The sequence below is a fragment of the Arvicola amphibius genome, chromosome X (assembly GCF_903992535.2).
Source record: "Arvicola amphibius chromosome X, mArvAmp1.2, whole genome shotgun sequence".
NCBI lineage: Eukaryota > Metazoa > Chordata > Mammalia > Rodentia > Cricetidae > Arvicola > Arvicola amphibius.
The window spans coordinates 32,409,545-32,481,633 of NC_052065.1; the positions used below are offsets into that span (position 1 = coordinate 32,409,545).

At 38.7% G+C, this 72,089-nt stretch overlaps 1 pseudogene; it reads right to left on the minus strand.

Moving 5' to 3' along the window:
• Positions 1-30,200: 30,200 nt before the first annotated feature.
• Positions 30,201-60,525, minus strand: LOC119804190 (annotated as a pseudogene).
• Positions 60,526-72,089: the final 11,564 nt, after the last annotated feature.

Consider the following 72,089-nt stretch of genomic DNA (forward strand, 5'->3'; position numbering starts at 1 on the left):
CTCAGTTTGATTATTTCCAGTCTTCTACTTCTCCTAGGTGAGTCTGCTTCTTTTTTTTTCCAGAGCTTTCAGGTGTGCTGTTAAGTCACCGATGAGTGCTTTCTCCGTTTTCTTTAAGTGGACCCTTAGTGCTATGAACTTTCCTCTTAGCACTGCTTTCATTGTGTCCCATATGTTTGAATATGTTGTGTCTTGGTTTTCATTAAATTCAAGAAAGACTTTAATTTCTTTATTTCCTCCTTGACCGAGGTGTGGTTCAGTAGTTGACTGTTCAGTTTCCATGAGTTTGTGTGCTTTCTGGGGGTAACATTGTTGTTGATTTCTAATTTTAATCCATGGTGATCCGATAAGACACAGGTGGTTACTAATATTTTTTTGTAACTGTGGAAGTTTGCTTTGTTACCAAGTATATGGTCAATTTTCGAAAAGGTTCCATGAGCCGCAGAGAAGAATGTATATTCTTTCCTCTTGGGTGGAATGTTCTATAGATGTCTGTTAAGTACATTTGGTTCATTACCTCCATTAAGTCTTTCAATTCTCCGTTAGGTTTCTTTCTGATTGACCTGTCCATTGGTGAGAGAGGAGTGTTGAAGTCTCCAACTATTAATGCGTGTGGTTTGATGGATGTCTTGAGTTCTAGAACTGTTTCTTTTACATCAGTGGGAGCTTTTATATTAGGGGCATAGATATTCAGTATTGAGACTTCATTCTGAAGGATTTTTCCTATAATGAGTATAAAGTGTCCCTTTCCATCTATTCTGATTGATTTTAGTTTGAAGTCAACTTTATTGGAATTTAGTATGGCCACACCGGCTTGTTTCTTAGGTCCATTTGCTTGATAAACCTTTTCCCAACCCTTTACTCTGAGTAGGTGTCTGTCTTTGTGGTTGAGGTGTGTTTCTTGTAAATAGCAGAATGTTGGATCCTGTTTTCGTATCCAATCTCTTTGCCTGTGCCTTTTTATAGGTGAATTGAGTCCATTGATATTAAGTGATATTAATGACCAGTGGTTGTTCACTCCGGTTATTTTTTTTTTGTAGTAGAGTTTGTGTGTTTCCCTTCTTCTAGTTGTGTTGGTGAAGGGTCGCTAGATGCCTGAGTTATTGTGGGTGTTGTTAGACGCCTTGGTTTGTGATTTTCCTTCTATTACTTTCTGCAAGGCTGGATTTGTGGCTATGTATTGTTTAAATCTGTTTTTGTCCTGGAATATCTTGTTTTCTCCATCAATGGTGAATGCATGCTTTGCTGGGTATAGTAGTCTAGGCTTGCATCCATGTTCCCTTAGTGTCTGTAGCACATCTATCCAAGCTCTTCTGGCTTTCATGGTTTCCATTGAGAAATCAGGTGTAGTTCTGATAGGTTTCCCTTTGTATGTTACTTGACCTTTTTCCTTTGCAGCTCTTAATATCTGTTCTTTATTCTGTATGTTTTGTGTTTTGATTATTATATGGCATGGGGATGCTTTCTTTTGATCCAGTCTATTTGGTGTTCTGTAGGCTGTAGCACCCAATTCTGTGTTACCCCCTTGGTACAGTTCGCGCGCCACTGTACCTTATGCGAGTCGGACAAGGGCCTGGAGATTGAAAGAACACACAAAGAGACCTGGGTCATTCGAAAGGAGATCAGCCGAATGCCGTTTATTTAGCCTTGGGGAAAATCTTATATACCCCACTCCTGCCCAAGGAATTCCACCCAGGCAAGTGGGAAATTACCATATCTAACTGCTGCACAAGGACTCCCACCTAGGCAGGTGGGAAATTACCATACCAACAATAGAGTCAACAATGCCCTACAACAAATCACCAGGCGGGGCAGAGGGAGCACAGGAACAAACAGGATGCTTAGTCATCTGACCAGAAACCGTCCTCAAGGTGAGCCCCAGGAACAAGGGCAGACCCGGGCCCTACAGGTCTCCCTTTTTATGTAAATTATGACTAGGCCTGTCTTGGGTGGCATTGGACGTCAGGCAATACCCCTTACCCGTCATGGGAAAGCATTCAGGTCAAAACACATTTCCTGTCTTAGGTTGGGGTAGCCCCCCAAAAACCTTTCCCGTCATTGGCTCACTAGTCACCCAACACCGAGTTCAGCCAGATTTGTGCTGAAAGATTCTCTGGGGCAATTGCTAAGAGGACTTGCCACGTGGCAACATTGACCTGAGTTTGCCTTTGGCTCTGGCACCATGAAACCATGAAGATGATGCTCCAGTGCATATAAGCATTCCTTAGGAGACTGTGCCTGCTTAATAAATCTGCCCAAATTGGAGTCCTTTAAGTAAGGTCTCAGCACTGGTGAAAGGAACCCTGGTATATTAAACTAGAATAATCTCAAGAGCCGATTAGTAAATTGTATACTCCAGGGTCCACGAAAAACAGCAATAAGCCTTTACTGTAACCTAGCAGTGGACTTTAACCACAACCAATAGCAAAATTAACTGCAATATTCATTTGTAAATTTAGCTCAATTGAATGGCCAAGGCATTTGCAACCTGCCCTGAGAGGGTATCCATTGTGCAAGCAGAAGCAACTGACTGACTAATGGAAAATCCAGCAGCTCTAGCTGCTCTGGCAGCCGCAGCAATGGCTGCATTATCATGGGATGGGTAGATAGGTCCTTAGCACTCGGACCACCACAGCTAGCTCCTCAGGATCCCAGCAACTCTTCAGTAGACAAGCCAGTATCTACTTGATCTCTTGGCTCTGTCCTGTCTTCAGGCTTCTGGACGGGAAAATCCACAGCACGCACCAGACGCTCAGGTACCCATATTGGATTGTCAGCATCCTGTGGGAAAACACAAACAGCCCCTCTTCCCCACACCAGTACAGGATCTGGACCATACCAGGTGCCATCTGCTAGATTCTTCCATTTAAAATGAGGCATCCCGGAAGAATCTGGCCGCCAGTGCCAGTCAGCAGCGGTATGAGATTGAGCATCAACAGTCAAAAAATTTAAAATGTATAAAATAAAAGACAAATGGTCTCTGGGGGTAGAACCATATTCCCCCTTTTTTGTTTTATGCAGATAGGCTTTGAGCGTACGATGCGCTCGTTCCACTATAGCTTGTCCTTGAGGATTATAAGGTATTCCCGTTTTATGGGAAATGAAAGAGTCAGAACAAAATTTAGTAAAGCCAGAGCTGGTGTAGGCTGGCCCATTATCAGTTTTTACAGTTTTTGGAACTCCCATGTAGGCAAAGGCCTGGAGACAGTGACTTTTAACATCACGTAATTTTTCTCCTGTATGAGCTGAGGCAAAAATAAGATGAGAATATGTATCCACGGTTACGTGAACATATTGCAAACGCCCAAAAGAAGGAACATGGGTAACATCCATTTGCCATAAATGATTAGGAGCAAGCCCACGAGGATTAACTCCCAAATGGGGAACAGTTAAAAGTTCTGTACACAGAGAACATTTTTTAACAATATCAGTGGCTTGCTCTCTAGATATCTTAAAATGAAATCTTAACGACCCAGCATTGAGATGAAAACGATTATGAGCTTTTTCCGCGGCTTCATAAGATTCTAGACTAACCGCACAAATTTGGCGGGTAAGCTGATCAGCCAATGCATTCCCCTCGCTCAAGGGACCAGGGAGGTCAGTATGAGCCCGTAAATGCCCTACGTAAATGGGAACAGACCGGGCCCAAAGCAAAGTTTGAATAGCCAATAACTGCGTCTGGACTCGAGATACAGAGGCAATATAAGCTGCAGTTTCCAAAGGTGCAAGAATTTTGCTTATATACTGACTATCAGTAAAAAGTTTAAATGGAATATCAGCATATTTCTTTAAGGCCATTTGAACAGCGATCAATTCAGCCACCTGAGCAGATTTAGTATCAACAGGCTGAATATCAAAATCAGGAGGGGAGGCTACCACAGCTCTCCCTGTGGAAGATCCATCAGTAAACACATTCCGAGCCCCTGCCAGAGGCTGCAAAGAAATAACTTTAGGGAAACATACCGGATGATTTTTGAAAAAGGTGACCAACTTATCAGAAGGATAATGATTATCAAACTTGCAGGGATTAGTGCATAAAAACAAGGTCCAATCTTCAGCAAAATTTTGTAACCAAGTTATTTCTGCCTGGGTATAAGGCGTAATAACCTTATCAGGCAACATTCCAAAGGTTTGCAAACTAAGTTTATACCCTTTCTGAATAACACGTAGCACAGCTGATGGGTACGAGATAACAATTTTTACAGGTGACACGCGTTCATGTACCCATAGGATGGGTCCTCGCTGCCAAAAAACTCCAGTAGGACTATGCTGAGAGGGAAAAATTATCAATAGCAATGGCTGACTATAGTCAATATAATGAGTATGAGCAGAGGCAAGCTTTTTCTCAATTAAAGTAATACATTTCCTTGCCTGAGGTGTCAATTCACGAAAGGAGGTTGGGTCTGGATTTCCCTGTAGAATGTTCATAATTATTTACTGCTCTAAGATCTTACAGCAACCTCCATTTACTAGACTTTTTCTTAATAACAAAGATAAGAGTATTCCAGGGAGAAGTGGATGTCACTATGCATCCTGCCTCTAGCTGTTCTAGGAACTCACTCTGTAGACCAGGCTGGTCTTAAACTCATAGAGTTCCACCAGTCTCTGTCTCTAGTAGCTGGGTCTAGTTGCTGGGATTAAAGGTGCATGCCACTACACCTGGCTTTTTTCCTGGGCTGATTAACCATCCCTTTACCAGCAGGGCAGTTCCTTTTGTTCTTGTTGTTGTGTCCTGACCTTCCACGTTGAAAACAATTCCTTAACGTGGCTCCACCTTGACCTTCCTTAAGGGCAGAAACAATTACCCTACCCATCACGTGAGTGCCATCAACGTCCCTGCCTAACCGGATAAAGTCATTTAAATCTCCATCTCTATGGGGGCGTAAAACCTCTTGACAAAAATCATAAGACAAGGATCATATGCAATCTGTGCTGCTAAACCATCATACTGTCCTTCACCAGTTAACTTGTCAAGGTTATGCTGGGGGAAACCCGCCTCGGCATTTTTCCATGCTGTCTTTTTGCAATTATCCTGCATTTCACCTCTCCATAACAAATAATCTCCCCCTGAAAGACAAGCCCTGCAAAGCTGCATCCAGTCATTGGGTATAAGGTTGAGTTCTGCAAAGGATTCCAAAAAAGCTATAGTGAAAGGAGCATGAGGTCCATGTCCATAACTGCTTCTTTTAACTGCTTAATATCCTTAAAGGCCAGGGGGTTATGCTGCCTGACCTTCTGTCCTTGCGGATCAATAGTTTCCACAACAGGATAAATCTGCCTCTCTCTACTTAGATTATTTAATCTGTTTTGGATCTCTCGAATTTCTGCCTCTAAGTCTATAGGGGCGGAAGCACTGGTATAAGGATTTGAAGTGTCAAGAAATGTATTTTGCGGCGGAGGTCTCATGGAGACATCTCTGTTTGCTTCCTACCTTTCCTCTTTTTCTAACTTCCTTTTTATCAGTGCGATCTCCTTTTCTAAAATTTCTTCTTCCTGTTCTATATCCCTTCTAATACTCTTAACTTCCTGTTCCTCAAAACTCTTAATAGAACTCACAGATTCTACCTCCTGAATCTCCTCAAGGGTTTTGTTCAAATTCTCTAATTGCTCTTTTACTTTAACATCATCACTGAGAAGAGCATCTCTGACTAAGCGCCATAGCGAAAATATTGCTATGGGGAATTCTTCTGGCCCTCGATCTTTTAGAGCATTTTGAAGGTCAGCCTTTACCTGCTCCCAATCAGTAATATTAAAACCCCCTGCATGTAGAAACCAGGGACTAAACTCTAAAACCGTCTTAACGATCTCTTGTGCTGTCTCAACTTTAATACCGGTGCCTTGTTTCTCCAAAAGACTTAACAACTGGCCTGTTAACCGGCCCCTTAACACTGGAACAGAATTACTTGCACCCATAACCAATACACCCTCACCACTCAATTTCTTACCTGCTGGCCAGACTTCCGAGGGCGACCTCTCAGGAATCCCTACTTCCCGATCTCGCAGATGGGTCTCCGACTGTAGTTGATGATGATCCCGGCGGGGCCTCCAATTGTAGCACCCAATTCTGTGTTACCCCCTCGGTACAGTTCGCGCGCCACTGTACCTTACGCGAGTCGGACAAGGGCCTGGAGATTGAAAGAACACACAAAGAGACCTGGGTCATTCGAAAGGAGATCAGCCGAATGCCGTTTATTTAGCCTTGGGGAAAATCTTATATACCCCACTCCTGCCCAAGGAATTCCACCCAGGCAAGTGGGAAATTACCATATCTAACTGCTGCACAAGGACTCCCACCTAGGCAGGTGGGAAATTACCATACCAACAATAGAGTCAACAATGCCCTACAACAAATCACCAGGCGGGGCAGAGGGAGCACAGGAACAAACAGAATGCTTAGTCATCTGACCAGAAACTGTCCTCAAGGTGAGCCCCAGGAACAAGAGCAGACCCGGGCCCTACAGTAGGCTTCTTGTACTTTCATAGGAACATCCTTCTTTAGGTTGGGGAAGTTTTCTTCTATAATTTTGTTGAATATGTTTTCTGGGCCTTTGAGTTTTAATTCTTCTCCTTCTTCTACCCCAATTATTCTTAGGTTTGGTCTTTTCATGGTGTCCCAGATTTCCTGGATGTTTTGAGTTAAGAATTTGTTAGATTTTTTTTAGTTCTTTAATCTGTGAATTTATTTCCTCTATAGTATCTTCAGAGTCCGAGATTCTTTCTTCCATCTCTTGTATTCGGTTGGAAATACTTGTCTCTGAAGTTTCTGTTCATTTACTCAGAGTTTCCATTTCCAGTCTTCCCTCAGATTGTGTTTACTTCATTACCTCCATTTCACTTATCAGGTCTTGTACTGTTTCTCAGCTGTTTGATTGCTTTTTCTTGTTTTCTTGTTTTTCTTGGTATCTTTGAGAGATTTATTTATTTCGTCTACCTTTTTGTTGTCATCTCCATTTCTTTATGGCAGTTTTTTACCTCCTGTTTAAGGTCCTCTATTATTTTCATAAAGTACTGTTTAAGGTCGGTTTCTTCTATATCTTATGGGGTAGGGTGTTCAATTCTTGTTGTTTCAGGATTTCTGGGTTGTGGTGATGGCATGTTGCCTTTCATGTTGTTGGAGGAGCTCCTGCATTGGCGCCTGCCCATCTCTTCCTTCAAAAGGAGCTGGGAGGCACTTGGTGTCCTAGACCAATCTTTGCTGTGACTGAAACTGGCTGGATCTCCCCAGTGCAAGACGTCCTTTTTTCAAGGTCAGTCATTTGAATAAGGGTCTTCATTCCTTTGGGGACTTGAAAGTTCATGCTTGATAAAGCAATAATTCTATCTCTAGCAAAAGAAACTTATGGTGTTACTGTGTGACCTGTGCCTATTGTCAAGGTTAGTCCTAATTTCCTCAACCCTGATCTTAAACCATTTCCATCTCACATGTGCCTTGTCTCTTGTTTAATCCTATGTGCAACCATAGAGTATAAAATGTGTAGTCTTTTTTCAATTAAACACTGCTGGCACCCATACCAATTTATTCTCAGATGGCTTACATTTCATTTTCTTCTCTCCTGGCCTACTCTACACTTCTTTTTTGGGACCTCAACACCATCCCACACCCTCTCCACAGAAGTGGCCTCCAAACTGTGATTCAATGAGATGTCCTCCATATTCTTAGGTATGAATGAGTATTTTGTTCCTCAGTTGGTAGCCTTGTTTGGATGGGTTTAGGAGATGGGGCCTTACTGAAGAAGAAATATATAACTGAGGGTGGGCCATAAAGTTTCAAAATCAGCATGCATTCCAAGTTTGCTCTGTTTCTTACTTGAAATGTGTTTCCTGCTCTTAGCTGCTTTTGCCTCCAAGACTGATACTTGCTGTCATCCCCCCCCTCCATGATTGTGATGGGCTCTTGTCCTTCTGGAACTATAAGCACAAAATAACCTCTTCCATTTTATAAGTTGCATTGGCCATAGTGTTTTATCACAGCGATAGAAAATTGTCTAGTACAGAAGCAAATGAATAAATCCTTATGATAGTGGATTAGAAAAAGTCTTCTTAGGTGTCACACCAAAGTTAAAGCAACACATAAATACATTCATTGAACTTCATCCAAATTAAAAGCATCTGTGTTTCCATAGAAAATATAAAGAAAGCAAAAATAACTCAGAATTGTTGAAAATAATATATCTGATACAAACTTGACAACAATAGAAGAAATATTTTAAAATAATTTATCTGATAGAGTACTCAGAATAAAGTAATTACTCTTAGAACTCAATGAAATGACAATTACATCAATTAAAGCATGAGCAAATACTCTGAATAGACATTTTCTCAAAGAAGGGTAAAGCCGGGCGGTGGTGGCGCACGCCTTTAATCCCAGCACTCGGGAGGCAGAGGCAGGCGGATCTCTGAGTTCGAGGCCAGCCTGGTCTACAAGAGCTAGTTCCAGGACAGGCTCTAGTAACTACAGGGAAACCCTGTCTCGAAAAAACCAAAAAAAAAAAAAGAAGGGTAAAAAATTAACCAATAAATGTATGTTCAACATCTTTAGTAATTAGGGAAATATAAATGAAAACCAAGGTAAGATACTACTTTGTACCCCCTAAAATGGCTATAATAAAAAAGATGGACAAGAGTAACTGAGTATATGAAAAATTATAAATTCTTGAACATTACAGTGCAATTATAAAATTATATATCCTTTGCAAACAATTTGGTTAATTCTCAAATAACTAGAGTTACCATATAACTCAGCAATATAGCCTTGAGTTATGAATGTAATGTTCTGTCCTGTCCCTTTACAAGACAAGACCTGCCCACTCCCCCCTTCCACTGAGGCAAGCCTGCCATTGTCTCTCTTCAGAGGAAGTGGCTACTACCATGGCTTCTTTCCTTCTTCCCTTCTCTCCCTCTCTCTTTCCCTCTTTTTCCCTCTCTTTCCCTCTCTCTCTCTCCCCCCTCTCTGTTTCTCTTTCTCTTTCTCTCTCTGTCTTCATCCCCCTTCTCCTTCCCTCTCCCCTTTCCCCTTCCCTTCCATAACCCACTAAATAAATATCCAACCTAACTCTGCATGGCATGCCTGTCTCTGTCTCTCAGCGGCTCCTCATGGGACTGGCTGACCCACGGAGGTATCTCACCCACCATGCAGCTGCCTGCCTGGGACTTCGCTGCTCCTAGTGACTCACTGTCCCTTGTGGCCCACTGCCTGCTGCCGCCCCTCCGGTAATGGCAGCATTTTATTTCAATCATTACAATGAACCCAAAAGAAATGGAGCATCTGTCCTCACAAAATCTGGTACATTATTTACTCACAAAGAGGTATAAAATTCTGATACATGCTACATAATGAATGAAACTTGAGAACATGATGTTAAATAAAAAAACAGATTCAAAATGTCAAAAACATGAATAAGTATATGCAAACGCAAATTTCAGTGAATTGTATACTTTAAAATGTAAATGCACTGGTATAAATAGTTAAAAGATAATATTGGAACAGGAAGTATTAAACTGGGATGGGAAAGGGGAGGGCAGGTTACAGGAGGGGATGTGGGGAGGGATAAATAACACTAAAGGCCCTTTTAAAATGTCATATGGAAACTTACTACTGTAGAATTTTCCATAAGAGTGTGTGTGTGTGTGTGTGTGTGTGTGTGTGTGTGTGTGTGTGTCTTTTCCTGTGTGAATACCAAGAGTTCAAATGGAGTTACTCTATAATGGTCAACAATGTCTCTAATAGACACCATAGGCTAGCAACTAAAAAACCCCCATACAAAGAATGGGTTACTTCTTTGGAGTGGCAGAATAATAATGCACCACAGATGTCCAAACATTAAAAATCATTGTTACTACCATTGGTATTTGTTACCCTCCAGAACTGTACTGTTAGACCTATTGCTGAAGACAACACATTTTAGTCATAGATCATGGAAAAATCAAACTGGTACTCAGTTGGACCCTTTATCCCAATTGGTTAGCTTCATAGTGTGGAAAGTGTTATGCATGCTACCAGAGGTGAAAAGTAGTCATCATTCTTACCTAGTTTTTATCCCTACATGTTGTGTTATGACAGGCTTGCAATGTATGCCCTATGATGCAATTGTGGTAGGAACATCATGGGTCTAACCAAAACTTTTCTGTTTTGGATGTAGCAGGACAACTGCACATATGAACTGACAAGAGTTGTGATAACATGCACAAGACCTGTGAAAGCCCAAGTCAAACCAAATCATAGCATGAAGAGGAGAATTAAGAAGAAAGTCCCAGCAGACAACAGAAACATTTATTTTGCTCATTGGGTCAGGGTTGCAGCAGAGTATACTTCTTAAGATAAAAATGGAACCTTCGTTCAGGTGTAATGTTACTTACACAAGAAATCCAAGGGAGGATTGGTCTTAGCATAGAGTAGGGAACCCTGATGGCTCCTTGGCCTTGAGAGGGAGGGAGGGGAGGGTATGGGTGGAGGGGAGGGAGGGAAGGGGGAGAAGGGGGGATGGAAGGGGGAGGAGGAGGGGAGGGAAAGGGGAGGAGGAGTGGAGGGAAGGGGGAGGAGGAGTTGAGGAGCTGGAAATTTTAACATATAAAAAAATAAACCATGAGGGAAAGAAAAAAAAGAAATCAGAAACAGGTTGTTTTTTTATTGAAACAGGCAAAGACAGTATTTAGGATTCAACGCTTCTACTATGGAGAGGAAATACCTACTCTTAAGTATTTATTTATTAATTATTTATTAGCACAGTGATTTAAGAAAAAACTGAGCAATTCATTTATCAATGCACCCAGCTTTCTCTCTATTTACCTACCATATATTCATATCCATTTATATGGATTATCCCTGACTTAACATATTGCTTAGAATGAAACTATTCTAATAATTTCTGATGGAATACAAATGAATTGATATTGGGTTACTTCTTTAGCTTGTAAATATTTTCTCACATTCTATGGTGCATTGTTTTACTTTCTGATAACGTCACTCATGAATAAATGTTAAATTTGAGAAGTCAAAAAAAAAGAAATCCAAGGCAAGCAAGTTTGGTTGTCAACATTTTTCTCTCATTTTTAAATTACTTGCTCAGTCACAGTTCATTGCTGCTACATACATTATATTATCCTATCTCCTTTAATGAAAATTCATATAAATATATTCTACTCACTGTTTCCCTTCCCGAATTTCATTGACACCTCCCTAATCTATCCATCTCTATGTCCTTCTTTCTCTCTCTTTAGAAAACAAGCTGGTAAATAAGAAAGCAAATAAATCAGAATTTAAAACAAAACGACACAACACAAAACCAGCAAAAAACACAAGAACATACACAAAGAAAACCATAAAAATACAAAATCATAAACTGTTACATAAAAACAAATGACCAGTAAGATAAAAACGTTCAAACAAAGCAAATGATTATTCTCTTAAAGGCAGTTTAAACCAAACAAGCTAAGTACAGAGTAGGGTAGTAGTATATTTTTTCTGACAACATTAAATGGAAGGAAAAAAATGCAATAAACCCTATCTTTCCCAAGTTCCTTTTGGCCATGGTATTTCATCACAGAAATAGACACCCCAACTAAGATACTAATTTATTGAAAATGGGAGTCCAGAAAATCCAGTGTTGCTATGTGCTTATCTTCTAAAAAGCTCATAACCTCTAGATATTGAAAGCCTGACAAATTACAAAGCTAACCGTTGGCTTAAATGGTTGGTAGATAATTACATTTCTTGATAGGCCTCTGTTTGAATTCTCATAACCTATTGTATTAGTCTGTTTCTCTATACTATAATGTGATACCTGAGGCAACTAACTTAATAGAAATAAGGTTTATTTTGATTCACAGTTTTACAAGTTCCAATCCAAACCTTAGGGTGGGTCCTCTTCTTTGGGTCTCTGAAGATGACTGAAAATCATAGTGGAACACATGATTGAGTGAACAGTTCACTTCACATTCAGAAAGCAAAGAGACTGACAGAGACTCCATGGTACTCACCAAAGGCTCTATCTTCTAAAGGACACAATATATACCAATGTGGGTACCTAAGGGACAAAGTCTTTAGCACAAGTACATTTGAGGGGCATCATCTTTATTTAAATTTTAGCCCCTCTGCATATGTTTCTTTTTTGAGTATCATTATGTGAAGGTTTGTTTAAATAAAGCTGTAACATTTTAAATAAACCTTTAAAGACTGCAAGGAAAAAGAAAGAACAAAGTCCCCCTCCCCATAATGCAGCCTAGGAGCTATTGGCAATTGATAGCTGGGGAGAAAGGGACAGTCAGTTTCTCTAGGAGTGTCATTCCTGGTATGTCAACTACATTCCAGTGGAAGGCCACTCATCCAAGAATATCTGAACAGCACTGATGTGGGAGTCTTCTGTTTGTGTTGATTCATTCATTAATAAAGAAACTGCCTTGGCCCATTTAATAGTTCACAGCCCTTAGGTGGGTGGAGTAGACAGAACAGGAAGAAGGAAGTGAGGCAGATGGCTCAGACAATTGCCCTGCCTCTCCTCTCTGGGCCAGATGTGATGAAGCTCCGGGCCCAAGATGGATGTATGCTAGAATCCTTCCCGGTAAGGCACCACTTCGTGGTGCTACACAGATTATTAGATATGGGTTAATCAAGATGTAAGAGGCTGAAACTAATGGGCCAGGCAGTGTTTTATATGAATACAGTTTGTGTATTGTTATTTCGGGTATAAACTAGCCATGAGGGAGCCAGGTGGCGGATGCAGGCCGCCGGCTAATCACTACAGAATGGAGCCCAGCGTGATAACTGAATCCACAGAAAGCCTGAGAAATCTTGGGGAACGAATAGAGTAAAGCATGTTTTCGGGTCTGGCTCTGCCTTGCAATAGGCAAGCAAGCGCTCTCATCTAAGAGAGGCTTCCTTACTTAGCTTTAGGCTGCAAAACCCTGCAGCTCTTTAAGAGGTTGTCCTGCCACAAAACACATTAAAACAGTGTTGATAAGAAAAAGCCGACTGCATGCTTTTCGATTTACAGCTGTAGCAGGAAAAAAGTGTGCTGTTTTAAAATGCCGGCTTTGTGGGCCGTCCTGCCAGGGGCAAACTGACTCTTTCAAGCAGGGCGGGTCCTGACTATGGAGGCTTTTGATTGTTGTTTAAAACACTGTTGGCACAGGCTTGCTTGTTGGCAAGGAACGCTTGAAATGGCCATAGAATTGTGTGCGATAAACATGGTCAACAGCCGGTACCGATCAGCTATGAGGGCTGGAAAGGGGCTAAGGAATGGGGCTAATTAATCGCAGCCGTCAAAGGGGCCAAGGCTCTCGGCAATATTGCTTAGTAATTAAAGGGCTCATGTGGGTCAGAAAAAGAGAGGAAAGATTGGGGCACATTAAAGAGAGATAGATTCAAAACAAAAAAAAAACCCCTTCTAAATGGTTATACAGTGTGTTAAAAATATATCAGGCTAAAGGTTAAAGTTCTTAAAAGGTAAAAAAAAATAACAGAGAAAAAAGAGAAGAGAAGTTGGGTATGGTGATACACACCTTTAATTCCAATTCCTGGGAGGCAGAGACAGACAGATCTTTGTGAGTTCAAGGTGTGGTAGCATTCACTTTAATCCCGCAGCACTGAGGAGACAGAGACAGTCGGACCTCTGTGAGGTTCAGGACAGTCCCTGGTCCTACAGAGGTTATTCCAGGACAAAGATATACAGAGAACCTGTCTCAAAAAATAAAAGTAAAAATAAAAGAAATAGAGGTAGGAACAAAGCTGCACAAGGATGGAAAAATACACAGAGATCTTGATACTGTATGCTGTTGTGGGCTCTCTTTGAATTGTTTGAATGCTGAGGAAGGAGCAACAACTGCTAAAAGATGTTTATTTACAAATGCTGCTGAACTAGTCCAAGATAGATATTTTGAAAATACCTTGACTTCAGAATTTGGATCTAAAGATATGTATACTTTTGGGAAAAGAGATTCTTCTTTTGTTTTCCACAGAGGATGAGACCCTCTGACCCTCTGGATTGCTTCTGATTCCAATATGGTAATGATAGACCATTGCCCTCCTGAAAGGGTTTCTATGTAATACCCCTCAAAAAAATTATTTTGCTCAACTGCCGACTGAGATGAATCTAGCACACAGGTTATACCATGAAAGACCTAAATAACAGTGCCCCCATTCAGCAGGAAGCAGTTTGGAGAGAAATAACTCTGCCCATATTCCCAAATATTGTTTATAAATGTTCTTTTACATTAAAAGGGGGATATGATATAGATATGAATAATTTGCATTGATACGGATTTTGCTTTAGTGATTTAAACTTAAGGTCAATTTTGTTATATGTATATGTATTTCTGATTTTGATTAAGGTATTGTGATTGTGTAGTTCATTTTAAAAATGTAATGTATAAGTAGGGAAATAAGAGGTTGTTAATTGGATAATCATTGATAATAGTTAAGCTTGTAGTCATGTTATTAGATTTTCTAGATATGTAGTGATATATTTCAGTTAGATAGATATTCTTCATATCTTTCAAAGACTACAGAATATGGCATTTAAGGTTTTAATAACTTAGGACTTTTCATGACAATGAGACATGTCTGCTCCTGGCAGCACCAAGCTACCTCAAGAGGAAGATGGGCATCGAAGAGGATCCTTATGGAGTTTGATAGCCATTTGGGTATGAAACTGCTCTTGCCTGGACTGATGCATAAACTGGACACAGATAACCCTCAGAGAGAGACTGCTGAACTTGCCTAAAGGTGAGATGATCCTTTGGGGTTCCTGATTCATGAGAGAGTCTGCGAGACATTTTGCAGGACACAGCAGATACTGACTGAACTGCCTTTGAAATTTCCTGCTTTATGGAAAAGTCTGCTAGAAACTATGGGCCTGTAGGCCGAAGATGGATGCCCCAACGGTACAGAGGAACTTCGGGTGACTGTCCAGGCAGTGAGAGGTCTCTGTGATTTCTAGAGTTTTGTAAGTTGCTTATTTCTCATTTACTTAGGTAATATTATATCCTTCTGGAGTCTTTGATGGAGTTGAAGAATAGATAGATATTTATAGTTGTTTTCCTTTGTTATGATGAAAGATAAAATAGTTATAAATATTGTAACTGTAATTCTTACTTGATAACTGTTTTGTTATATGTAATTTTGCTATGTTAAAGTTAAAGCCTTCTTTTTTTGTTTAAACAAAAAAAGGGGAAATGATGTGGGAGTCTTCTGTTTAGGTTGATTTCATTCATTAATAAAGAAACTGCCTTGGCCCATTTAATAGTCCAGCCCTTAGGTGGGTGAAATAAACAGAACAGGAAGAAGGAAGTGAGGCAGATGGCTCAGACAATTGCCCTGCCTCTCCTCTCTGGGCCAGATGTGATGAAGCTGGGGCCCAAGATAGACGTATGCTAGAATCTTTCCGGTAAGGCACCACTTCGTGGTGCTACACAGATTATTAGATATGGGCTAATCCAGATGTAAGAGGCTGAAACTAATGGGTCAGGCAGTGTTTAAATGAATACAGTTTCTGTGTTGTTATTTCAGGGCATAAGCTAGCCAGGCAGCCGAGAGCCGGGCAGGACGAAAAGCAGGCCAGCCCATAGTTCCACACTACACAGCACAAATTGATCTTGGTGAGTTTGTATTTTTAAAAAGTGGACACAAATTTGTTTGGATAGGGAAGAGGGTATTCATCTGGGAAAAGTTGAGAGGGTGAATATGATCAAAACATTTACACAAAATTCTCAAAGAACTAATAAATATTTTTAAATAAATAAACTATAGTTTTAAATGTTATATATAATGCTATGTGGATTATAGCCAAATAATGTTGTTATTCTTCTAAAACATGAATAAGATAAAATGTCAACTACTCTTTTGCTTATTTCTGTTTTTTGTTTTTGTTTTGTTTTGTTTTTAAGACAAAGCCTCATGACATAGCCCTAGCTAGCCTGGTACTTTATGCAACCCAGAGTAGCTCAAACTTCTCAGACTTCCAAGTACTGGGTTTCTATACATGTACCACCAGTCCCAGCTTTTCATATTCCAACTCTTAAACCAATAATTTATCATGGATAAGACTGAGTTATTAACGATGTTTAAAGTTGACCATGCTTTAAAAGTTCATCAAACGTCCTGGCATACACACAGTAGATTTTTTTTAGGGGTGTTTACGAGAGCTAAATTAGTTTCCACCAGATTCAGTCAGTTTACCTGTGGAGAATTCAGATAATCATCTGCAAAATCATAATGGCTCTAGATACTTGTCTTATTTGCTTGGAAGATTACTACCTCAGAGACATTCGTCTTTACTGCCTACCCTAGTGGATATTACATCAAAACCCCTCTAACTGCCTTTCTTTCTCTCCCAGAAATTGGGCTGTACAACCTATAATCTATCCCCTAAAACAGAGAACTGACAGAACTGTTAATACTGATAGAGCTCTCATCTCAATAGGAAAACAAAGGTCAGCCCTTTCCATTACAATTGCAAGATAGGTTTATGATCTTACATAGTGCCTGTCTCTACGTCCCTTGGCACATAGGCTAAGTCACATGATGTGGGATTTCCCTCTGCTCTGAGATACTTACTTAGCAGAGTCAGAAGGCCACTTTGTTCTAGGGATTTGAAGGTTCTTTCTGTCAGATTCCCAACCTGGTCATGCTACATATGGCAGTTGACTCTCCTAATGTAGCTCCTTTCCAGATCTAAAGACATGCTCTTCCCTTTCAGGGTGTCCAGTTTTTCTTTACAGCATGACTAAGACAAATTATAGAAGAAAGAGTTTATTGGGGCTTACAGTTCAGAGGATGAATTATACATATTACTACCAAGCATTCAAATTTAGGAGCAGATGGGGAGCCATTCTCATTCAAATCACCCTGCAGCTGGAGGTTTTTCTCTGTTGTACACTTCCACTGGACCAATTTCTCTCCCACCCATCGGTTCCCACAGCCACTTATGAAATGATCACTCAGAGTCTAACATTAAATATAATTGTTTGGCCAATGGCTCAGGCTTATTACTGGTTACCTCTCTTTTATAAATTAACCAGTTTTTAATAATCTGTGTATCACCACGTGGCTGTGGCTTACTGATAATACCCTGGCATGTTAATCCTCCAGCAGCTACATGGTGTTTCCCTGACTCTGCCTTCTTTCTCTCTCTCTGTTTGGATTTCCTGCTTTGCTTTAATCTGCTTGGTCATTGGCCAAAACAGTTTTATTCTTCAGCCAATAAAAACAATGCATATTTGCAGCATACAGAAGTACATCTCACATCACCACACTAGAGACCTACTTCCTAATGAATTTCTTTTAAAGGGCATTCTAATATCAGCACCTTTCCCCCAAACAGCTGCTCTTTCTCTTTTCTTTCTTATTTCTACCAGTGGATATAAATAGGACTTATTCTACCTCCAGTTAAGTTTCATTTCTGACCATGCTGGGAAAACTTTCCAGCTCTGTCACCTGATCCTACCCAACCACAGAGACAACATGGCCTTATGTAACAGCATTGAAATCAAGAGGCCAATGTTTTACAATCCTGTTTCCTCTCTATACCTCCTCAACCCTCACTTCACTCTATAGGCAATATAGGCTGTTACAAATGAAGATTGGATCAGACTTCTTTTGTGCTTAGTTACTGACATGAATTGTAAACCCAATGTCAAGTACATGTTTGAGCCTTTTATTTCTGTTGACTCAGTGAATCTTCACAAAATTAATATTTATGTATTCCCATTTTATAGATGATAAAGATGACACACAAAAAATAAATAAATTGCAGAGACAGATGGATCTCTGAGTTCAAAGTCAGCCTATTCTACAGAGCTAGTTCCAGGATACCCACAGCTACACAGAGAAACCCTGTGTTGAAAAACAAAAAATCAAAACCCAAAGCAAAACAACAACAGAAAAAAAACTTCCGAGATAACATTTTTACTAAGTTGTTGGGGTGAGAAATGAACCTAGATAGCCTGGCGCCAGACTTCAGCATTACAGTCATTTTCTTTACAACTGCTGTTCATCCAACAAATCTTTTGCAGAACATGGACAATGTGGCCCCTGCCCTCCTCATCTTCAAACACTGCTACATCCTGAGTTCAGCTGCTCCCATCACTGTTGTTGCTATTGTTTTCTGGTATATGTCAAACTCTGCCCCATCTTATTTTCTTTTTAAATGATTTTGTTTTACTTTTATTTACTGTGTGTATGTGTGTGTGTGTGTGCACATGTGCAAGCATGCATACACACTGTGTAGAGGTGTGCAATGGTTACATGTAATAGTTACAAAACAGCTTTCAAGAGTTGGTTCTCTCCTGCTGTGTGGGTCCCTAGGATGGGACTCCAATCATCAGGCTTTTCAGCAGGTGCCTTTACCTGCTTAGCTGTCTCACTGGTCCTCATTCCATTTTCTCTGTGTATAATATGCATCCTCTTATCCCCCACACACATATTTGGCTACTTAAATGTTACCATTTCGGTGCTCCACCCTGACCTCATCTTAGTAAATATCCCCTCAAGATCCCACCCCTAGATGGAATGTCTTATGTGAAAGTAGCCTCTCCTTTTCATTAAAACTCTTTACTCAGTGTTGCTGGACGGTGGGATTTTAAAGACAAACGAAAGGTATGAATGATTGACTCAACTAGCACTGTCTATTTGGGACAATGTCACCCCTTCAACCAGTGACCTCTTCTCTCATTCATTGTCTGAGCCCCACCCTGTGTCTATCTGTCCTTGGTCCTCCAAAACCTCTGTGGCTAATTTTGATCAGCTAGTAGCCAGTTCTGCCCTCTGATTCAAAGCAAATTTTATTGTCAGTCTTGGGAGCCATCAAAATATCCTACAACAGATGTTCGTTTGTTTTCTGGTTTTGTTTTGTTTTGCTTTTTGTTTATTTTGGCTTGATTGCATTTGTTTTTGTTTTGTTTTTAATTTTGTTTTGTGTTTTCTTTCTGGGAAGTTTACAAGGGCAGAGGGCAAATGTGGAAGAGGATATGGGTGGGATCGGGATGTATGATATGAACTCTGCAAAGAATCAATAAAATTTTTTAAAGGCTAAAGCTGTTTTGTGGAGAAAAAGGAGTTTTAGAAAGTTCAACACTCATGTTTCCTTAGATTCCTCTCTTCAAAAAAAAAAAAACATCCAAACGTTTCTGATAATTGTAATTAACTACATTCCAATATTTACTTAAGATTTTATAAGTTGTCATTCATTACAAGAGAGTTAGAGCTAGGAATGTTTTTTTTTTTAATTTTTCTTCTAAAATGTATCATGCCTAGCACATATGGTCTGAAATCGCTACATCTTTGAGAAGACAAACCAGGCAGATTGATTACCTTTTAGAAATTATGTATTTTATGACACAATATGGACTGTTTTGATTAACCATTAGCACAGAATAAAAATTCACTTGACACATGCACTTTTGCCTAAGGACAAATTTCACACATTTGTGTTATCAATTTTCTCATTTTTAACCGAGTGCAAAAGTGCCTATGGTTTATGTTATGGTTATGGTTTGGAAAGAGCTCGACTTACCAGTAGAAAAAAACAGTATTCTACAATTTTGATTTAGAATATTATGCTGTTTATATTTCTATTTTTAAAATTATATATATATATATATATATATATATATATATATATATATATATAATTATATATATCACTTCCCCCAAGGCTCAAGGACCTTCTGGAAGAGGGGGCAGAAAAATTGTAACAGCTAGAGGTGGTGGATAACTTACAGAAAACAGTGTTTTTCAGACACAGCAGAGGCAGCTGCACATATGAAGGCAACAGCCTTCACGAGCCAGACATAATCCCAGGCATTTGGTAGCTGCTGGGAAAGGGAGAGTCAGCATTTGTTAATGGTGTACCACACTCTAAAGCAGAACCCATTTCCCAGAGTATTTAGGCAGCACCAATTGGAATCAGTAGGATTTTAAAAATAAATAAATAAAAAAGAAGACTTGAAGTTGGTTGTTTATAAAGGTGAGGTAGATGGGGCACATATGGGAGTGGTTGGGTTGGGGTGGTTAATATGATCAAAATACATTGTATAAAGATCTTAAAAATAATAAGAATACTATTTTAAAGGTAAAAATAAATTTTTAACAGGATGCATACTATAGAAATAAGCTAAATTAAGGTGTAAAATATATAATATTTACTCATTATACATTAAATACTGAATTGATAGCTACAATTAACAAAGAATTACAAAAAGTAAAATTATTAAATCATTAATTGGGTTAGTGAACTGAATGGATAGTTCTCAAAAGAATAAAAATAAATGATCAAGCAATTTTTGAAAATGTGTTTAGCATCCTTAGGCACAAAGGAAATGCAAATTAAAATTGCTTTGAGATTCCATTTCATCCTGATTATATTAGCTATCAACAAGAAAAAACTGTCAACAAATACTAGTGAGTGTATGGAGAAGGAAGTCCATCCTCTATTAAAGTTAATGTGAAGGATTCTTTTTTTAAAATACTTATTTATTATGTATACAATATTCTGTGTGTATTTCTGCAGGCCAGAAGAGGGCACCAGACCCTATTGCAGATGGTTGTGAGCCACCATGTGGTTGTTGGGAGTTGAACTCAGGACCTTTGGAAGAACAGGCAATGCTCTTAACCTCTGAGCCATCTCTCCAGCCCCGTGAAGGATTCTTTAAAAACCACAATTAAGCGAGCTGGGCGATAGCTCAGCCTGTTAATCGCGCGGTGTTGGCGCAAGCGAGGTCCCGAGGTCGAAGCCCGGGTCCGTGAGAATCTGTCATGGAGCGGTTCCATGTCCCGTGTGTGTTGCGTGTGTCTCTGTGTGTGAGCATTCCCACGCTGTTTTGTGGAAAAAAAATAAAAACCAAAATTAGAACTACCATAGAATCCAGTACCCACTGTTGGTTGTATACCCAAACAACCCATGCTGTACTACACAGATATTGCCTCATCCATGTTTATTTCTAAGAAATGGAGTCTAGAAAACCATCAATTAACTAATTGAAATGAAAATATGATATATATACACAAAGAAAATGTATTGCAGAGAAATTTACTGTGAAGAAACATGAAACCATGACATTTTCATGAAATGGAGATCATATGGTTGAGCAAACTGAGCCAGAACCAGCAAGGTAAATGCCATACATTTTCTCTCATAAACAAAATCTAGGTTTGAATTTGTGTGTGCTTGTCAAGAATGTAGAAAAGAGACCATAGGAGGGGAAAAAGATCTTAAGTGGGAACATAACAGAAAAGCAACAGCAGTGGAATACATGCAACATGGAAGAAAAAGGACACTGCTTTTGGGAAGAGTGGGAAGCAGCAAGAGAGGAGAATAGGGAATGAGGAGACTGGTGAATGGAAACTCTGTGTGTGTGTGTGTGTGTGTGTGTGTGTGTGCAAATGCAAGAATGAAACCCTTACTTTGAATGTTAACTGTGAAAATTAATTTAAGCATTCTATGGTTGGATTTTCTACAGGCACCCAGCCATTTCACATGGCTGGATCTTGCAAAAAGCTTATCTTTTTTCAGACTCTGCTCATCTCACCCCAGAACTCTCAGCAGATACTAACCACTCCATGTAGCCAGACCTAGCTGATGAAGGAGGGTCGTCTGTCTATGTGTTACTCTCATTGGTTAATTAATAAAGAAAACTGCTTGGCCTGATAAGTCAGAACATAGGTGGGTGGAGTAGACAGAACAGAATTGTGGGAGAAAGAAAACAGACACCTCAGGCAGTCGCCATGCCTCTCCTCTCTGAGACAGATGCAGGATAAGATCTCTCCTGGTAAGATACCACCTCGTGGTGCTACACACATTACTAAATATGGGTTAAAGCAAGATGTAAGAGTTAGCCAATAAGAGGTTAGAGCTACCAGGCCAAGCAGTCTCTAAAAGAATACAGTTTCCATGTAATTATTTTGGGTAAAGCTAGCCGGGTGGTGGGAAGCGGCCCTCCGCCATCCCATCTACACCTAGCAAAATTCTTGATCCCCTCGTCCCTGCCCTCTGAAGATGCACCAAAGATGACTAACTAGCTCTACCTCAGAACTCCATCTCAGTGAGCTAAAAATGTATCAAAAGATACAACCAACAATGGATCTCCAGATGCCTGGGTCCTTCCACAACAACACAAGTAATACACCCCCCAAAAAAGAGAATATGCCACCACCCAAATTATCAACTCCATAAAAATTGTCCCTAATGAGAACAAGTAATTCAAAATAATGGTTATAAATTTGTTCAAAGAGTTCAGAAGGGAAACAAATATATGAATGAACTTAAAGATGACAGGAATAAACACCTGACTGACATCTAAGAAAACACAAACAAATGACTGAATGAAATAGTAAGGACAATTCAGGATTTGCAAATTAAATTCAATAAAGCAAAATGTTTTTAAAAAACTGAAGTGATGGTAAAAGTGAAGCTTGCAATAAATAGCTCATGGTGAAATGTCAGCAAATGAATGCAACACAGAGAAGACTAAGTTTTTAAGTTTTTTTGAAGCTGAAGAATGGAATATGCAGGAATTATGAGACATCAAGAAAACACCAAATCTACAAATAATTGATGTAGAAGGTAGAGAATAATCCCAGACCAATTGCATGGAAAATATTTTCAATAAAATCATAGAAATGTCTTCAGATCTAGGGGAAAAGATGCCAGTGCAGTTAGAAGAGACTCAGAATACTTAATAGGAAGACCCAGAAAAAAAAACATATTGTAACTAAAAAAATATACTAAATATGAAGAACAAAGAGTATTGAGAGCTAAAAGAGAGAAGGCCCACATTGTGTGCAAAGGTTGGCCCATTAGAATAACAGCTGACTATGTAATGGAAACTTTAAAAGGCAGAAAAGCTTACTGATATGGGATTCCCCTCTGTATGCTGTGAATATGTTTTGTTACCATTGGTTAATAAAGAAGCTACTTTGGCCCATGGCAAGGCAGAATATAGCTAGGCAGGAAATCCAAGCAGAGGGGCAGGGAGAAAGAAGGCAAAGTCAGAGAGACTCCAGCAGCTGCTTGAGAACTAAGATGCCAGAGGATTACCAGTAAACCATGGGACACATGACAATATACAGATCATTAGAAATGGATTAATTTACATGTAGAGCAAGCCAGTAAGAAGCCTGAGTCATTGGCCAAACAACTATAATTAATATTAAGCCTCTGAATGATTATCTTATAAGTGGCTGTGAGGACCTGTGGGTGGGCAGAAACTGGTCCAGTGGGACTGGGCAAGACAGAAAAAAGTTTCCAGCTACAGCTTGTAGCAACATGTTTCAAATTCTGAAGCAACACAGATGCCAATCCAAACTACTTTCTCCAACAAAACTATCTGGTATAATTGAAGAAGAAAGAAAATGTTTCTGTGACAACAACAAGGTAAAAAATAATTATGATCATCAAGTCTTCCCTATAGAGAAGGAAAAATTACTTTGTACTAAAGAGAAAGATTAGAACAACCAAGAGACTATTGGAAAAATGTATATGATAGCTACAATGTAGAGTTAAAACAACAAAAAAAGACAAACACCAAAACTTGACCAAAAAAATCAATAAAATGACAGCAGTCAATATGCCTCTCAATAATAATTCTGCATATTAATGACCTTAATTGTCCAATCAAAATTCACATGTTAGCTGATTAGAATAGAAACTAGAATCCATTATTTTGCTATTTATAAGAAACACACTTTACCTTCAAGTATACTTACTACCTTAGAATGAAAGGATGGAAGGAGTATCCAAGCAAATAGGACCAGAAACAAGCACACGATGCTATTCTAATAGCTGAATATATAAACTTCAAGTAACAATTAATTGGAAGATCACTTACTTGATCAAGGAAAGAGTACACCAAGACATTACAATTCTAAGCATATACATATCAAACATGGGTGGACTCAGTCTTTTTTAAATAGATGGGCTCGAAAAACCAAAAAAGAATTAGATGGTTTTGGACATTAAACATAGATTTACCTTCACACAATAATAGAAGGTAACCTAACTCATTTTCACCAATGAACAGGGCACCAGACAAAAATAAACAAGCAAGCACTGGAGCAAAAAAGCATCATAGATCAAAGGTATCCAACAGATAGTTACAGAATATTCCACCCAAACAGTATAGAATACACATTCTTCTAAGCAGCTTATGGAAATGTTTTTTAAAAAATAGATCACTTACTGAGACTCCAAGCAAATCTCAACAAATTTAGAAAATATAGAAATAATTCTATATATTTTGACAATGAAATAAAACTTAAAATTAATGACAAAAAAGTTCAAAAAATACAGAAACTAATGGATATTAAATAACATGTCACTGAATGATAAATGGTTCAATGAAGAAATCAAGAAGGAAAGTAAATACCTCTTATAATTAAATGAAAACAAAACAAAAATGCAATATGTCAAGATCTATGGAATACAACAAATCAGTCCTAAGAGGGAAATATGTAGTTGTAAGTGCCTACATAAAAAATCAGAAAAATACAACCTGGAGTATCCAGGAGCAGGCAACTCATGCTTTGTTAATGGTGGAACTAGCTAGCGTGTGTGTGTGTGTGTGTGTGTGTGTGTGTGTGTGTTAAGCTCTGTTCATTTGAGAACTCTCCATCAGGCACTGCCTACTGCCCCTGAGTGTCTTCTGCTGCTGGGCCTGTTGTTTTCATTCCTGAAATATCTATCGAAATAGAAATGAACTGAACTATTGGCAATCATGACCATTGTGGTCTGCACCAAAAGTATCATCAAAGAAAGGAAAGAAGAAAGTTTTAGAAAGACAGATAAGTATCTGTTGGCCAGGTTCAAAGATGATGTGTAAAATAGAAGGCCATGCTATTTGGTACTGATTATGTGCTTGATACAAAAGAAGATAAAGATGAGCCTAGACTCTATGATAAAACCCAAAAGAATACTGGCATCTGGTCAGTCTCAGGGACAACACAAGCAAAGTATCTCAATCAGCAATCCCCTGTATGGGCATTAAATTAACTGATCACCTGCAGACCCCAAAACCAATTCTCTTGTTATCTAAAAACAAGTGCCCCTGTTCTAACAAGGCCTTTTCCAGGACTGGGTAGCATTACTGTCACACCCACCTTGGGCAAGACTGTGGACATTAGTTGTCTTCAATTATCTATTTTCATGATTCCAGGATCCATAAGAAGTGGTTTTCCTTCATAACTGGAACAGCTGTTTGTTTTTCGTACAAGCCTAGCTACACAAGTTTGGAATAAGTCTTTCTCCCTTGCAGCCTCAACTTCCCCTCCAGCCACTGTTCTACTACACCCATGGCACCGAACATTTGGTAATACATATTTCTGGGAAATATTTTTCAGAGTAACATTTTCATGACACATCCTGCCATGTCTACCCAGTCCTCTCCTATACTGTTCTCTGCTCTGACAATGCCCCCTCAACTACCTCACAGAAATGGCCTTCCAAAGGAAATTCCCAGTGATGCTTTTACCACCTCAGACTCACTTGGAGACAAAGAATTCAAGGAAGTTAAAGAAGTGTTTAAGAAAGGAAGCCACCTGTTGTACCCTCACAGAAGAGAGAGCCACTTCCCATTAGGATTTTAAGTGCTTTTTTCCAGTTATTTCAACAGCAAAATTGTCATTCCACAGGCTCATTGGATTATGATAATTTTGATGCCAAACAACTGCTGAACAAAATCAATGAACCACAAAAAACCAGCTCCCAGACAAAGTGTTCTTACCAAATCTACTGAAAATACACTTGAGAACCATTTATTTAAAGGATGCTTCAGTTTGTCACAACCTTATATGATTTTTCTGCATCTTCTGATGTAAACAGGAGTTCCTTTGACAATCTTTTTCCTTAGCTTCTGAACTTGCAGTGCTGACTCTCCAGAGGAACAAAAAGCTGCCCTTAGTACTTGAGGATAAAGCTAATAGGCAGACAAATGCTGACCTCCGCTCATGTTCCAGCCTTGACATACTCTGTTACCCTTTGTCATTGCCTTCTTTGCTTGTATAAAATCTTTCACACCTTTCACTTTTTTCCAAGCTAAAGCTAAACCGAATCTATACTATAAATTAAGCTACTAAACTATCTAACTAAAATATAAATGAAGTAACTTCCTTACCAAATCCGTGCATGTTGTGTCCCTAGAACCTTTCAAAACACTCCCTCTTCTATCCTCTAGCTGGGAGGTATAAACACATTAACCCATCATATAATACTACTTTGAGTAAATACACAAATCTTTACAGATCAAAGTCAGTTGACATTCCTGGTGCACAAAGCGTAAAGATTCTATTAACAGTATGGCAAGGCACCATATTTAAAGATACCTTCCTTCAGATCACCACTTAGAAAGGCTTTAAAATAAAATGGAAGCAAGATTAACTTCTTAGAAAGTTTGGCATCTAATACACCTGAGAACCTTTTGAAGATGAGAATATCTCCACTAATAGGATCATTTACCAATCCTGACACAAGAGGTACTTACAGTTGCCTAGAAGAAAAATATTTTGCAGCTTTTCGAGCCTGGTGATCTTATGGCCTGAATTTTCCTAGATGATACTAATTTCATTTCATGTAATTTTTTCTCAAGAAAGATAATTATTATATGCATAATTTAAAAAATCAGAAAAAGCCAAAATTAATGTTATGATGCACCTTAAGAGTTTAAAGAATATGGAAGAAAATAAACCCAAGAGCAGTAGATAGGAAGAAACAATAAAAAAGACAAAAATTAATAAAATGGAAATTTAAAAAATCAGTGAAACAGAGAATTAGTACTTTGAAAAGATAAACAAGATTGACAAACCCATAGCCAAATTAAGCAAAAGAAAAAGAGAAGGACCAATTAACAAAACTATAGATGCACAGAGAGACATCATATAAATCTAAAAGAAAAGGATGACTTTCTAAATACATATGAGGCACAAAAGTTAAAACAAGAACTAAAATAAAGTATAAATTTATAGATGTATGTAACTTACCAAAATTTTATCAATATTATGTAAACAATGTAAACAGATCCATTAAACAAGAAAGGAAATCAAAACAGTGATAAAGAAAAAAATCTCTAGACAAAAAAGAAGCCCAGTTCCAGATTGATTCACAGAATAGTTTACCAAACCTTTAAAGCAGAACTACAACGAATGCTTCTCAAATTATTCCACAAAATAGAATAAAGTCAATATTACCAAACCTGATAAAGATATAATAAAAAAAGAAATGTAACACTTCAGAGCTCTGGCTAAGGATCAGGAACACTGCAGAAGAAAGAATCTAGGAACCAGAAGATAGAGGGAGTGTGAAATATTGTCTTCTAAACATGACACAGCCATTGCAATCATGATTTTACAGGAGCTGCATTTTCTTTCACAAGACTGGATCTGTCAAGAGTTAATCATGAGTAGCTTATGGCTCTCTATTCATCCTTGATGATTTATTGGCTATTAATGGATTCTGGGGGAGTTCAATCATTCATTGTCTTTAGTTGTGTATTCATAGATGAGCTTACCAGGCTCCCCCCAAGCAGATATAAACTTATGGCCACACAGATATCCCCGGTTAAACTCAATAGGTCACAAAACAAAACAAAAAGGCATAAGTAAAGGAAAATGACTTACAAGAGAGAAAGGAGTAGCTACACGAGTGAGAGGGCAATTGGAAAAGATGGAGGTGGATAGAGTAACTAGAATATATTATAAATATATATGAAATTATCAAAGGATAAATTTAATGCAAATCATAATAAAAATTAGATTTTAAAAATTTAATAGCAGAACATTTTGCCTATGTTGATTCTGAGAAAAGAAGCCAGCCAGAAGTAGCTTGAATAACTCAATATTTCAAAAACTTATATATGTAGTACATTTTATAACATTATAGTGTAGTAATTTAACATGGAAAACTAGTTGAATATAAACAAGTAAACTTAAACTTTTTTTGTGTTGTCAATTTTATTCCCAGGTCACAGGTACAACTTGATAGGTGGCTCACTTTTATAATTTATACAAATCTCTGTGACATTACATTGATGATCTCTAAACTCAGTGTGATAAGTTTGCTCATTAACAGAGCAGTAAATACAAATTCTGTCTAGTATAGCTAAATAATGGGGCAGTTGTTTGATTTCACTTTATTGAGTTTTGATCTATAATTGATGGTATATACAACCCCTTCATGCCTTAAGTACCAGAATCATTCTTTTCAGGAATGGGATAGGGGACAGAATTAGTGTTTGCCTGTGGGGATGAACGTAAGGACACCAGGAAGAATCTCTTTTATCTTTTCCCCATGTTCTAACATTAGAGATTCATATTTTTGAATGAAGACATTGATATTTACTGAAATAAAATTTATGCTCCATTGAAAATTAGCAATAAAACTTAACTCCAAATCATGAATGTATTGATTCTTCCTTGAGAATCAGGAAGAAAGCAGATGGGTAAAAGAAAAGGAGAAACTGGGGACACCCCAAAAGAAAATGTTTATGCTTGTATGCATATATGATGCACCATGTGTGTGCAATGCCTAAAGAAGTCAGAAAATGATGTTAGAGCCCATGGAACTTGAGTTGCAGGTAGTTGTGAACTGCATATGGCTGGTAGAATATGAACCCCAGTCCCTTCAAGAGAATTAAATGTTCTTAACCACTGTATCACCTTAATAATCTCAAGTGTCTTTCATTCCAATGAGATAAATCTTGCTGGGCCCTAAATAACTTCAGAATGATTGTTGATCAGTTTTCTGCTTATATAATCAGACTGATGAGCTTTGGAAGGTGATGTTTGATGATAATTTGAATCTCTTTACATCAGGGAAACACATTAACTTAAATTTTAAACTCTCAGTAGTTTCTCTCCTCAGGGCGTTCTCATCATATCTTGCAGGAGGATTGTTGTAGGCAGAGGGAGGCTTGTTCATCCTGGCTGCCCGGCTAGCTTAGCCCTGAAATAACCACACAGAAATTATATTAATTAAATCACTGCTTGTCCTATTAGCTCTAGCCTCTTATTGACTAAATCTCACATCTTGATTTAACCCATTTCTATATCGCCACATGGCAGTAGCTTACAGGGAAAGATTCTAACCAGAGTCTATCTATCTCAGGCGGAGGATCCATGGCATCTCTCCGACTCTGCTTTCTTCCTCCCAGAATTCAGTTGTCTTCTCTGCCTACCTTAGTTCTGCCCTATCAACTAGGCCAAGGCCATTTCTTTATTCATTAACCAATGATAACAATATATAGACAGAAAGACCTCCTACACCAGAGGATAATTTACCAGTTTTCTCTATACTATTTGGAGAAGCTCAGGGCCAAGGCTCGGCTTAACACAGTGTATAAATACTGAGCATCACTGTCTACACTGAGGTAGGCCCAGATATAGCAAAAAATTCTATCATTGGTAAAATTTTCTCATTGTCCATCAGGGTAACCTTTGAATTTGCTGAGTGTACCGGCAAAGGAACCAGCGGTTATAGGGGTTAGGGAAATAACCACGATAGTCCTTTATAATAAATCAGTTTTAATACAAGGGAAAATAAGGAAACTTACAGAACCAAGGGTCCAGCGGAGCAGAAGGTACGCAGGGGAGAATCAAACGGGGCTCCTTCCGGCGCCCCGATCCTATTTAAGGGGTATGCTACTCCGCTGGGGCAGCCACGCCCCTGAACGCAGGGATTGGGCCAGCTGCCCCAACAGCTGAGATTCTCAGAAACAAAAATATTACCCAAAATGAAAACTCAAAGGGAAACTTAATGAAAGTCTTTAAAGATGGTTAACTCACCCCCCCCCAATATCTCTTTAAGAGTCTTCTATTTACAGTTACCTGTGAAGAAAGTTGCCCTGATTTTGAACTAGTGTATTAGTTGCAGTTGAGAGGGTGCCATGAGGCTCTAAGTCTTAGATTTTCAGAACCACTACACAGATTCACATTGTTCTTCTGGGTTGCATTTTTTTTAAATTATGATGAAATCACTTTAATGTTCTTAGTAAGGAGATACCTCCCAAGACACTGGCAGGTAGACTTAGTGGGAAAATAAGTGTTCAAAATAACTCTGACACCTCATATGTAGTGTTCATACACTTTAGGATGACAAGAATGAATAAGGGACACTCTAGGAATGGGCTGGCCCTTCTTTCAGGTGCTCTTTAGGTGTCAGGGTGACGGCTGTCTTTCTGCCAAGGCAGTTTTTTGAGTCCGAGGGCTATATCCACAATACAGGCTGCTAGAACCCTATCATATTCCTGCGAGTATCTGCCTTCCTCTGTTCCCTCTGTAGTCGGGCCTCCTGAGCATGCAGCTGACTCATCTTCCACTGTGCTCCTTCCAGCTTCTCCTACAGACGGGCTGTTGCCATGTTGTGCTTGCCAGCATTTGGGGTTAGGCTCTCCTGAATGCCCTGAATTCTCTGAATGTCCCATTGGGTCTGCTCAATCTTCTCAGTCTGGAAGTGCTACAGGCTCAGAGCCTGCTTGGCACTTTTGTGGGCATGATACATGCCCTTCTTACTACTCTCTGTAATGTCCACCCCAGCATCTGGGATCCCAGGTACCTGGCTTTGCAGTTTTTCATTCAGAAAGTCAAATACATTCCGAGGGGGTTGGGTGGCCTTTGGGTACACCACCACTCCTCCGACATCTTGGAGGCCTATTGGTCCCAGCCTGGCTTCCCTTTGTCTTCTGCAGTATCTCTGTGCACTGGTCCAGCGATTTCCCTCTAGGCAACACTAGACCATGGATGGGCTCCACTCGGCCTTCTGCATGTTGATCCAAACTTTTGCCAAACTCATAGCCCATCCTGATGATTTGAGATAATGCCTGGTGTGTATACCTCTCAACCAGCAAAGGCAGAACTGCAGGTCCCAGTGTCCACTGTGTTTGCTTCTATCACTCTGGCATAGCTGGAGTCACTTGCATCACCACTGTCTGAATCGGATGACTCTGTAGCCTCAGTGCACAGAGGAGGCAGGATGCTGTCCCCCTCTACCATAGTCTCCTTCAGCAGCAGTGAGTCAAACCTAACAGTATAGTAGCCATTATCCACATCGGTAATTCATGCTGGGTGCCAAAGGCCGTCCTGATGTTTGGCCATACATGCAGAGCTGGCCTGCAGTAAGCTCAAGTCTGGATCCTGGAAGGGATGCAGCTCATCCACAGAGACTACCTGCCCATGGGAAAACCTCTATGAAATCATGAAACCTCAGACAGAATGGGGGATATCCTGTCTCTATGAATCTTCAGACTAAATGGGAGGACAGTCAAATCCTCAGATGGAATGCCTGGGCTGCATATATATGATTTGGGGTCTTCATTCCTAGCACAGAGCTAGAAACCACTTGGCATTTCCAAATTTCCAAGGCGATGGAGTAAATAAGAGTGTATTTTACAAGATTGGAGGAGTATACACATGTGCAAACCCATGTGCACACGCATATATACACCATGTCCTTGCAGGAGCATGAAGAGGCCATAAAAGTGTGTTGGACCCCAAGGAACTAGAGTTATGTGTGTTGTTAATGGTCATGTGGGTGCTAGGAAATAAACACAGTTCCTCTGCAAGAGCAGTAACCACTCTTAACTACAGTACCATCTCTCCCACCTCAAGAGTGTATTTTGTTGTAATGGAATGAATCTTAGTGGATCCCAAATACTTTCAAAATGGAACTTGGTCACCAGAAAAGTCCAGAGTTGATTAGAAGCTTGGACTTTTCAACTTTTCCCTAAATCATGAAAAAAGGAATAAGAAGTGGATACTTTAATTAATTGATTGATTATAGTTAATCACCAATGGCCAATGATTTAATAATTACGTCTGCTTAATGAAGCAAATATAAAGATTCCCTAAACAGAGGCCTGCCCTTTTCTGAATAGAAATGGAGGAGGAGTTAATGGGGAGGTGCTGAGGGAAGGTGGAGGTAGGGACTGGGAGGAAAGGAAAGAAAAAAAACTGAGGTCAGGTTGCAAAACAAATTTTAAAAAAATTAAAATTCCCCTAAACAAAGGTATTTGGAAAGCTTCTGAGTTGTTGTAAACAACAACATGCTAGAAAGGCATCTCATTTCAATGATGATTAAAGCTTCAAAGATCCCTTAGAGACCTCATCCTATATATCTCTTCATCTGCCTGCTCATTTTTATCCTTAGAATAAACTATAATAGTAAGTATAGCACTTTCTTGAGTTCTGTGCCTTGTTCAGAATATCATGACACTTAAAAAAGAAATTCATAGGAATTTCAGACTTTGCAACAAAGATAGGAGTGTGGGTACACTGTATACCCAATGCTCCAGCACTGAAATCTAAAGTAAGGATATCTACATGAATGTCGGCTCTTAAATCTCTGTAGTCTGAAGCTAGCTCTGGGCAGTTAATGTAAAAATGGAACTGAGTTGCAGGATGCCTAGTTGGTGTTGCAGAGTTAGAGAAATGGTGCTGTAGGGGAGAAAAGGGAAAATATATATTATTATCAGGGAAAGAAAAAAACCTACTCATGACCCTCAAACATGCATTGTTCTCAGCATAACTCTGAGTCCTTCAAATAACCCCTGTGCAGGAGACACACAAATGTCTGTTGTTGATCAGAAAAATGTAGGGAGGCCCAAAGGCATTTGTGCTGGTCATAGATAAGAAAACCAAGCTCTTGCTGCTCGAGCCTTCCTTCATATAGCTCTCAGCAGCTTGTACTCATCATGTGGTCACCCACTTTCAGTGAAGTCCTGGTCCCTTGAACTTTCATTTTTCAGCATTTCTTAAAACCTTTACCTCTACCCCTCTGATGTGTGTTCTCCCTGAACATTGCAGACAGCCTGTAAACTGTGCTTGCTATTGTCAGTCTCCCTCCCGAATATCAAAATGATGGTCTTCCAATGAAACAAGATTAATTTTGTCATTACTGTTTAAAATTTGCAATGGTAGACAGTGGAGATGGCTCAGGCAGCAAAATGTCTGTCTCACAAATATGAGGACCTGAGTTCATATCTTTAGCACCCATTTAAAACTAAGTATGCACACACATGTCTGTATCCCTCTGCTGGAGAGGAGATGGGTGTATAGCTTGGGTCCTTTGGTCAGTCATCTTCGCCAATTGGTGAACCCTGGGTTCAGTATAAGACCATGTCTCAATAAAATAGGATGAAGAGTGATAGAGGAAAACATCAGATGTTGATCTTAGGCCTCTAAGATCACACAGACACACATACACTTCCATAACAGCATCTGATGGCCTGTAATAATGTTCATAGTCCCTAGGAGGCACAAATACTAGATTTGAATGTTTCTGTTTAGCCCTGTACTTTCAATTCCTGCTTCATTCCATTTACACTTTGCCTTGCATTTCTTGCAGTTTCCTGGCAAATTTTTGCATGATGTATTTGAGTTTAACATCCCTAAGTCCTGATTCACGCAGCAATTATTCTCTTCTTCCTATGTGTGAGGCACTGAATAATGGACCTACATTGATAAAAAGAACAATTCTTCATGTAGCTTATAATCCAACACTGAACAACTCAAAAGATAGTTAAACTAGGAAGAAGAACGACAAAGACACAGGGGGGAGAGGGCCGGAACACACGGCCTCCTCATTACTTTTTGTGTGTGCATGCTAGAGGGCAAAGGACAATGTAAGATGCCATTTCTCAAGTGCCTTCCACATTTTCTAGGGCTTCTCACTGCCCTGGAACTTGTGAAGTAGATTGAGATGGCTGGCCCAGGAGTTTCCACAGCACTGGGAAACAACCAGCCTTTTATGTAAACATGAGTCTGGAGCTCTAACTCAGGTACCCATGATAGTACAAGGCAAGCACTTTGCTGACTGAGCTAGCTACCCAATCCTCATCATTAACCATAAATTTTTATTCAAGACTACAAGAAATGGCAGTGAACTCATAGCAACCTGACAAAACTACCCATGGTCCATAAACTGAATATACATTTTCATAGTCATTCTATAACCAAATGATAATTACTCTTTTCCTTAGCTATCTTCTGCAAGAAACCATAAACTATTTGTGGAGCGTGAATAATATAATTACATAATAATATATAATTCTAATTATAAAATTATGACAATATTTCCATCATATCTGGCATATGGTTGAAACATACTAAACTTTTTAAATGAATGAAGCAGTCACTTAATTTTATTTCAACATCTGAGCTATTATAAACAGAATATATTATTTTAATGAGTTATAAAAGTTCTCTTTGCAGATCTGGACTGGTGAGTGGGTGCAGACCCTGGGGCAACCTGCCCTGGAAGAGAGCACAGACCCCCTCCCCCAGCTCCCTCTGCAGCCTTGTCTTTGTTTCTCATGTCCCTGCCTTTCCCAAGCCTTCCCTAGTGTTTTCAGGTGTACTGCTCCTGTACTAGGACCATACGCCCAAAGGGGTCAGATTTGGGCCTCCAGGCAGGTCAGAGGATTCCTGCAGGGGAGTGCGGGCTCCTTCAGATTGTGCTGTCAGGTTCGCTGTGTGATATTCCATCCAGCCCTGCCCCCACCTTGGCCCTTTTGTCCAGGCGGCTTCCCTGGGCTGCCTGGAATCCCTGATCCTGTGCCCATGAGTTCCATCTGGACTGCCTTCCCTAGTGTTTTCAGGTGTCCTGCTCCTGTACTAAGGCCATCGACCCAAAGGGGTCAGACTCTGGCCTCCAGGTAGGTCTGAGAATTCCTGCAAGGGAGTGCAGGCTTCTTCAGGTTGTGCCACAAGGAATAGGTCCTGCTCTGGCTCTGGGGAGATCCAAACAGATCCAGTCACAGCAAAGATTGGTCTAGGACACCAAGTGCCTCCCAGCTCCATTTGAAGGAATAGATGGGGAGGCGCTAATGCAAGAACTCCTCCAACAACATGAAAGGCAACATGACATCACCAGAATCCAGACATCTAGAAACAACAAGAATTGAAGAAGATATAGAAGAAACAGACTTTAAACGGTAGTTTATGAAAATAATAGAGGACCTTAAACAGGAGGTAAAAAACTGCCATAAAGAAATGGAGATGAAAAAAAAAAGGCAGATGAAATAAATAAATCTCTCAAAGATACCCAAGGAAAACAAGAAAAAGCAATCAAACAGGTAAAGGAAACAGTATAAGACTTGATAAATGAAATGGAGGTAATGAAGAAAACACAATCTGAGGGAAGACTGGAAATGGAAACTCTGAGTAAACGAACAGAAACTTCAGAGACAAGTATTTCCAAACGAATACAAGAGATGGAAGAAAGAATCTCAGACTCTGAAGATACTATAGAGAAAATAAATTCACAGATTAAAGAACTAAACAAATCTAACAAATTCTTAACACAAAACATCCAGGAAATCTTGGACACCATGAAAAGACCAAACCTAAGAATAATTGGGGTAGAAGAAGGAGAAGAATTACAACTCAAAGGCCCAGAAAACTATTCAACAAAATTATAGAAGAAAACTTCCCCAACCTAAAGAAGGATGTTCCTATGAAGGTACAAGAAGCCTACAGAACACTGAATAGACTGGATCAAAAGAAAGCATACCCACGCCATATAATAATTAAAACACAAAACATACAGAATAAAGAACAGATATTAAGAGCTGCAAAGGAAAAAGGTCAAGTAACATATAAAGGGAAACCTATCAGAATTACACCTGATTTCTCAATGGAAACCATGAAAGCCAGAAGAGCTTGGATAGATGTGCTACAGATACTAAGGGAACATGGATGCAAGCCTAGACTACTATATCCAGCAAAGCTTGCATTCACCATCGATGGAGAAAACAAGATATTCCAGGACAAAAACAGATTTAAACAATACATAGCCACAAATCCAGCCATGCAGAAAGTAATAGAAGGAAAATCACAAACCAAGGAGTCCAACAATGCCCACAATAACTCAGGCATCTAGCGACCCTTCACCAGCACAACTAGAAGAAGGGAAACAAACTCTACTACAAAAAATGACTGGAGTTAACAACCACTGGTCATTAATATCACTTAATATCAATGGACTCAATTCACCTATAAAAAGGCACAGGCTAAGAGATTGGATACGAAAACAGAATCCAACATTCTGCTGTTTACAAGAAACACACCTCAACCACAAAGACAGACACCTACTCAGAGTAAAGGGTTGGGAAAAGGTTTATCAAGCAAATGGACCTAAGAAACAAGCCGGTGTGGCCATACTAATTTCCAACAAAGTTGACTTCAAACTAAAATCAATCAGAAGAGATAAAAGGGGACACTTTACACTCATAACAGGAAAAATCCTTCAGAATGAAGTCTCAATCCTGAATATCTATGCCCCTAATATAAAAGCTCCCACTTATATAAAAGAAACACTTCTAGAACTCAAGGCATCCATCAAACCACACGCATTAATAGTTGGAGACTTCAACACACCTCTCTCACCAATGGACAGGTCAATCAGACAGAAACCTAACAGAGAATTGAAAGACTTAATGGAGGTAATGAACCAAATGGACTTAACAGACATCTATAGAACATTCCACCCAAAGAGGAAAGAATATACCTTCTTCTCTGCGGCTCATGGAACCTTTTCGAAAATTGACCATATACTTGGTAACAAACCAAACTTCCACAGTTACGAAAAAATATTAGCAACCACCTGTGCCTTATCGGATCACCATGGATTAAAATTAGAAATAAACAACAATGCTACCCCCAGAAAGCCCACAAACTCATGGAAACTGAATAGTCAACTACTGACCCACACCTGGGTCAAGAAAGAAATAAAGAAAGAAATTAAAGTCTTTCTTGAATTTAATGAAAACAAAGACACAACATACTCAAACCTATGGGACACAATGAAAGCAGTGCTAAGAGGAAAGTTCATAGCACTAAATGCCCACTTAAAGAAAACAGAGAAAGCACTCATTGGTGACTTAACAGCACATCTGAAAGCTCTGGAAAAAAAAGAAGCAGACTCACCTAGGAGAAGTAGAAGACTGGAAATAATCAAACTGAGGGCAGATATCAACAAAATAGAAACACAGAAAACAATCCAAAGAATCAATGAAACAAAAAGCTGGTTCTTGGAGAAAGTCAACAAGATTGACAAACCCTTAGCCAAACTAATCAAACAGCAGAGGGAGAACACGCAAATTAATAAGATTAGAAATGAAAAGGGGGACATAACCACAGACACAGAGGAAATTCAGAGAATCATTAGATCTTACTACAAAAGCCTGTATGCCACAAAATTGGAAAATGTAAAAGAAATGGACAGTCTTTTAGATAAATACCATATACCAAAGTTAAACCAGGACCAGGTAAATGCTCTGAATAGTCCTGTTAGTCGCGAAGAATTAGAAACTGTTATCAGAAACCTCCCTACCAAAAAGAGCCCAGGACCAGATGGTTTCAATGCGGAATTCTACCAGAACTTCCAAGAAGACCTAATACCTATACTCCTTAAGGTATTTCATAATATAGAAACACAAGAGTCACTGCCAAATCCCTTCTATGAAGCTACAGTTATCCTGATACCTAAACCACACAAAGACACAACCAAGAAAGAGAATTACAGGCCAATCTCACTCATGAACATTGACGCAAAAAATTCTCAATAAAATACTGGCCAACAGAATCCAAGAACACATTAGAAAAATTATCCATTACGATCAAGTAGGCTTCATCCCAGAGATGCAGGGCTGGTTCAACATACGAAAATCTATCAATGTAATCCATCATATAAATAAACTGAAGGAAAAAAACCATATGGTCATCTCATTAGATGCTGAAAACGCATTTGACAAAATTCAGCACCCTTTTATGATAAAGGTCTTGGAGAGATTAGGGATACAAGAGTCATTCCTAAATATAATAAAAGCTATTTACAGCAAGCTGACAGCTAACATCAAATTAAATGGGGAGAAACTCAAGGCAATCCCACTAAATTCAGGAACACGACAAGGCTGTCCACTCTCTCCTTATCGCTTCGATATAGTGCTTGAAGTTCTAGCAATAGCAATAAGACAACATAAGGGAATCAAGGGGATTCAATTTGGAAAGGAAGAAGTTAAACTTTTGTTATTTGCAGATGATATGATAGTGTACATAAGTGACCCCAAAAACTCCACCAAAGAACTCCTATAGCTGATAAACTACTTCAGAAATGTGGCAGGCTACAAGATCAACTCCAAAAATCAGTTGCCCTCCTATACACAAAGGATTAGGAAGCAGAGAGGGAAATCAGAGAAGTATCACCTTTCACAATAGCCACAAATAGCATAAGATATCTGGGAGTAACTCTAACCAAGGAAGTGAAGGATTTATTTGACAAAAACTTTAAGTCTTTGAAGAAAGAAATTGAAGAGGATAGCAGAAAATGGAAGGATCTCCACTGCTCTTGGATTGGGAGGATCAACATAGTAAAAATGGCAATTCTATCAAAAGCAATCTATAGATTCAATGCAATCCCCATCAAGGTCCCAACAAAATTCCTCACAGATATTGAGATGACAATAATCATCTTTATATGGAAAAACAAGAAACCCCGGATAGCCAAAACAATCTTATACGATAAAGGTACTTCTGGAGGCATTACCATCCCTGACTTCAAACTCTATTACAGAGCTACAGTATTGAAAACAGCTTGGTATTGGCATAAAAACAGCGAAGTCGACCAATGGAATCGAATAGAAGACCCAGATCTTAAACCACAAACCTATGAACACTTGATTTTTGATAAAGGAGCCAAAAGTACACAATGGAAGAAAGAGGGCATCTTCAACAAATGGTGCTGGCATAACTGGATGTCAACCTGTAGAAGAATGAAAGTAGATCCATATCTATCACCATGAACAAAACTCAAGTCCAAATGGATTAAAGACCTCAATATTAATCTGAACACACTGAGCTTGATAGAGGAAAAAGTGGGAAATACTCTACAACAAATGGGAACAGGAGACCGTTTCCTACATATAACCCCAGCTGCACAGACATTAAGGGCAACATTGAATAAATGGGACCTCCTGAAGCTGAGCAGCTTCTGTAAAGCAAAGGACACTGTCACTAAGACACAAAGGCAGCCTACTGACTGGGAAAAGATCTTCACCAACGCTGCAACTGACAAAGGTCTGATCTCTAAAATATATAAGGAACTCAAGAGACTAGACTTTAAAATGCTAATGAACCCAATTAAAAAATGAGGCGCTGAACTGAACAGAGAATTCTCAACAGAAGAAGTTGAAATAGCGAAAAGACACTTAAGGTCATGCTCAACCTCCTTAGCTTTCAGGGAAATGTAAATCAAAACAACTTTGAGATGCCATCTTACACCTGTCTGATTGGCTAAAATCCAAAACACCAATGATAACCTTTGCTGGAGAGGTTGTGGAGTAAGGGGTACACTTATCCATTGCTGTTGGGAATGCAAACTTGTGCAACCACTTTGGAAAGCAGTGTGGCGGTTTCTCAGGAAATTCGGGATCAACCTACCCCAGGACCCAGCAATTCCACTATTGTGAATCTACCCAAGAGATGCCCAATCATACTACAAAAGCATTTGTTCAACTATGTTCATAATAGCATTATTTGTTATACCCAGAACCTGGAAACAACCTAGATGCCCTTCAGTGGAAGAATGGATGAAGAAACTGTGGAATATATACATGTTAGAATACTACTCAGCGGTAAAAAAACAATGACATCTTGAATTTTGCATGCAAATGGATGGAAATAGAAAACACTATTCTGAGTGAGGTCACCCAGACCCAAAAAGTTGAACATGGGATGTACTCACTCATAATCAGTTTCTAGCCATAATTAAAGGACATCGAGCCTATAATTCGGGATTCTTGAGAAGATAATAAGAAGGTGAACCCCCCAAAAAAGATATAGTAATCCTCCTGGATATTAGAAGTAGACACGATCGCCAGGCAAAAATTGGGAACTTGAGGGTTGGGCAAGATGGGGCCAAGGGATGATGGGGAGAGAAAAGCATGAAGGGGATAATGGGGAAAGCTGGGAGGAATGGGATGCTTGGGATACAGGAAGGGTGGATATGGGAGCAGGGAAGCATATATCTTAATTTAGGGAGCCATCTGAGGGTTGTCAAGAGACTTGACCCTAGAGGGGTTCCCAGGTTTCCAGGGAGATGTCCCCAGCTAGTTCCTTGGGCAGCTGAGGAGAGGGAGCCTGAAAAGGCCAGTTCCTATAGCCATACTGCTGAATTTCTTGCATATCACCATAGAACCTCCACCTGGCGATAGATGAAGAAAATGACTGAGCCCCACATTGGAGCACTGGACTGAGCTCCCAAGGTCCTGATGAGGAGCAGAAGGAGAGAGAACATGAGAAAGAAAGTCAGGACCGTGAGGGGTGTGTTCACCCATAGTGAAACAGAACTAAGGGGAGATCACCAACTCCAGTTGGCTTGAGACTGATGGAACTTGAGACCAAACCAGACTCTCTGAATGTGGCCGATGGTGGAGGCTGACTGAGAAGCCAAGGACAAAGGCGCTGAGCTTTCACTCTTCTGCATGGACAGGCTCTGTGGGAGCCTTCTCACCTTGGTTGATCACCTTCCTGGACCTGGGTGGAGTTCAGAGGACCTTGGTCTTAACATAGAGTAGGGAATCCCGATGGCTCCTTGGCCTGAAGAGGGAGGGGGGGTATGGCTGGAGGGGAGCGGAGGGAAGCGGGAGGAAAACGGGAGGAGATGGAAATTTTTATATATTAAAAAATAAACCAAAAAAAAGTTCTCTTTGCAGCCATAATATGTATTAACTCTCCTTGACTCTAACTTGGGTGTGTCCTTATAAGGAACATGGGCAGTTATCACTTTTCATGATTTCTAGGAAAGGAGCATTCTAAATAATCCTTTCATAACAATCGAGAGGTCTCTGTGTGGGCACTAAGATTAGGGAGGGATGCTTTTAGAATGTGAACCAAGGGAGAAAAGAAGAAGAGGGAAAGGACATAAAGGACAAGCCGCTCTGGGTGGGGAAATCTGTGCTGAGAGCTGAAAGAACTTGGCATAACTTTCTGAGCAAGCTGACACTGAATGGCTACTTTAGTTTCAAGTGTGCACATGTCTCTGGAACTCCCTGAAACGTTTTCTGGGGGGAACCACACCTACATGTTCTGAATGAGAATTTCATTTAAGCCTCCTGAAATTAGTCTTTTGATGATTCTATTACTCATTTCCTGGAAATGTCATCGTTGGTCTCTCCTGACCTTCAGTGCCTGAAAGAATGAAGACTCATTCGATTCCTACCTAATTCAAGAAGAATGGACAGAAATCACTCAGAAAAGTGTCACAAACCAATCTTTTCCATCGTCTGGAAAAAACCAATCTTTTCCATCGACATAAATTCTTCAGTCTATTAGTCCTTTTTTTGAAATATTCTAGGTGAATCAGCATAAAACCAAAAGCAACTTCACAGTCAACTTTTAAATCTGTAAAGAATGTTACTTCTAGTTGCTAAAAGCTGTCCTCAGAACTGATATCTGAACCAATGATAATACCCTCTGGCCTCACAGAGAATCGTAGCTGTAACCTGAAGTTGGCACCATCTCCACTTTCAGCCACATTGTGATTACCTATGTTTCTTTATTTGTCTCAACAACTGTCTTGTTTTCTCTGTTGCTATGGGTAACAGAAGCTTACCTTCAGGGAAAATATATTTATATTACCTTTACCTGTGTGTGATGACTTGGCAAGCAGAAAACCACTTTTAAGAACACACTGTCCATGATTTCTTACTCTTGCATGCAGATTCTGATAACACCTTTTCAGGCTGAAAGTGATTCCAGCCTGGGAATTTAAGTTCTACACATTAGCAAGCAGAAACTAGTTTATGTTCCACCCAAAAATCCCTATACTATAAGAAGCTGATAATCTACTTTCGTGCTTAGATCAGCCTATATTTTAGATACCATGTTGCAAGCATACTTGTACATATTTGTTAGAAATGAATACTCTGGCCTGAATGTTTCAGTAGATGTAGAAAAGCAAGTTCATAGTTGACCTCAGTCCAGCCATTCAATAAATAGATGACACATACACCATCACAGTAATAAAGTGCATGTTATGAATGACTTTCATTTAAGTGTCCCAAAGATAGCCTTACATGTAACTACTTAATGTCATCTTCCACAGAACAGACTCATGTTACAGAAACCATAGGTACATGTATAGATTCATCAATTGCTTTACAAATGGAAGAAAATGAAGACTTTTATAACAGAGATACAACTTAACCTGTATAGTGAAAGCATTTTTTTAGGTTTTGAGATAGAGTCTCACTCTGTAGGCTAGCATGCAACTTGCTACATATACCAGGCTGACTTTGAACTCACAGTCTGCCTGACTCTGCCTCCTAGGTAGTGAAACTAAAGGCATCCACCACTATACCCACAGAGCATTAAAGCATTTTATATAAGTATAAATGTGTTGCTTATAGCACTTACTGAAGTAGTAAACCAAGAAACTAATTTGGATATTACTTATTATACAATGATACATAGGGGCTGGGAACCTACAGTAGATTGTCACTATCTTTTCCATTCTGTCCACATCCTACCAGAACTTTTAAGATGGCTTTAACCTTACTAACAATATGTTTTCATCATGAAAGAAGTCCCCTAACATATATGGTTAACTGCTTACATCTAATGAAATCTAAGCATTGTGCTCCCTTCTTTCACTTCTGGAAAAGATTGCTGTCATCTATTTTCCTGCCTCAGGCAGTCCTGCAACAAATGAAGCTGTAGTCACAACTTAGCAATGTGCCTCATGTGACTTATTCGAATAGAGTTTCACTTAGCAAACTGTGCTCCCATAAATGAAAGTTTAAATATTAAGTTGTAGAGAGAATGCAGGAGAAGTCTAAGACATAAAACCATCATGGAAATAGTAAGTTTGGTGAAACAGAATATCAGTTAATCATAACTTTGTCTAGCAAGGGTCAATATCAGAATGGCTTGGGGGCTTTAACAAGTCACTTCTAAAATACCAAGTTGAACAACAGTTAGAGTCTGTCACAATTTGTGAATAGGAGAAAATACATAAGCACTAAATATCATATCACAGTTTGTGAGTAGGAAAAATATGTAATCACTAAATATTAGACTGGGAGAATAGTGTGTTTGTCCACCTAGGCAAACACATCAACTTGGTTAGTTGTAAATTTCCAACTATTCTTCAACTGCCAGAGTTAACTGCCCATAAATGCAGAAACGGGGAGCTTCTTTGCTTCCACTCTCCAGAGCCTGCAAAAATAACAACTCCTTGATCCCAGGGCCAAAGGGATTAAGGTTTCCTTCCTTTATGTTTCAAAGTCAAGTCAGTGGTCAACTAGAGCTTGGTCATGATGTAAAAATGAAGATGTGGTTTTAAGTACACATATTTTATCTGAGTAACTTATGAGATGCATGTGTGTGTGTGTGTGTGTTTGTGTGTGTGTAAGCTATGAATCTATGAAGCACTGACATAAAGAAAATATTATGCACATTTCTCCCTTTCTGCCCTGGGGCCTTGTTCTGGCTAACATTCTGATGTGAAAAGTGTTTCTACATAGATTTTCTCAGAAACCGAAAATCTGGCCAGAAGTCTGAAGTATATGGAAGAAGGAAACAATGTTCCCAGCATTGGGAGGCTATGTAATAGGCCTCCAGCAATGCTAAATCAATTGAAAACACCAAAATATTGGCATAGTTGGGCTACAGGAAATAAGAAAGAAAATGGCTAGAAAGAAAGCTAAGTGTCAGATCACTATGGCCTTGAAAACTATGTTATTTTTATTTGTATATCACCTGAAACCCAAACAATGGGTTACCAAATGTCTATTTAATGAAAATGCTGTACAGATTTAGGGAAATAAATTGGATACAAGTCAATTAAATTCAGAGAAACCTTTCAGGAGAAAACTATAACAATCTAGAAAAATTCTTGTATCTTAAGTAACATAAAAGCAGAATAAATGGAAGGAAATGGACAGATACAGGAGGGAAAATGTGATGCTTGTGGAAATATTGAGTACCAGAGATTATGCATGAATTTCTGTCATGTCCAATTTGGTGGGACTATTTGCCTAAAAGTGAGAACCACTAAAAGAGGGTCAGATGCTAAAGAGAAAGCACATAGCCATACTGGTAAACTTGGGCTGACTTTGAACCTCATTTGTTAAGTAGACCATTGGATGTGATGTACTATTTTTAATAATTCATGGGTATATTTTGCCCATAAACCTCAAGATTTATATAAAATATTCAAATTCCAAGAAAGATGCAGCAGTGATTTTTGTGATGTGGAATGGGATAATTTATAATAAACACCTCCCATCAAGCCCCACCAAACAATGTAGACAGGGAATTAAGTTCCCAATATGTGCCCTTTAGGGACACATTCAACTACTGAAGTTATAATCACTACAATTGACTAATGCTTAGACTACTAATTTTAAAATTCTCACAAGAGAAGATACAAGAAAAACTGTTTTACAGGTTTCTTCAATCAGCACAAAAGACAAATACACAAGCATAAAAAATTCCAGGAAGATCTCCACATTTTTTCCAATAACATGTTAAGTATAATCTAAAAAGGAAAAATTTAGGGCAATCTTATTAATACAGATGCCAGATAAGACATTATTAGATCTCACACTGTGATATGCAATAAATACTGTGTAGCATGATTAAGGTGAATCTATTATGGCAATGAACAGTTGGTTTAAACGAAAAATCTAATAAAATTTCATATTAACATATAAACTGTTTTATTATGATCAAATATATGGAGAATCATCTAAATTCATGGGGAAATTATTCAGTAAAACCTAAAACCCATTCCTAATTTAAAAGTACTGATGTAGGAACATGAAAGAGCTTAATTAATCTGATGACAGGCATTTCTAAGAAGTCAGAATAAACTTATTATATAATGTTAGAATATTAAAAACAGAGTATCAAAGACAGGAGCAAGATATGGACCCTGTTACTAGCAATTTTGTATTCAGAATCGCCCTCATCAACAAAGCAAGAAAAAATTAAAGATATAGGGACTTAAAAAGAAGAAAACCATTGTTAGTCTGAGATGATATTATAACCCCTGTAGAAACTATAATTCTTAGGATTTATAAATCATTTTGCAGGTTATAACTTGTAAATTTAGAGTTTAAAATTCATATTATATAAATTTTTCTCAAAATTAAACACAGACTTAAATGTAAAACACAAAATTTCTAGAAGAAAACAAGAGAAAATCTACAAGACACTGAGTTTGGGAGTAAGTTTTTAGATAATGATATCAAAACCATTATCCATGGAAGAAACTAAATAAATCAGTAAATGAGATGTTTTCAAAAGTAAAAGCATTATCTGTGTGAAGCATACATGGAGATAATAAAAAGAAAAGTTACAGACAGGAAAAGTATTTCTAAATTACATAGCTCATAAATAGCTTGAAATATGTGAAGAACTTATACAACTTGTCCATAAGGCAAGGCAGCAGAGCTCACCCTGATGACGACAAGGGAGATATGGCAGATTGACTCACCCTGCAACTCCCCAGGCCCAGAACCAGGATTATGAGTTGGAACACGCCAATATTCATCCCATCTGTGATCTGCTGGAGCACGTGAACGGATCAGTCATGCAGACCTCAAGATTTCCAACAACACAGGGCAACAACAGAATAACTAAGAGGAGTTCCAGTGAGGGCCCAGCATTGATAGTGTAGCAGAAACCAGAGACCTTGAACCAGACCAGTGAAGACTTTTAAGTAAAGCCATATAGAAAAAAAGGGTTTATTATGTCACACTACAGCATCCAGGACAAGATCGTTCCCTTTTTTTCTCTTAAATTTTATTGGGGGACTACAAGAGAAGAGGCCAGATATGCAGGGAAGGAAAATAAATCGGATTGAGATGCATAATGTGAAAGACACAATAAATAAAAAGAAAGTTACAGAGATTGAGTCCAGTGACATTGGCAGACCAGGACCAAGCCAGTGACCTGGAATAGAGCAGATCTGAGACAGCAAATTCCACAGGAACAGGTACAGGAGATCAGCCACTGAATGAGGAGCCAAAGCCAGAGACCGCTGAGGGTCTAGACATGAATCTGGGACCTTCAAGGGAGTAGACCTAAGCCAGGACCCCTGTGGGTCTGGGCATGAGTCTAGGATCTCCAAGGAACTAGGCCTGAGCCAGGTCCTCTGCAGGTCTTGGTGGGAATCTGGGACCTTTGAAGGAGTAGGCAGGAACCAGAGACTTCTGCTGGTGCAGGCATGAGTCTGGGAACTCAGAGGGAGTGGGCCTGAGCCAGGACCTCTGGGGTCCAGGCATTGGTCTGGAACATCAAAGAGAATAGGCAGGAACCAGAAACCTCTGTGGATCCAAGTGTGAGTCTGGGAACTCTCCAAGGGAGAAAGCCTGAGCCAGGTCTTCTGCAGTCTGGGTGCACCAAAGCCTTGGAACTCCGAGGAAGTAGACTGGAGCCAGAGACATTTTCAGGACCAACTCCAAGCCACACACCTCTGTAGGAGCAGATCCAGACGAGAATTTACAGAAACAGGTCAAAGCTAGAGCAGGCCTGAGACAGCAAACTCTAAGGGAGTGGCACAAAGCCCAGGAATGCTGAGTGACCTCCAGAATCACAGAGTGACCAAAGAGGTAACTAGAACTGTGGCACTGACTGTACCACAAGGAATAACCATCTGAGTCTGGAATTCACTGGCACCTAAAAGATTAATCAACAGAATCACAGACAGCCCAACCACACTTATTAGAGGGAAAGATGAGTAGAAAAGGTAAGAATACATGTAACACTGCAAAGAGCAACATGGCACCAGTAAAGCCTAAAGATCCTACAACAGGAAGACTTGAACAACCAAACATCGATGAAGCAGAAGATAATGACCTAAAAAATAACTTCAAGAGAATGTTTGAAACTCTTAAAGAAGAAATGAGAAATTCCCTCAAAGAAATGTAGGAAAAGACAAAAAAAATAAAAAAACATCAGCAAATCCCTTAAAGAAAACCAAGAAAAAGCAAACAAACATATTAAAGAAACTCTTCAAGACTTGAAAACTGAAATAGAGACAATAAAAAACACAAGCCAAGGGAATTATAGAAACAGAAATCATGAAAAAAAAAACAATCAGGAACCACAAACACAAGCATGAACAGCAGAATACAAGAGATGGAAGAGAATCTCAAGCGCTAAGGATACAATAGAAGAAATAGACTTGTCAGTCAAAGAAAACATTAAATCTAACAAAAGCTTAACCCAAAATATCCAGGAAATGTGGAACACCATGAAAAGGCCAAACATAATAATAGGTATAGATGAAAGAGAAGCACAGAATATATATTTAAAAAAATCATAGAAGAAAACTTTCCCAACCCAAAGAAAGATATGCCTATGAAGATACAAGAAGCTTACAGAACACCAAATAGACTGGATCAAAGAAAATAAAGAGTCCTCTCAACTACATAATAATCAAAACACTAAAAATACAGAGTAAAGAAAGAATATTAATGGCTGCAAAGTAAAAAGGCCAAGTATCATATAAAGGCAGACCTATCAGAATTACACCTGTCTTTTCATTAGAGACAATGAAAGCCATAAGGTCATGGTCAAGTGTTATGCAAACATTAAGAGACCATGGATTCCAGCCCAGACTACTATACCCAGCAAAACTTTCAATCATTATAGAAGGACAAAACAAGATATTCCATGACATAACCATATTTAACCAATACCTAGCCACAAACCCAGCCTTACACAAAATACTAGAAGGAAAACTTTAACACAAGGAAGTTGGCTACATCAAAAATATAAATAAATAAACACCAATAATTGATGGTCTCATAGCAGCAAATCCCAAAGAAGGGAAAATGGATAAATTAACATCAACAATGAAATCTAAATTAACAGCAGATAGCAATCACTGGTCATTAATATCCCTTAATATATATGGACTCAACTAAATTATAAAAAGGCACAGACTAACAGTTTGGATATGAAAACAGAATCCATCCTTCTTCTGCATACAAGAAACACACCTCAACCTCAAAGACAGACATAGTCTCAAAGTAAAGGGTTAGGAAAAATATTTCAATCAAATCAAACTAAAAGCAATCAAAAGAGTCAAAGAACATTTCATATTAGTCACAGGGAAAATCTATCAAGAGGAAATCTCAATACTGAACATTTATGCCCCAAATACAAGAGCACCGCCATATGTAAAAGAAACACTTCTAAAAACCTAAATCATATATTAAACCACAAACACTAATAGTGGGAGACTTTAACACTCCACTCTCGCCACTGGACAGGTCAGTCAGACAAAAAATGAACAGAGAAATAAGGGAACTAACAGATGTTATGACTCCAATGGACTTAACAGACATCTATAGAATATTTCATCTAAACATAAAAACATATATCTTCAGCACTCTATGGAACCTTCTCAAAAATTGACCACATACTTTGTAACAATACAAACCTCAACAAACACAAAGACACTTAAGGAAATGTTCAACATCCTTAGTCATCAGAGAAATTCAAATCAAAACAACTCTGAGATTCCATCTTACACCTGTAAGAATGACCAAGATCCCAATCAGTAGGTTGCCTTTTTGTCTTAATGACAGTGTCCTTTGCTTTACAGAAGCTTCTCAGTTTTAGGAGGTCCCATTTTTTTCATTGTTGCCCTTATTGTCTGTGCTACTAGGGTTATACTTAGGAAGTGGTCTCTTGTGCCCATGTGTTGTAGAATACTTCCCACTTTCTCTTCTATAAGGTTCAGTGTGCTCAGAGTAATATTGAGGTCTTTAATCCATTTGGACTTGAGGGTGCTAGATATGGATCTATTTTCATTCTTCTACAGGTTGACATCCAGTTATGCCAGCACCATTTGTTGAAGATGCTTTCTTTCTTCAATTGTATACATTTAGCTCCTTTGTTGAAAATCAGGTGTTCATAGGTTTGTGGGTTAATATCCGTGTCTTCTATTCGATTCCATTGGTTGACTTCTCTGTTTTTATGCCAATACCAAGCTGTTTTCATTACTGTAGCTCTGTAATAGATGGAGGGGGGAGGACCTTGGACTTCCCACTGGGCAGGGAACCCTGACTGCTCTTTGGACTGGAAAGGGAGGGGAGTTTCTTTGTTTCAATAGCCTGCCTGCAGCAAGGTAGGTCCTTTGTCTGCCAGCTCCCTGGCCAGCAAGGACACCGGATCTTGGTACCAGAAGATCCATCAGTGAGCCTGCCTGCAGCAAGGTAAGCCTTTTGTCTGCGAGCTCCCTGGCAAGCAAGGACACCTGATCCTGTAAAAGAAGATCCATAGGAGAGCACTCAGAAGAAAAGATGGGCAGGCGCCAATGCAATAATTCCTCCAACAATCGGAAAAACAACATGAAATCACCAGAACCCAGCAATCTTACAACAGGAGGACTTGAACACCTCAATCAAGTAGAAAAAATTGACTTTATGAAAGTGATAGAGGCCCTTAAACAGGAGGTGAAAAACTCCTTTAAAGAAATGGATGAGAGATCCAGGCCGGTGAGTGTGTGCTACCCTGGGGCAGACTGTGCCAAGAGAGTGCACAGCAACCCACCCCAGCTCCTGCTGCAGGATTTCTCTGTTCCTCTTGAACCTGTCCTGCCCTGCCCTGCCCTGCCCCACGTCTGCCTGTGTGTCTGACTTGGCCTTGGAATATCAGGTATCCCTGTTTCCGTGCTGAGGAGTTTCATCCAGGCAGGTGAGGGTGTGCTATGCCGGGGCAGACTGTCCTGAAAGAGAGCACAGCCCCCCACCCCAGCTCCTGCTGCAGGATTTCTCTGTTCCACTTGAGCCTGTCCTGCCCTGCCCTGCCCCCAGGTCTGCCTGTATGTCTGAGGTGGCCTTGGAATACCATGTATCCCTGTTTCAGTGCTGAGGGGTTTCATCCAGAGGGAAAAGAAGAGTTCCTGCTCCTGCACTGAGGAAATCCACCCGAAGAGTCAGTCACCACAGACTGGACCAAGACACCAAGACTCTCCAGGCTCCATTTGAAGGAAGAGATGGGCAGGCGCCAATGCAAGAACTCTTCCAACAACCTGAAAGGCAACATGACATCATCAGAAACAAGGGATCATGAAACAAGTAGAATTGAACACCCTACTCCAGAAGAAATAGAAGAAATTGACTTTAAAAGGAACATTAAAAATATTAGAGGACCTTAAACAGGAGGTGAAAAACTGCCATAAAGAAATAGAGTTGACAAACAAAAAGATTGAGGAAATGGATAAAGCTCTCAAAAAAATACAAAAGAAAAACAAGAAAAAGCAGTCAAACAGGTAAGGGAAACAGTTCAAGACTTGAAAAATGAAACAGAGGTAATGATGAAAATACAAACCGAGGGAAGGTTAGATATGGAAAATCTGGGTAAATGAACAGGAACTGCAGAGACAAGTATTACCAACAGAATACAAGAGATAGAAGAAAGAATCTCAGACACTGAAGGTACTACAGAGGAAATAAACTCACTGATTAAAGAACAAAACAAATCCAAAAAATTTTAACACAAAACATCCAGGAAATCTGGGACACTGTGAAAAGACAAAACCTAAGAATAATAGGAGTAGAAGAAGAGGAGTTACAACTCAAATGCCCAGAAAATATATTCAACAAAATTATAGAAGAAAACTTTCCCGACCTAAAGAAGGATACTCCTATGAAGGAACAAGAAGCATACAGAACACCAAATAGACTGGATCAAAAAAAGCATCCCCTCACAATATAATAATCAAAACACAAAACATAAAGAATAAAGAACAAATATTAAGAGCTGCAAGGGAAAAAGGTCAAGTAACATATAAAGGAAAACCTATCAGAATTACACCTGACTTCTCAATGGAAACCATGAAAGCCAGAAGGTCTTGGATAGATGTACTGCAGACACTAAGAGACCATGGATGCAAGCCCAGACTACTATATCCTGCAAAGCTTGCATTCACCATCGATGGAGAAAACAAGATATTCCAGGACAAAAACAGATTTAAACAATACGCTGCCACTAACCCAGCCTTACAGAAAATACTAGAAGGAAAATCACAAACCTGGGAAGTCAACAACACCCATAATAACACAAACATCTGACAACCCTCCACTAGAACAACTCTAAGAAGGAAAACACACAAACTCTACCACGAGAAAAAATAACCAGAGGTAACAACCACTGGTCTTTAATATCACTTAATATCAATGGACTCAATTCACCTATAAAAAGGCACAGGTTAAGAGATTGGATAAGAAACAGGATCCAACATTCTGCTGTTTACAAGAAACACACCTCAAACTTAAAGACAGACACTACCTCAGAGTAAAGGGTTGGGAAAAGGTTTTCCAATCAAATGGACCAAAGAAACAAGCGGGTGTGGCTATACTAATATCTAACAAAATTGATTTCAAACTAAAATCAATCAGAAGAGATGGAGATGGATACTTTTTACTCATAACAGGAACAATTCATCAGGAGGAAGTCTCTATCCTGAATATCTATGCCCCTAATGTAAAAGTGCCCACTTATGTAAAAGAAACATTACTAGAACTCAAAGCATACATCAAACCACACACTCTAATAGTAGATTTCAAAACTCCACTGTCACCAATGGATAGGTCAACCAGACAGAAACTCAGCAGAGAAATAAGAGAACAATCAGATGTAATGAACCAACTGGACCTAACAGACATCTATAGAACATTCCACCCAAACAGAAAAGAATATACCTTCTTTTCAGCATCGCATGGAACCTTCTCAAAAATTGATCACATAATTGGTAACAAAGCAAACATCCATAGATACAAAAACATTAGTAACCACCTGTGTCTTATCGGATCACCATGTATTAAAGTTAGAATTCAACAACAATTCTAACCCCAGAAAACCGACAAACTCATGGAAACTGAACAGTCAACTACTGGACCACCACTGGGTGAAGGAAGAAATAAAGAAAGAAATTAAAGTCTTCCTTGAATTTAATGAAAACAAAAACACATCATACCCAAACCTATGGGACACTATGAAAGCAGTGCTAAGAGGAAAGTTCATAGCACTAAGTGCCCACATAAAGAAAATGGAGAAAGCACACATTGGAGACTTAATAGCACAGCTGAAAGCTCTAGAAAAAACAGAAGCAGATTCACCCAGGAAGAGTAGAAGACTGGAAATAATCAAACAGAGGGCTGAAATCAACAAAATAGAAAAACAGAGAACAATCCAAAGAATCAATGAAACAAAAAGCTGGTTCTTAGAGAAAATCAACAAGATTGACAAACCCCTAGCCAAACTAATCAAACGGTAGAGAGAGAACATGCAAATTAACAAGATCAGAAATGAAAAGGGGGACATAACCACAGACACAAAGGAAATTCAGAGAATCATTAGATCTTACTACAAAAGCCTGTATGCCACAAAATTGGAAAATGTAAAAGAAATGGACAATTTTTTAGATAAGTACAATATACTAAAATTAAATCAAAACCAGATGAACCATTTAAATAAACCTGTAAGTCACGAGGAATTAGAAGCTGTCATCAGAAACCTCCCTACCAAAAAAAGCCCTGGACCAGATGGTTTCAATGCAGAATTCTACCAGAACTTCCAAGAAGACCTAATACCTATACTCCTTAATGTGTTGCACAAAATAGAAACAGAAGAGTCATTGCCAAAGTCCTTTTATGAAGCTACAGTTACCCTGATACCAAAACCACACAAAGACTCAACCAAGAAAGAGAATTACAGACCAATCTCACTCATGAACATCGACGTAAAAATTCTCAATAAAATACGGGCAAACCGAATCCAAGAACACATTAGAAAAATTATCCATTATGATCAAGTGGGCTTCATCCCAGAGATGCAGGGCTGCTTCAACATATGAAAACCTATCAATGTAATCCATCATATAAATAAACTGAAAGAAAATAAACAATATGATTATTTCATTAGATGCTGAAAAAGCATTTGACAAAATTCAACACCCCTTTATGATAAAGGTCTTGGAGAAATTAGGGATACAAGCTTCATTCCTAAATATAATAAAAGCTATTTACAGCAAGCCGACAGCTAACATTAAACAGAAAGAAACTCAAAGCCATCCCACTAAAATCAGGAACAAGACAAGACTCTCCATACCTCTTCAATATAGTGCTTGAAGTTCTAGCAATAGCAATAAGACAACATAAGAGGATCAAGGGGATTTGATTTGGAAAGGAAGAAGTTAAACTTTCGTTATTTGCAGATGATATGATAGTGTACATAAGTAACCCCAAAAACTCTACTAAAGAACTTTTAAAGCTGATAAACACCTTTAGCAATGTGGCAGGATACAAGATCAACTCTAAAAAATCAGTTGCCCTCCTATACACAAAGGATAAGGAAGCAGAGAGAGAAATCAGAGAATTATCACCTTTCACGATAGCCACAAATAGTATAAAATATCTTTGGTTAACTCTAACCAAGGAAGTGAAAGATATATTTGACAAGAACTTTAAGTCTTTGAAGAAAGAAATTGATGACGATACCAGAAAATGGAAGGATCTCTCTTGCTCTTGGATTGGGAGGATCAACATAGTAAAAATGGCAATTCTACCAAAAGCAATCTATAGATTCAATGCAATCCTCATGAAAATCCCAACAAAATTCTTCACAGACCTTGAGAGGACAGTAATCAACTTTATATGAAAAAACAAAAAAACCAAAGATAGCCCAAACAATCTTATACAATAAAGTAACTTCTGGAGGCATTACCATCGCTGACTTCAAACTCTGTTACAGAGCTACAGTATTGAAAACAGCTTGGTATTGGCATAAAAACAGAGAAGTTAACCAATGGAATCGAATAGAAGACCCGGATATTAACCCATAAACCTATGAACACCTGATTTTCAATAAAGGAGCTAAAAGTATGCAATGGACAAAAGAAAGCATCTTTAACAAATGGTGCTGGCATAACTGGATGTCAACCTGTAGAAGAATGAAAATATATCCATATCTATTACCATGCACAAAACTCAAGTCCAAATGGATTAAAGACCTCAATATCAATCGGAACACACTGAACCTGATAGAAGAGAAAGTGTGTACTCTACAACATATGGGCACAGGAGACCACTTCCTACGTATAACCCCAGCAGCACAGACATTAAGAGCATCATTGAATAAATGGGACCTCTTAAAACTGAGAAGCTTCTGCAAAGCAAAGGACACTGTCACTAAAACAAAAAGGCAACCTACTTCACCAACCCCACAACAGACAAAGGTCTGATCTCCAAAATATATATAAAGAACTCAAGAAACTAGACTTTAAAATGCTAATTAACCCAATTAAAAATGGGGCATTGAACTGAACAGAGAATTCTCATCAGAAGAAGTCCAAATGGCCAAAAGACACTTAAGGTCATGCTCAACCTCCTTAACGATCAGAGAAATGCAATTCAAAACAACTTTGAGATACCATCTTACACCTATTAGAATGGCTAAAATCAAAAACACCAATGATAGCCTTTGCTGGAGAGTTTGTGGAGTAAGGGGTACACTTATCTATTGCTGGTGGTAATGCAAATTTGTGTAACCACTTTGGAAAGCAGTGTGGCAGTTTCTCAGGAAATCGGGGATCAACCTCCCCCAGGACACAGCAATACCACTCTTGGAAATATACTGAAGACATGCCCTATCATATTACAAAAACATTTGTTCAACTATGTTAATAGCAGCATTATTTATAATAGCCAGAACCTGGAAACAACCTACATTCCCTTCAATGGAAGAATGGATGAAGAAAGTGTGGAATATATACATATTAGAGTACTAGTCAGAGGTAAAAAAAAAACAATGTCATCTTGAATTTTGCATGCAAATGGATGGAAATAGAAAAACACTATCCTGAGTGAGGTAACCCAGACCCAAAAAGATGAACATGGGATGTACTCACTCATAATTGGTTTCTAGCCATAAATAAAGGACATTGAGCCTATAATTCGTGATCCTAGAGAGACTAATTAAGAAGGTGAACCAAAAGAAAAACATATAGTTATCCTCCTGAATATTGGAAGTAAACAAGATTACAGGGCAAAAATTGGGAACTTGGGGGTGAGTGGGATGGGGGTAAGGGGAGATGGGGAGAGAAAAGTTAGAAGGGGAGCATGGGGAGAGCTTGGGGGAATGGGATGCTTGGGATAAAGGAAGGGTGGATATGGGAGCAGGGAAGTTTATATCTTAATTAAGGGAGCCATTTTAGGATTGGCAAGAGACCAGACTCTACAGGGGTTCCCAGGTGTCCAGGGAGATGTCCCCAGCTATTTCCTTGGATAGCTGAGGAGAAGGAACCTGAAATGGCCCGATCCAATAGCCATACTGATGAATATCTTGCATATCACCATAGAACCGTCATCTGATGATGGATGGAGATAGAGACGGAGACCCACATTGGAGCACTGGACTGAGCTCCCAAGGTCCAAATGAGGAGCAGAAGGAGGGAGAACATGAGCAAGGAAGTCAGGACCGTGAGGGGTACACCCACCCACTGAGACGGTGGGGCTGATCTAATGGGAGCTCACCAAGGCCAGCTGGACTGGGTCTGAAAAAGCATCAGATAAAACCGGACCCCCTGAACATGGTGGACACTGAGGGCTGCTGAGAAACCAAGGACAATGGCACTGGGTTTTGATTCTACTGCAGGTAATGGCTTTGTGGGAGCCTAGCCTGTTTGGATGCTCATCTTTCTAGACCTGGATGGAGTGGGGAGGAACTTGGACTCCAAACAGGGCAGGGAACCCTGACTACTCTTTGGACTGTAGAGGGAAGGGGAGTGGAGGGGGGAAGGGGAGGGAAGTGGGAGGCGGGGAGGAGGCGGAAATTTTTTGTTTTTTTTTTTTTTTTTTGGTTTTTTGGTTTTTCGAGACAGGGTTTCTCTGCAGCTTTTAGAGCCTGTCCTGGAGCTAGCTCTTGTAGACCAGGCTGGTCTCGAACTCACAGAGATCCGCCTGCCTCTGCCTCCCTAGTGCTGGGATTAAAGGCGTGCACCATTAAGAATAAAAAAAAGTTAAAAAGAAAAAACCCATCCAGTTTTTATAATGCAAAAAAAGATTAAAGCAGACACTTCACCAAGTAAAAATATGTGGGTAGCAAATAAGCATATGGAAAGATATTCAAAATCATTAGCTGTTACAAAAATCCAAATTGCCCTTAATCCCAATTAGACACTCAAGTGCAATCAGGAGCTGCATAAAAAAAACTCAGAGTGGGGAGCTAGGGGTATTGGAAGCAATCTGTATGGCATACTGAAGGTAAGTACATGCCTCTGTGTTTGTGAAAACTCACAGAACTCTGTAACATTAAGAAAGAATTTTATTACATGTGAATTTTAAAAGTCAATCAAAATATCTGTGAAATACAGGATGCAATTCAAAGTGTGACAAACAGATGAAAGTATGTTGCAAATGTGTGATATAACCTCATTTCACAAAAGGAAGACAATTGAGTTATGTAGTCTTGGAAAACAGTCCTCTGACTCAAAACTATAAATCTAAAGAACAAAAAAACAAAAATGTATAAATAATTATTGTCCTGTGCTTGAGAAGCTTGTGTCTCCAAAGGGCAAAGACAGGCAGTACTGAGACTGTTTTGCATGTATGCTAGAGCTACACAAATACCAAAGTATGGAATGCACAATGAAAGCCTTATTGAACACTGTCAAAATCAGATAGGAGATAATACCATGAACTTTTTCTTCAAAGATTTCAGAATATAGACTTATGCTGATGAGAGAAGGGGAGAACAAAAGGAAGAATGGAAGAAAGGAAGGAAGGAAGGAAGGAAGGAAGGAAGGAAGGAAGGAAGGAAGAAAGAAAGAAAGAAAAGAGGGAGGGAGGGAGGGAGGGAGGGAGGGAGGGAGGGAGGGAGGAAGACTAATGCAGGAAGATTACAAGTTCAAAGCCAACTTAGACAATTCAGCTGAAACAAAACTAAAGACAGGGTTGGAGATAGATATATTTCAAAATCACTACAAATACACAGAAAATACAAAAGTGTACATTATATAATTATTTTGTTCCATTCAACTTAATAAAAGTATAAATTCCTAAATACACAAATACAACCTGATTACTCTGTATAATGTTTCTTGTGTTTATATGTTTTCAGGGCTGAACATGTGGTATTGGAGATCCAACCATTGTGCTCATCCCTAGGGAAGACTGTTTCTCTAACTCTCTGCATGTCTTAGTTGCCTGGAGCTCTTTGGGTAGGTTGAGGCCACATGAACTTTCCCCTTCCACATTGGAACAATAGAATTGTTATCATTCTTGTTCAGCTCCTATTTGGGAAGCCATGATGCTGAGACTTATGAGCCTGGCTTCTGACATTCTCAAGAGATAGTCTCACAACACAATCTCTGATCTGCTGGTTCTTCCAGTCTTTCCATTCCTTCTTCTGTAACAATTCCTGAACCTTGTGTGTAGGAATTATATTATAGATGTGTACTGGGCTCCACAGCTCTACATTTTGATTGATTGTAGTTTTCGGTAATGGTCTCCATCTGTTTCAAAGACAAGTTTTCTTGATTAGAGATGGGGACTATACTTATCTGTGGGTATAAGGACAAATATTTACAGTGTAGTTGGGAAATATTCTGGTTTAGCAAATTGGCACTTGTGGATTCTTCTCTAAGATCAAGGATTTCACTAGCCCTAGGCAGTTGGCTAGATTTCCAGGACTAGGCATAATCTCCCACTTTTTTGGTTTGTTTTTCTTTTTTGAGCCTTTTGGTTGCTTCCATTCTTTGGAAGCTTACATGGCACTTTCTGGTACCATGAAAACTATGGTTTCCCCTTAGTTTCAGTTCAGGGGCCTCTAGACCCTGTGTCTGAGTGTTATGTTTTATCCTTTTGGCTTTTTGGAAGGGCACACCAACCAGCTCCCAAATAAATCACATGCAAAGGCTAATTCTTAGTTATGAATGCCCAGCCTTACCTTGGTTTGTTTCTTGCCATATTTCCTTAACATAAATTATTCCGAGATCTTTTGTGCCTAGGCTCTTTCCTTTCTCTATTTCTTTTTTTCTTTCTTTTTTTTTCTTTTTCTATTTCTATATACCTTTCTTTGCTTCGTTCTCCATGGCTTGCTGTATAGATGGGTGGCTGGCCCTTGATATCCTTCCTCTCCTTGTTCTCTCCTTGCTCTTCTTCTTTGGTTCTCCTTCTATTTATTCTCTCTGCAAGCATGTTCCACCTATCCTTGCCCCTGCCTTGCTATTGGCCATTCAGCTCTTTATTGGGACCATCGGGTGTTTTAGACAGGCACAGTAACACAGTTTCACAGAGTTAAACAAATGAAGTCTAAACAAAAGTCACAGACCTAAAAAACAGTATTCCCCAACACTGAAGTACATGCTGTCTTTACCAATGGAAACTTACTTTTCATCTTCGGGGAGGCAAGCAGGGCACTAGAAATAACCTTCCTTTAATACTTTAGGAGGCTCTTGAACAATTTTTACTAGCGATTGAAAAGAGTGCGTCTTCTGTCTGGTGTTGGAGCTTTTGTTAGATTGTCTCTGGCTCTTTTGGGGAGCATTGCCAGGCCATTTAAACTTTATATGTATATTTTCATAAAAATGTATGTGTATTATAGAGTGTTTTGAGGTAGATAGTTAATAGTATGATTCCTTATTATTTTAAGGCATCCTTACTATGGTTTTATCTTCCTCTTTCCTTCTGTATTCATCTTCCTCCCCTCCCTAATAAAGATCTTCCTTTTCTCATTTCTCTCATTAAATCACTTATAAATTAACATTAAAGTAGACTTTCCTTATAAATGGAGTCTAAAATAAAATTTGAAACACACAGAGATAGAAAACAAAATAATGACATCTGAAATGTTGATACACATCTATTAATCGCAGTTCTTAGAAGGCTGATGCAAGAAGATTATGAGTTTGAGGTCAGTTTGAGTTACAGCTTAAGACCTTATTTCAAATAAGCTAAACAACAAACTAACCAAACAATGATTTCAAGAAAAAGTGAGGAGTAGAAGAAATTAAGAAGTAAGCAATGAATATCACGTAGTAGATGTGTATGATAAGTCTAGAGATTTAATGTATCACATAGGAACTACAGCTAACAAAATTGTATTTCACTAAGGATTTTCATTAAGCAGACTTTAATCCTTCTTACAAGAAAACAAATCAACTATTGATATGAGCTAACTTCCTTCGCTATAACAATAATTTTACTACTTCCATATCTATATATTCTATAATACTGTGTTGTAAGATAAAGTATATAAAATATATATGGTTAAATTTATCTTAAAATGTTAAAGTGAAATAGAACTTTTTCACATGAATATTTGCTATTCAAATATGTATGTGTTTGGTGTTTTAGATTTTTTTGAGTCTCAGCTTTACTTCTACATTTTTAAAAAAATTTTCTTCAATACTAGGAACTTTTTAAGACTTTGGCAGACTTGGATGTGTATATGACAAGATGGAAAACTTCAAAAGGGAAAGACAGAAGAAAACCAATTAATAAGCATATACTTTATGGTTAAGGTACCAAATTGAACTAGTTATTTATTAAAGTTTTACTTAACTGTATGTGTGTGTGTGTGTGTGTGTCACATATGTGTGCAGGTTCTTGTGGAACAGAAGAGGGTATGAGGCTATTGTGAGTTTCCAGACACTGAGTGATAAGAGTGGAACTTGGATCCTCTGAGTCATCTCTCTGGGCCCAGTAACAGTTCTATATATTCCATTGAACTTTTTCCGTTACCTTTTGCTGTCTAACAAGTTAAACTTTGATGGTATGAAAATTTTTCACAAATTTGTGAGCTAGGGCACAAAGGAGCTGAGTCATCTATGTTGCACAATAACTAGGGTCTAAGCTATAGCAACTTGAATAGGTAGAAGAATCTGATATGGCTGATCTAGAGTCATAAATCTGGGAATGAGCTTTAGATGTTGGCTAGGTGATATGATTATTTTTGATATCACATCGTTGAATTTGGACTGTCTAAAGTGCCTTCATCATTTATGCGCCTGGGTACCAATGACTGAAGATCTGAAATGGCTGTCATTATCTAGGGATCCCCGTGGCTGTCTTAGTGATATGGTTTGAATTTAAAGTGCTTCCTCCAAAATGTATGTGTGTTGACGTCTTGGGTCCCACATGGTACAATTATTGTGAGTTCTAGGAACTTTATAAGGTGAAGTCTATCTGGAGGAAGTAGGTCACCAGAGGCATGATATTAAGGACTCTATCTACCTCAAACTTTTATTCTATATCACTGTCTACTTCTTATTGGTCATAAAGTAAACAACCTTCTCCTCCGGCTGATCCTCTTCTTCTTCTCCTCTTACCCACATACTCCAACCACCATGGTGTTCAACATCATTTAAGTCCAAAGTAATAGGTCCAATCAACTATGAACAAATACCTATGAAACTATGAGTCAAAATAAATAATCTCTCTTTAAGTTGTTCAATCAGTTATTTTGGCCACATCTATGGAACACACACATACCTCAGCTACCTCACCGAATGGTAGAATCAAGCTAGTTGAACTCATTATATACTAACTATACCCATCCTGCTCATAGTATATTTGGTAGTTTAAATAAGCTGAATCCATAGGCTTTGAATGATATGAACCCCATAGGCACATATATTTGAATGTTTAGGTAGTGGAAATATTGTTGGAGTAGGTGTGGCTTTGTTGGAGAAAGGGTGTTACTGAGGGTGGGCTTTGAGTTTTCAGTAGCTCAAGTCAGGCCCAGCAGCTCACTTTCTTTCTGTTGGCTGCAGATCCAGATATAGAGCTCTCAGTTCCTTCTCTAGCACCATGTCCTCCTGCATGCTGCCATACTCTCCAACATGGACTACACCTCTGAAACTGTAAACCAGCCCCATTTAAATATTTTCTTTTATAAGATTTGCTGTAGTCCATCCCCAGAGAGTTTAGGTAACAAAGAGGATTCATGAGTGGGGCAAGATATCTAGATCTCCCTGATAAGAAGAAAGCGAGATTTTACGAGTAGACTGAGGAAGGGTCAAAATAGGAGCATGAGTCATCAGGTTGCAGATGGGAAGAGAGTACTGATAGGAAAGAGGAGGCCATTTCAGGGTCAGGTAAAAACTTGACACAAAAGAATCTTCAAGGAATATACAAGAAAGATCCCATTCTAGACTGCTAGTAATAACAGATACATAGCCAGATCTGGCCATCTCCTGTGACCAGATTGGTGCCTAACCCAGTTGTCATCAGAAAGATGTCATACAACAATTGGTAGAAATAGATGTAGACCCACAGCCAAACATTAGGCAGAGTTTGAGGGATCCTGTAGAAGAGGAGAAAAAAGGATTATAGAAGTCAGAGGGATCAAGGAAACCACAAGAAAACTCAGAATCAACTAACCTGGGCTCTTATGGACCCACAGAGACTGAACAGATAACTAAGGAGCTTGCACGGGGCTGACCTAGGCACTTTGCCCATATGTTACACTTATGTAGCTTGGTCCTTTGTGGGACTCCTAACAGTGGGAGTCTGGCTCAAAGCTGTCTCTGACTTTTTTACAGGCCTTTTGGATCCTGCTCTTTATACTGGGTCACTTTGCCCAGGTTTAAAACATGGGGAGGTACTTAGTCTTACTGCAACTTGCTATGCCATGTTTTGTTGAATATTCATGGGAGACCTGCTCTTTCCTAAACAGAACCAGAGGAGGAGTGGATTGGGGTGGGAACAGAGGAAGGATGGCGGAGAGAGACTGGAAGGAGAGGAGGGAGGGGAAACTATGGCTGGAATGGAAATAAATAAATAAATAAATTTATTTATTTTTTAAAAAAAGAAAAAATGAGTATCTGTGGTAATAATGTCTCTTCAGAGCAGTAGAACACTGACTATGACAGAAGTTGGTGTCAAGAGTGGGATATTGCTGTGACACACATGATCACACTTCTTGTTGCAAAGTGTAGACTTTGGACTTTGAGTTAGCAAAGCAGTCAAATGTTTAAAGTATGGCTTAATGGGCCACACTAGCAATGCTGGAAACAATGCAGATTATGAGGACCCAGCTCAAGAGGAGAAGGTTTCAGAGGAGAAGAATATTAGTAAATGGCCTAGAAATTGTTCTTGTGATATTTTGGTCAAGAATGTGACTAATTTCTGTCCTTATCAAAAACAAAAGAAAGAAAAAGAAAACTACCTAAAGCTAAATTGCAGAGTTTTAGATTAATAACATTGGCAAAGGTGATGTTAAGAGATCCTAGTATTCAAAGTGTTGTACAGTTATTAGCAATCACTCTTATGCAGATCTGTAAAGAAAAGGAGAAAGCTGGATAAAGATGAATATAAAACATGAAGTTTGAGGATAAAAGGAGCAGCTGGAGGTATAATGGACTTAATCTAGTACTCAAGGATATAAAAAGTTTAATGAGAAACCTGAGGTTAAATGGAATAAAGGAAATGGTAATCTCAAGGCAAGAACCTATCCAGCTAAGCTTCCAACTTGTGAAAAGTAATTAAAGAAAAGCTTAAGCACTGAAAGAAATCATTGAAAACAGAAAGCTGGTGAAACTGTACCTGAACAAGGGGAACATAGTCCAGCCTCAGAAGGCAGAACTTGGCATTTTTTGGCCATGCGGTTAGGGCTTTAGACTCAAGAATAAAAAGAAAAGAATTGGGGAATCTTCCACTGAGGCCAGGCACTTGTCAGGGATGTCCCTGAATGGAGGCCCAGAGAAGCCACTGCATGAAGCTGTGAAGATGAAGCCTGGATTGTGTGTTAGGAAACCCAAGATGTTGGAGATTCCAGAACCATGGGGTACCTGTTGAGGAAAGCTGCAGGCTGGATATAGAACCAGCTCAAGAAAAAGAAGTGTACTGTAGTCAACAAAGCTGAAAAGACTTGGAGATCTGAAGAGTGCTTTGATATAAGACATAGAGATGCAGAATTAGGAGCTTGTCCTGACAGTTTCAGGTCTTGATTTGGTCCAGTATTTTAGTGGCATTTCATTTGTCTTTTAGTAAATGAAGCTTGCCTGAAGATCAGAAAAGTAAAACAACCACACTGTCCAGTCTTACAGAACACAGAGAAATAACACGCACCTTCAATCCCAGTAGCCACACTAGCTTGCCATAGAAACCAGATGGTAGTGGTGCACGCCCTTAATCCCAGAACTAGAGATGATTATAAAACAGGAGACAGCTATCAGTCTCAGTCACTTTCTGAGGTTTCTTAGGGGGCAGGATCACTATTTTCAGACTGAGGACAAGGTAAGAGCCAATAGCTGGCTGCTTTGCTTTTTTGGCCTTCAAGTTCAACCCCAATATTTGTCTCTGAGTTTCTATTAATCGTGCTCCACAGTATTTCTTTAGTGTGCCCCTTTTCCTCCTTTTTTGGATGGCAATATATATTCTATGCACTTATATGTTGTAAATATGAGATCTGCTTTTGGATTCTGATTTTACAAGGGTTGATAGTTTAGAACTTGCCATGAGTCTCAGAAAAGGCTTTGAACTTTGAACTTTTAAACAGTGTTGGGAATGTTATAGACTATAGGGACATTTGAAGCTGGACTGAATGCATTTTTGCATTGTGATATGGCTACAAGTGTATGGGGGCCAGGGAGTGGAATGAGTTAATTTGAATAAGAATGGACTCATAGGCTCATATATCTGAAAGTTTAGGAAGTGGAAATATTGTTGAAGCAGGTGTGTGGTCTTGTTGAAGAAACTGTTACTGGGAGTGAGTTTTGAGGTTTCAGAAGCCCAAACCAGGTCCAGAGGCTCTTTCTCTTCCTGCTGCCTGCAGATCCAGATGTAGAACTCTCAGCTTCTACTTTAGCATCATGTCTGCCTGCATCCTTCCATGTTTCCTGTCATAACAGTTATGGACTAAACCTCTGAAACTATAGCAATCTCCAGTTAAATGTTTTTTATAAGATTTACTTTGGTTCTGACATCTCTTCTAAGCAATAGAACACTGACTAAAACAGTGCATTTAGAAGCAACAGCCTTCTTATAAGTCACTGTGCATAATTTCCACCATATTTTATTAGTGAAAAGTGAGTCACAGTCCCATTTCCGATTCTGAGGTCGAAGGAGTATATGACCCCTCTTCATGGAAGAATAGCTAGTGCATGTAAGAAGGATAATTGAAAGTGGTTGCTGTGGAAACTATGATTATTTCATAATAGATAAGTCAAATAAACTGGGATTATTTATCAAAAATATAAGCAAGGAAGTAAGTAACTAAACAATATGAAATACCAACTCAAGTTATAGAAAGTTTGGAGATTTTAGTCCTTTATCTTGTGGCCTGTATGAAATCAGTGCTTATCTATTCATTTCTTAGACGCTCTGCTTCTTAAAATCTATAATTTGAAATAATTTTTGAATCATAACAAAATAAATCCCTTTTGGTGAATCAAATGTACTTAATTTATAAAAAGTCCTAAGATATTTGTTATAGGTTATGTGTGATTAAGGAATTTCATTTTAAATGTCATATCCATTAACACCATGTTCATGAAATAGTCCTTCACACATGTTGTATTAAGAAATGTAAAGAAAGTATGCTGTTGTTGAGAATATGAAACGTATTAAATGCAGAATCTTATTTAATGAATATCCTCAAATTGTCAAAATTACATACTATAGTTATTTTCACGATCAGATTAACCATCTCTGTTGCCACTAATTTACTGATGAATATGCAGTAAATTTTCCTCAGAGAGAAATGTGTGACCACAATATTAAATCTTTGCCAACATATCAGTAAAAAGTATGATTATAATTTTTGTCTGTTCAAATAATTCATTACTTTATTTTTAATAACTACAAAATGCTACATACTAATAAAAGGCTTTACAGGTCAAATTTACATTTATTGTACTGAAGATAATTGCTACTTACAGTGAAGAAAACTTTCTCACCTTTATAGATTCATATTTGTTAAATTTGTCTTCTTTACACTCAGATAATTTGAGACAATCTTGATCACTTTCTGTATCTCAAGTCCTATTGTGAATATGTACATCCATGCATATGCAGGGTGAGGGATGTTGTGTCATGCCACTAGATATTAGAAACTTATTTACAGTTGAAGAAGATACTTAAACAATTATATCAAACAAAACTATATAACAACGTGATGAATCGAATAAAATATTTTCTCAAATGCCTCCTCTAGTCAAAATACATTAACAAAAGGAAGTGTAAGAGCCGAGAAACTGAAGCAGCTTTCACAGAGGGAGAGGTGGGAGCTGGCTTTCCTCTCAGTAGATGTCACATCACTACTGACTTGGCAAAGAAGCGAAATGAGCATCTGGTCAGCAAAGCGCGATTAAGGATAAGTGCAGTAAATCCAATTTGCTCCCGAAAATGGAAGTCCTTGACTACATGGGCAATTTTCTAGGCTCTTTTACCTGTCTCCACCTAATTCTGCTTCACAGCTCATTAAAACTCAGTCGGCAGCTGCTCCCTTAGCCTTCAGTTCTCAGTCACCCAGAGCCAGCTCGAGTATCTGCTCTTTCATTAAATAAAGCTTCTCAACAATAATTTTAAAAATGTGTTTACATGCATATTTTATAAAGAAGTCCTCCAGGCAAAAAACTATACAAAATATGGGTTTTTAATTTTGCTAATTACCCTAGGGTGACTACATATGCTAAAGCTCCTGTTCTTCATTCATTTATTGATTTGTTACTATTTCTCTCTGACTCTTTGGAACACTATTCAGTCAGTACCTTCACCTTCTTTGCTAGACGCTATTCTGTTATCATAAATGTGACATTTTGGATCCCTGATGGAAGGAATTGATCCTTTTCTTAAAGACAGAGTTGAAAATATCCCTCACCCCGTGCATTATTCCTTCTATGAAACACCCCTGGACCTCTCTTCTGGGTACCAAATGCAGTAGCAGTTGAGTAATCTTCCTAATGAAACCTTTTGTGCTCATGCTCAGTATACCACCCAGATTCCTGTTCATGAATTTCCAGTTCTATTTGCAGTAAAGAGAACCTGAGAGATGACCTGTACATATGGACAACTTAAGTAGTTCATTCTGCACCAGAGAAAATCATACTGGGTTCTAGATAGTACCATTTGGAACAAAGCCCACTTCCTCCACTACTTCTTTTGTCCAAATTCATCCAACAGCAATTCTGAGTTCCTGTAGAATTACCAATAATATAATAACAATGTGAGTCAATGAAATGATGTTTTTCTCTTATAAATTTATAAATTGATATTCTAATTTTATATGTGTATACACATATATGTATATATAGTTTCTATAAAGTTCTATAGTGTATTCAAATGAATAATGCCTCACTAGGCAATCAGGAGCTCATCTCTGGGATTGGTAAATATGACACTTTTTCCAGGCAAGCACATTTGTGGGTGTGATTTAGTAAGTAACCTTGAAATGGAAAGAAAATCTTGCATTATCTATGTGATCCCTAAATGCAATCATCAGGTATTTATTCGTTACTGTCCTAGAGAAGCAGATCATTTCAGAAGGTCCCATGTTTTGGATTGCATTTCTGCACTAAATTCTCTTAAAGTCTCACTCTTGTAACTGGGACCATTCAGAGATGGAAGTACATTCTGAACAGAGAAACCTGAGCCTGAACTAGGACCTACGTGATACCTAGCCGCAGATTCTCTCCATTAGTCTCTGTTTACCCAGCACACCAGTTGAAGATAATATTGGGATTTGTGCCTTGAGACTGTCTTGGGATCTCACAACTTGGCTTCAAGTTCTATTAGATGCCTAGTAAGTAAATCATTTCTGAGGGTCTGTAAAATTTTTCATATTTTTAAAAATACAGTAATAACTTCTAACACAGCAATTGGAAGCTAGTATTCACAGGTGCCTTATGCATGGTAAAGTCTCATAAGTTGTGAACCTTCAGTAGCAGGAGTGGACCACCACAATGGTTCTGACAAGTTCAGAATTCTAGGGATACAGCTAACATGTGGCCTTGAACTCTACATGAGCTTGTGCATTGGCTCTTACCCATCTGTGTTCTTATCACAGTGTGACCTCCCATTTATAGTGACAGATACACTTTAGTCTGTGAACATTCTCAAAGTTATCAAAAAGTAGTCACCAAAAGTTCTCCAAAGGTTTTGTGCTGTGTCAGGCAGTCATTTTATGTTCTCTAAGGACATTTTAGCCTGCTGCTCTGTAATGCCAAAGGGCATTTCTGATCCTTATCTTTTCTTACTTTCAATATATCAATATGCTAACATTGTATTATCTTCTCTTTTTCCCAGAGTTGGCTACGGAACCCAGGGCTTCATGCATGCTAGGCCTGTGCTCTAGTACTAAAATAATCTTCTTGGAAGTCTTAAGGAATGCAGAACAGGTGGTGTATATTCTTTGCATGAATAGTACCACTGTTCCCAATCAGCCTACAAAAATCCATGTTCATCATTCTATATTCCATTAATGCATGGAAGAAAGAAAGGGATGTGGCCAAAATTCAAAGACATCACACTGCTAGAAAAATGGAGGAATAAAGCTGTAAGAGTTCAAAGAAATCTTGGCTTACACTGTGTTGCTTCACCTTTATGCTGTGCTTACATTTTCCCACATATCTTGAGACATGTGTTTGTGTCCACAAAAAAGAACAAATATAACATCAGTGTCTATGGGACCAATTGAAATTCAGAACTCACAGGTGTTGCCTGCATGAAGAAGTCTCATAAGTAGTGATCGAACTAAACACATTGTGTTGGGAACCTCCAATAACAAGAAGCTATGCATCATTCCAATTCAAATAGGTTTCAAAGAGCCACAGCATGTGTACATATTGATTGTGGGGAGTAGAAAGTTGTTCAGGAAAGTTAATAAGGAACATACATAAAGAGCATAAAGAGTGGCCTCTGGGCAAGAAAAAGCAGTACTTAAACACTATGAAAAGTTCATTTGTATCAATTAAACATGAAACAAATACATAAGTACCTTCTTCTTAAGCATTATTATAAAGTTTCTTCAATGAATCACTGCTTCATAGGAATGAGTACCATTTTAAGTGTTTTATTTTGTTTATCTGTTCGTTGACTGATTGCAGTTCAGTGCAAGGGAACAGATCCAGGGTTTCGCACATACTAAGCAAGTGCTTGACCACTGAGCTATGGTCACAGTCCATGCACCAACATACCTTTGCAGTACACTTTTAAAATCAGATCATTTATATACACAAGGTGCACACACATGTACACACATGGACACGCATTCACAAACACATACACATGAGGGATCCAAGGCTCCTACACACCCTAGAAGCAACTCTGTAAGTACTACCTCATTTAATGCCATGAAGTGAGTATTATGAATCACATTATAAAGATTAGAGAACTGTGATTTAGGGGAAAATAAAATTGTCAAGTATTGTAGAACAATCTTTTTGTACACTGTGCAGATGTGTTGCTCCCATTGGTTTAATAAAAAGCTAAATGGCCAATAGCTAGGCCAGAAGAGGTTAGGCTGGACTTGAGGACAGGTAGAGAGTTTGCTAAGATGAACAAGACTGGTGTTGCTAGGAGACTCATAGAGAAGCAAGATGAACTTGCCATGCCAAAAAAAGGTATCAAGCCATGTTGTAGTATAGATTTAAAAAATATATGGGTTCATTTAAGTTGTAAGATCTAGTTAGTAACAAGCCACTGACTGATTATTTATAATTAGTAATAAGTCTCTGTGTGGTTATTTGGGAGCTGGCTGGTGGGCTTGAAAATTTTGCCACATACAAGATTATATAGCTAATAAGACATGAAGCCATATTTGATACTCATATCTGATTAAAAAAACAATTTCTTTGTATGTATATGAAATCAACATTATATTATAATTATAATAGTAATAATTATAAGACAGTCCAGATTATAAGACACCATACTCAGCTATCTAAAAGCACTTATAAAAAATATCCATGCTGAAGGTCCAACACAGATCTTCTGGATCTGTCAGAGAATTTGTTGGAAGGTTTCTCAGTTGATCCTACCCAAATCACCATTACAAGGTCAATACCTGACAATGCTTGCCTCTCACCCAGTAAATGTACTATGTGTGCATAAGGAGAGTGGATAATCTGCTACTCTAAAATGGGAAGCTCTACATACATATGTCAGGCACATTTGTTCCAAAGTGTAGTTCAAGTGTATTACTTTCTTGTGCAGGTTCTGTCTGGTTTTACCTGTCCACTGGTGAAACTGAGTATCCAAGTCCCTCACTACTGCCATATTGCTTTCCATTTTTTCATGGCCAGTCATATTTATTTTATATATTTATATATTTATATATTTATTTTATATATTTAGCTTCTATGGTGTTGTATATTTATATTATTGTTTCAACTGGGCCCTTTAACACTAAATAGTGACCTTTTGCCATATGACAATTTATAATTTTAAATTGCATTTCCTGATGACTTTTGATATTGACTATATTTCCACATTCTTATTTACAATTCATATATTATTTTAAGGCTATGAATATAGCTCAGAGAGAGGAAACTTGCCTAGGATGCAAGAGGCTGTAGGTTCAATCACCAGCATCAAAACACATATATCATCTTTGGTAAAGAATTTATTAAATATTTTGCTCATGTTTTGATTGGATGGTTTTCTTATTGCTAAATTTTCAATATTCTGATTACAAATTTTTTGTTAGATTTGTTCTTGGGTATCTGTGAAGGCTTTAGAAACAAGTATTACATATGGATACTCAAGTTTCTTGTCCAAAATAGTATGACATTTTTATAGAATCTATATGCAACCTCTAAAATACCCTAAAGTACCTCTACATTACTTATAATGACAAGTATAAGTTTTTAAAATGTCACTACACATTTAATTGTGGTGCAATTTTTATAATAACATTTTCAGGAACTAGGGATATAGTCTCATTATTGAGTACCTATCTGTCATCTATAGACTCAGGGTTCAATATTCAGCACTACAATCAATCAATCAATCAGTCAATCAATCAGTGTGTATTTTTAATCCACAGTTGGTTGAATCCACAGCTGTGTGAAACCCACAGATACAAAGACCCAAGTGTGTTTATCTTTTTCTTATCCCAGTAGGGCACAGTGAAGGTGGCTTTTAAGTGTGCCTTGCCTTCAACTTTAAATCCTGTTGAATCTCCCCCATGTAAATGCTTATGATTTCACAACCTACTTCCAATACTTGAAGAATGTGTGTAACTTACCGATGGCTCTCTCATTTTCATTGTCTTTTTGTTAAATTTTGACTTCACTTTTGTGTACCTCAACCAGAACCCCAGTGCAACAGAACTGCAGCTTTCCCCACTCAGTTTCTACAGGACTTGTTCTTTTCATTGGACAGTGTTCCAAATCAAGTCAGCCCTCTCAGGTAGAGTCTGGCTTCAAAGAGCATCACATCTTTCTAGGAAGTAATATAAGTCTATAGTTAGTGAAAGTGACTGGATCAAATATTCAAATAAGAAAATAGAAAGAAATGTGAAACATATAAACTATTAATTATATGTATTTAAGTAAAGAACAAGCTAGGCCTACCTATAGACTTTCACACCAGTGACTTTCACTGCAGGTCACGTTAAAGTTATCACCAACCTAGAGTATATTTGTAGATGTGCATAAATATATAATCTTTTAATATTTGTGACAAGATACAGCTTAATTAATTTGGATTCTGCACAGATGGTTCATGATTCAGTGACTTTTTAACCACTATTTTAAACAATGGTCACTGATATATGGTATAAAACTTGGCTATGCTGGACTCTCACCTGGACCCACAGAGGTCAGAAAATAACCTTCCTCAAGACCCAGAAATACCACTTTTGGGAATTATACCACAAGTACATGTGCTCAACTATGTTCTTAGCAGCATTGTTTGTCATAACCAGAACCTATAAACAGCCCAAAAGCCCCTCGACCAAAGAATGGATAAGGAAAATGTGGTAGATTTACACAATGGAGTACTACAAAAAAATTAATGACATCTGGTGTGGGACAATTGTCTATATTACATCAATTATGTTTTAAATAAACACTGATTGGCCAGTAGCTAGGCAGGAAGTATAGGCAGGACAACCAGACAGGAAGTAGAGGCAGGTCAATGAGAACAGGAGAATTTTGGGAAGGAGGAAGCCCATTCCTCCCAAGTCCTGCCCAGACAACAAAGAAAGAAGTATGACCTGCCCCACTGGAAAAGGCATGTGACTAACATATACTAGAATAATGGGCTAATATAAGTTATGAAAGTTAATAAGAAGCCTGAGCTAATGGGCCAATCATTTTATAACTTATGTAGACCTCTGTGTGATTTCCTTTGGGACTTAATGATTGTGGGAACTGGGCATTTTAGCTTTATGTTTTTTCTTCACAGCTCCAAGCCCTGCATTCTCAAGGGTTCTCTATGGGATATCTGACACAGATAAACATTGTTTACATTCACAAGCTTTTCTTTAAAATCTGAGCTTAACTTCAATGACCCTATAAATCTTCTCGGGTCTTTGATGGAGTTGAAGAAAAGGAATTTATAATTATAGTTTTCCTTATTTATGATAAAATATAAAATATATATAAGTATTGTAACTTCAATTCTTGGTTGATACCTGTTTTGTTGTATGTAATCTTTCTATGTTAAAGTTAAAACCTTCATTTTTATTTAGACATAAAAAAGGAGATGATGCGGAATTTCCCTATGTATACTGTGAATATGTTTTATTAACATTGGTTAATAAAGAATCTGCTTTGACCTATGGCAGGGCAGAATATAGTCAGCCTGGAAGAGATATAAATAGAAAGTAGGTGGAGTCAGGGAGATGCTATGTAGCTGCCAAAGGAGAAAGAATGCCCCGAATCTTTCTGGTAGGCCACAGCCTCGTGGTGATATACAGATTAATAGAAATGGGTTAATTTAAGAATTAAGAGTTACTGAATAAGAATTTTGAGCTAATAGGTCAAACAGTGCTGTAAGTAATATACTTTCTGTGTGATTACTCAGGTCTGGGTGGCCGGAAATGAAAGAGCAGTCTCCATTTACACTAAAGTTCATAGGAAACTACAAAAGACCTGAAACTACAAAACAATCCTGAAAAAACAAGAAAAATACTAGAAGAACTACCCTTCTGA